This window comes from Anomaloglossus baeobatrachus, chromosome 1, assembly GCF_048569485.1.
Source record: "Anomaloglossus baeobatrachus isolate aAnoBae1 chromosome 1, aAnoBae1.hap1, whole genome shotgun sequence".
Classification (NCBI taxonomy): domain Eukaryota; kingdom Metazoa; phylum Chordata; class Amphibia; order Anura; family Aromobatidae; genus Anomaloglossus; species Anomaloglossus baeobatrachus.
In genome coordinates, this window is record NC_134353.1 from 52,338,498 (window position 1) to 52,410,586 (window position 72,089).

At 49.2% G+C, this 72,089-nt stretch overlaps 2 pseudogenes; both read left to right on the forward strand.

The window, feature by feature from the left end:
- The first annotated feature begins 13,432 nt into the window (after positions 1-13,432).
- On the forward strand, positions 13,433-48,680 carry LOC142259133 (forkhead box protein I1c-like; annotated as a pseudogene).
- An 11,363-nt stretch (positions 48,681-60,043) lies between these two features.
- LOC142260530 (forkhead box protein I1c-like) lies at positions 60,044-63,259 on the forward strand (annotated as a pseudogene).
- The last annotated feature ends 8,830 nt before the right edge of the window (positions 63,260-72,089 follow it).

Genomic DNA, 72,089 nt, shown 5'->3' on the forward strand with positions numbered 1-72,089 from the left:
ATGGCGCCATCACCTCTATTGTCACCGGCGTCCTCCCTTTTACCAGACCTGTCCCCGGCCTTGCCTCTCCCTTTCTTAAAATCATTTGGACAAACTATATCCCCCCCCGCAGCCGGAGCACTCATGCTTGAACCTACATGCTGCACCAAATTTGCACTGGCCTTCGTTAAATTGCCAGCACAATCCCTTTTTCTGGATCCCCGAGGGCCCGGCTCCCGTGCCCCCGGCACCGCCACGAAAGGGCTGGCTCGGGGCCGCCATTAAGCGCATCCATAAGGAAATGTCCTTATGATCCCACCGCATGCCGGGCCGCAACGCCTTCCGCTGCCTAAACTGCTCATCATACCGCAGCCATGCCAAGCCCCCGTACGTGCGATACGCCTCCCCGATTGCATCCATATAGCCGAATAGAGCCGAGCAGTGCTCCGGCTCCTTTTCCCCTACCACGCTAGCCAAAATGGCGAACGTCTGCAACCAATTGGAAAAGGAACGAGGAATGAGCCTACAACAGCGTTTTTCTTCCTCCTCTTTTTCCTTCTTGGAATCGCTCGGCTTCACCTTGTCTAGGTTAAATTTTTCCAGGGGTAGCAGGGAAAATATCTCCACATACTCCCCTTTCCAAATTTTTTCCCTCACCTCTTTTTTGAGGTGCGCCCCTAGCGGTCCCTCAAAGCACACATACACCTCGCTCTTAGCCCTATCATCCAGCCGCACCACCTCATCCTCCTTTTCCTTCTCCTTGTCTCCCGCCTTATCGCCTGCAGGCTCCACTACTCCGCTACCTACACCCGCCACCTCACCGGCGCCTTCTCGCCGCTAGCCGCCGCTGCGCCATCCACCGCCGACCTCGTCCAGGCCGCCGCCCGCGCTCGCGCTAAACCCTGCAAAAGCCCCAGGAACTGGCTAAGCAAAGCTGACCCCTCTGGCGCTGCTGTGCCCGCAGCCACCTCCCCAGCACCAGCACCCCGCGCCGCAAGCAATGCCAAATCCACGGCTAGCTCACCCGACCGTGACGCGGAGATTGAATTCGATACCGCGATGTCGTCCGCCATCGGCTCTTCTAATTCATCCCCCGACCTGAGGGATCCTTCTTCCTCCTCACTGTAGCCGTCCTCCACCGTCCCAGCTCCAGAGGACGCAGTCGATGCGTCCCCTCCACCACAGCCACCCTCCTGGGCAGCCGCGTGGGCACTGGCGGTGGGCGTCCTCTGCTTTCTGTGCGGCGACAGCCCACAAGACCGTCCTGTCCCCTGGGCTGCCGCCGACCGAGTCCTCTTCCTGGAGGAGCCTCTCCCCGAGCTCAGGGGGCTCCCCACCGCCGGTTCCTGCCTTCCAGGGCCTCCGACCGAGACCTCCCGCTGGGTCCTCCCCCTCCCGAGAGAGACCGTGGCCGCCAGGCGCAGTGCAGATGACCTGAGGGACCTGGCGGTCCCTGCGGGGCTCCCGCCGTCCCTCCTGCCCTCCGCATCCGTACAGGTATCCGGGTGACGCCTGCCCACACCGGCCCCCCTGCTGGCTGCCTGCGACCGGCCCCCCCATTGTCCTCAGGGGGTACTGCTGGCCTCACTCGCAAGCCGGGCATGCTCCTGTCCAGAAGCAGCCGCCGGGACGTGCCCCACCGCCGGGGGCCCGGCGTCCAGAGCAGGCCCCAGGCTGGACACGCCCCCTCTCCGTGCCTCCGGTCCTCGCTGGGCACGGCCCGGTTCCCGGGCTGCCGCCGGTCTGTCAAATCTAGCCTGAGGCCTGGGACCGGAAGTAGGCCCCAGGCCGGGCCCGCCTCCTTCCAGGCCACCGCTGGCCTCATTCCATCGCCGGGCTCGCTCCCGGCCGGGAGACGCCGCTGGGCTCTGCACTCCAGCCCGAGGCCTGACATCGGAAGAAGGCCCCGGGCTGGCTATGCCCCTTTCTCGGCCGCCGCGGCCTCGCCGGAGATTCCTCCCAGCGGCCGGGGCAGACGCTGGGAGCTGCTGCCGCCCGCCCCGCCGCGGAGGGTCCCGAGGGGGGCTCTTGCTGGGCCTCCTCGCCCCCCCTGTGCCCGGAGAGTACCTGAGCGGGGGCCTGGAACGCCGCCCGCGGCTGGAGGGGGAGCGAGAGGCAGGTGCCGACGGGGAAACCCAGGCGTGGGACTGCACTGCCTGGGCCCCGTGCACCGCCATCGCCGCTCTGATCAGCCTGTTCAACTCCTGGAGGTCCGCCATGCTGGTTCCTAGGTCCTGGTCCTGGGTCTCCAATCTGTCGCCGTCCGGAATCCAAAAGGGGAGGTAAGACCCTCCTTCATCACTTTTATACTCCCCCCCCCCTCCCTACAGGGATCCTTTTCTCCACCAATCCCCTATATCTTCCCATAATGCCCCTCATTATAACTTTATTAACCCCTCACTCCCTCCCTTCCCTCTGGTCATGTCGCCCCTCCCCCCTATGGGGTCCATGGCTTTCTTAGGAATGCTTCAGTACTGCGCTGATTAGGAGAAATGCTTTGTTAGGCCCGTTTCACATGTCCGTGAAAAACACAGACGTTCTTCACTGACGTTTAAAACACGCACATGTCCCTCCGTGTACCGTGATTCACGGCACACACAGGTTGTCCATGTGCAATACGTGATCCGTGATCCGTTATCCGTGATTGCACATGGACGTATGCTCACCTGTCACGTTCCTGCTGTCCATGGTGCTGAACTCCTCGGCTCTGCAGCATCCGCCCACCGCTCTCTGCAGCTACTTCCGGGTCAGCTCTGGCTGCATTCATGAATATGCATGAGCCGGCCAGGAAGCTGCAGAGAGCGGGGGCTGCAGGGAGCGTCACTGGAGAGGGGAGTTGAAAGTGTTTATTAATTTAAATGTCCGTGTTTTTCTGGTACGTGTTTCACGGATCACACCACTGCGTGGTCCGTGGGACATCAGTGATGCCAGAAAAAAAACGGACATGTCTCCATGCAGCAATCATGGACACGCGTGTACGCCGCACAGAGACACGGTCAGTGAAAAAACACTGATATGTGCGCAGATCCATTGATTATAATGGGTCTGCATATGTCAGTGATTCTGGTACGTATAAAAAAAAAGCACAAACGTACCAGAATCACTGACTTCTGAAACAGGCCTTACTGTTTTCATATATTTTTATTAAGATAAGGTTAACAGAATAACATATTAAATACACACAATCAAGATATTATTATGCGTAGCATATCATTATTTGATTACATGTGGGGATCTATTGTATGATTAAAACTTTTTTTAACAGGCCTTACTGTGAATGCCGGCTCTCTGGCGGCATTCAAAGGATACCCGTTATGGCAGTTACAGGGGTCATCATCTGACCCAACACTGCCATGCCAATCCATAGGCGTCAGGGGCTGCAAATTGTGGTAGGGAATGGCGCAATTCCCACCAGAGCAATTTAGATCGTGGTGTCAGAGTTTGAAAAGGTGATCTAAGGGGTTAACAAGCGCAGGTGGATCCTGGTTCACTTGTGTCTTTTAGCTGCACATGTGGCGCCCTGGACTAGCCAGGTCGTCACAGATAACACTCAAACACCCCCACCCCCATTAGACAGGGACACCAGCCAAAACTCAAAACCCTTGTTGCCTCCCTCCAGGGTCTGATGTCCACACCAGGTGGGGCGGAGCCAAGCGGTTGGCCCCACCCACCAAGGAGTTCACAGGCCTGGAGGCGGGAAAAGTGACAGTTTAGTCCAGGAGATGGAAGTGAGAGGAGTAAGCACTTGGGTGTCTGGGTTTGTGGCCCAGGCACTGACAGCAAGGTTGGCAGACGGTGGTGGCTGTCTGCAGGAGTGGTGGAGCAACGCGGAACCGTAGGACCGGGGTCGGGCGTTGGCCTGCCGGTATCGACCGGGGAGCGAAGTGAAGCCAGCACACACAGGCAGGGCCATCGGACCCCGACCAGGCTTGGAGCCGCCGACAATAGTCAAATCCGAATGTGACTGGAACCCCAGGGGTTTCCTAACAGCAAAAGTCCCGATTGAAGGCAACCGCCCACACCGTGAGGGTATACAGCTACCGCCTATGGCTAGAGACCCAAGGGCCAGCGCCTGCGGGCAAACGGGCTCCTCCGGTACCCATACACCGAGGAGTGGACTACCGTTGGGTATCCATAGTAGTCAACTGAGAACATCAAGGTGCAAGGAAAGACAGCCGCCATCACCTGTCCGGGGAGGGACACAGCAGCTGGCTGTGGGACCTGTCCATCCAGCCATTTGGTTTACTAAGGACTTTGTACATTTCTTACTGAGTGAGTACACCCGTGCCATCCGGCACCGCGCCGCGCTGTCCCTGCAACCCTGCACCTCACCAACCCTGCCTCCCCGTCACATCATCGGGCCCCGGGACCACCGACCCCTACCCACGGAGGGGGAAAACAACATCCCAGCTGCTCCCTACCATCGCTCCCGGGATCCCCGTCACCAGCAGCGGTGGTGCCCATCTTCACCACGACCCGTGGGTGGCGTCACGGACTAAATCCCCCAAACTAACCACCCCTTTCACTCATGGGCGAGGAGCGCCGCTCGAGTCCCCGGATCCGGCCCACCGCTCGAGCCACTGAGCAGCAGCAGCCGCAGCAGCGCCGGACCCGAGCGTTAGCGAGAGCGCAGCAGCGGCGGCGTCCTCCCCGCCCGCGACAACTTGGCGTCATGAACAGGATTTAACCCATCTACTTACCAGTAGAAGTGCGCCTTGTGATCTCCGCCGGCGATGTCCGGCCGAAAATTTTGAAGCGCCGCCATCTTCGCGCGAAAATCTCCCGCTCGAGCGTCTTCTCCGAGCAGGGAAGGCGCAAAAGCGAAGCCCCACCCCCAACAAACGGAAGTGCTGAAGAGAACCAAGGGGGGACGGGAAAAAGATGTCTGCGCCCGACGGAGCCGTTGGAGGAGTTGCGGTCGCAGCCGCGGCGGCATGTAACTAGCGCTGCAGCATGCAGGGACGCCAGGACTCTGCTGAAACATGTTCCTGGATCCAGTCGCAAGATGTGCCAGGAGCTCCAGGCCCAAGTTTACTTCATGCTGGCGAAGTGGACGTCGGAGATGAAGGGCCTGGCCGCAACCGTTTAGGCATCCGAAGTGGAGGTGGTCTCAGAGGAGCGGGTAAGCGACCCACGTCCCTACGTCCCTGGGGCATCAGTCGATACGGCTGAGGGGCCCGGCCTGCTGCCGTCCACCACGCTACCTCCCTCACTGCCCATGCCCGCAGCCAACGCCCCGACCGACCCGTTATTCCTGTCACCGGTAGCGGAGCCCGCAGCGTCTGAGGGAGAGGGCCCGGACCTGCAACTCCTGGGCCTTACCTTTGTCACCGCCCTGGCACCCGTCCCGGCTTCCATCCCGACTGCGACGGAGATGACGACTGCCCCGGCAGTCCGCCCGGCCGCAGCAGAGGCGATCCTCGACCAGAGGCCAGCACCGCAAGTCCCGTCAACCGCTCCCAGACCCCGGGCCTCGGCCGATGCACGGCGGGGATGCAGCTGCCAGGAGGCAGAGCAGGCCACGTCACAGCGGGGTCCCTCATTATCGAAGGTACTGGTCGTAGCCAGCACAGAGGGACTCTTTCTGGGCCCATCCCCCACACCGCCTGAACCGGAGCAAGCAGAAGGTGCTCCACACCGGGAGCGGCAGCAACGGCAGCTGTGCCGCGGGATTGCTGTTTAAAGATGAGGAAAAGAGAAGTTGTTGTCCCCGTTGGGACCCTCAGCACTTTGAATGAACACTAAATCAAACCGAGTTTTTCACCTGATTATTCCGGCCGTTGCTGGCAAGTTGTCCCCGGAGGGACTCCCTGTGTCTACACCTGCATGAGAGACTACTCATGGACATGGCCGAGAACTGGCAGGCCACCCACGAACTGGTGGGCATGTAAATAGTTTTATGGGATGGAAACCATTGCTGCCTCCGGAGAGGCGGATTGGAGGAAGGACTCGCAGCAGAGCAGGCTGGGGCCCGGCCACCACCAGGACCGGTGGCCATCCTCCGGGGGTCAGGGGTCCCCCAAGGACGTGGGGTCCACTGAAGTGACAGCCGGGTGCGAGTAACCGTACCCGTTCCCGCTCGGGCAGCCTGAACCTGGACTGGGGTCAAGGGGTGCTGCCCACTTCTTAGGGGCAGCATCAGGGCTAGGTTGCTTGGGTGGGAGAGCGGAAGACATCCGTCCGTCCGTTATTATTAAAAATGTTTTTGTTTTATATGTGCAACGTTCAAGTGTCCTCACAAAAATGCTTATGTGTTTAAAATGTTTTATATGTTAATTAGTGATGAGCGAGTACCAAAAAGCTCGGGTGCTCGAGGCTCGGGCCGAGCATCCCAAGATACTCATGTACTCGGCCCGAGCACCGAGCCCAATGTTATCCTATGGGAGACCCAAGTATTTTTATGAAATGACCCCCCGGCAGCATGTAGAAACCCTAAAAATGTCACAAAAGTCTCAGAAGAGTGCTCAAATGACAAGGCAAAAGCATGGGGAAGACCCCTTGAAGCATTTATCACTCAAAAGTCACAGCTGTGAACAATTTTGTCCGAGTTTTACGCCATTTTTACGGACTCACCAGAAAACCTTCCAAAATGACACCAAAATGAATTTTCATGGCGGAAATGTTAAGGGCACATACCCAATAGTGAGATAGAGCTGGTGTATGTTACTTTTTGAGATTACATGAAAGATTTTACGTGAAAACATTGTGTGGCACTCCGATGTCCCTGAGAAGAGATGACCATGAAGGCCTCTTGAGTCTAATGTGCCCATTTTGAGGAAGTGAGTCCTTGTAGTATTTTCCTTTGCCAGGGCAGTCCAAAATTGTGAGGTTCACCAATGCCCCTGCATACAGACGTGCATGATGGCCTGTAAACCTGAAGTGCCCATTGTAAAGAAGTGGGTCTATTGTAGTATAGCCCTTTGGCAGAGCAGCCAAAAATTGGGAGGCTCCACATTGTCCCTGGATAGAGACGTGCATGATGGCCTGTAAACCTGAAGTGCCCATTGTAAGGAAGTGGATCTATTGTAGTATAGCCCTTTGGCAGGGCAACCAAAAATTGGGAGGCTCCACATTGTCCCTGGATAGAGACGTGCATGATGGCCTGTAAACCTGAAGTGCCCATGTGACGCCCTGGGCAAGCCAGGGGTCACAGGTCATAACACCACCACACCCTACACCCCAGTTAGGAACACCAAGGCTACCAAAATCCTTGTTGCCTTCCTCCAGGGGCTGATGTTCACACCAGGGAGTGGGCCAGGCGGTTGGCTCCGCCCACCAAGGAGTTCACAGCCCTGGAGGCGAGAAGAACCAGGCAGTTTAGCTCAGGCAGAGCTTGAGTGAGGAACAGAGTTGAGTTTAGGGAAGTGAAGCAGAAGGAATTAGTAGTGGAGCTAAAGAGGAAAGCTGAAGTAACAGAAAAAGAGTAAAAGTGAGAGTAGTAAAGCCTGAAGTTGGTCCGGCTGTGTGCCCCGGACAGGGACAGCAAGGTCATCAGACGGCGGTGACAGTCTGCAGGGGGACTACTCGGAGGTTGCTGGAAGGACCGCGGACGGGTAGTGACCCGGCGGTCTGGAGCAGTATACGAAGAACAGTCAGCACCAGGGCAGGGGCCTTTCGGATCCCGGCAAGGCTAGGAGTCGCCGTGAATTTGCCAAATCCGTCAGTGAAGGGGACGTCTGTCTCCAAACAACCAAGTCCCGATTGAAGGCAACAGTCCAACCGTTACAGAGAGACACCGCCACCGCCAGGGCACCAGTTTCTCAGGGCCAGCGTCTGCGGGCAAAGTAGGGCTCCTCCGGCCCATATCCAAGCCGGGGAGCGGGTTAATGGTGGGAACCCATCGCAACCATTATCAACTTAGGTGCAGGACAGAGGGACCGTCACCTACTGGGGAAAGCAAGTGCAGCCGTCCGTGGGAACCGTCTTTCCAGCCGTGTGTTTTACCGAGAACTGTGTCATCGTCTCAGGCTGAGTGAGTACCACAGTGCCGCAAGGCACAGCGCTGCCCCCGCGTCCCTGCGCCCACCAAGCCTTGCATCTCCCACCTCATCAATGGGCCCCGGGATCACCAACCCCTACCCACGGAGGGGCAACACAACAACTGGCTGCTCCATACCATCCCTCCCGGGATCCCCATACAGAGCAGCGGTGGTGTCAACAAATCACCCCAACCGTGGGTGGCGTCACAGACAATAAACAATCCCCACACCCAAAAACCCCCTTTCACTCACAGGCGAGGAGCGCCGCTCGAGTCCCCGGGATCCGGCCCATCGCTCGAGCCACCGAGCAGCAGCAGCAGGCCGCAGCAGCCGCAGCGGCAGCCGGACCAGAGCAGTGGGAGAGCGTGGCGTCCCCTCCTCCGCCCGCGACAACTTGGCGTCACGAACAGGATCTTACCGCTCTGCCGTTGGGTAGAGGTGCGCCTTGTGACCGCCGGAGGTATCCGGCTGAAAAATTTCGGAAGTCGCCATCTTTGGCGCGAAAAGTTCCCGCTCAAGCGTCTTCTCGAGTAGCAGAGGCGCGAAGGCCAAAACCCCGCCCCAATAGAGGAGGGGCCGGAAAGAAGCTAGGGGAACGCGATGGCGGCTGGCTGCATGTGAGAGCAGCTATAAAAGCAGGGACGCCAGGAATCTGCGGACATCTTGTTCCTGGGAGAAGCCGCCAGCTGCATGTGGATGCCATCCCGCAACACCGTAGCCCCCGCGCCTGGAACCGTGGCGTGGGTGGAGATCCGGACCGCGCAGCTCTACCAACGGCTGCAGGTTAAGATGCAGCTCCTCATGGAGGAGTGGGAGACCGACATGGCGGACGTTATAGCAGCCGTACGGAGACGCGAGGAGGAAGCGGAGGAAGGGAGGGTGAGTGACCCACGCCCCGATGCCCTGGAAGGGCCGGTCATCGCGGCTGCGGACCCGGTCCGAGCCCTCTCCCCCCGCTGCCTCCCTCGCCACCCGTCTCGGAGGCCGTGACCCCGCCACTAGGCCTGCTACCACCGCAACCAGTAGCACTACCCAGCATGCCCGCCCAGGCGGGCCGACCTGCAGCCGGAACCCGTAGTCGACCGGAGATGCTGCCTTGGAAGGCTCCGAAAACCGCACCGGAGGCGTCTCCAGAGAAAGTTCCCGAGCCGGAGCTGATGAACCGTTCCGAGCCGGAGGCCCAGCTGCGGAAAGCCCCTGTGCCCATCCCCCACACCTCGGCTGAGGTAGCGCCGGGTTGTCGCTGCAAGGCGGCGCCTAAGGCCAAAACGCCGCGGGACTTGCCGCCCAGATCTCTGACAGTGGGCAACGTCCAGAATGTCCCGCGGGGCCCGACCCGTGCGCCGGAGCTCGCAGCAGCGCCGTATTGGGACAGGGAGCCGGTACCGCTGAGCCTGGAGATCGGTGAAAGAGAAAAGAAGAAAGCGGAATTGGTGGCCCGTGCAATCCGGGAGAAGGAGAACCTCCGCCAGGCGACATTCCGTGTCCGGGGACCGCTGTATGAAGGGCAGGTGAGGCGGTTTGATGTCCGCCGGGGCTATGGGTTTATATATGAACGGGCCTGGAGGCCGAAGTGTTTGTAGCCCGGCGGGATGTGAATACCCACCTGCCCGAGGAGCACCCCGGCCGTAATCTGATGCCGGGTGACATTGTACAGTATACCCGGCACTGTGGAGAGAGGGGGTGGTTCGCCCTAGATGCCAAACTGAGGGGCAGCCAAGAGAGCCGAGTGAGTTCTGCACCCCCTCCCTCAGATGAAGCCGACAGCTTGGAGTAAGGGCAGCGGATGCCCGCTGCAGCAGTCCCCGTTGGGACCACCAGTCAGCATGTTTACAAGTTTGTTTGAAAGTTTAAAAATGAAAATGATAAGCAAAAATGATTACCGAAGCTTTACCTGATTAACCGTGATTGAGAAAACCGGCCGTTGCCGACACCGTTGTCCCCGTGGGGACCGTTTAAAAAGTTTGCATGGAGAACTTTCCATGGACAAGCCCGTGAACTTGCAGGGCAACCACAAACGTTAGTGGCATGTAAATAAGTTGTTTTACCGTTACCGTTTCCGCGGTTGCTGCCTCTGGAGAGGCAGGTTGGAGGGAGGGCCCTCAGCAGAGCAGGCTGGGGCCCAGCCACCACAGGAACCGGTGGCTACCCTCTGGAGGGGAAGGACAGATCCCGCTCGGGTAACTTGTGCTGGACTTGGGTCAAGGGGTGCTGCCTGGGCTTTAGGGGCAGCATCAGGGCCAGGTTACTTGGGTGGGAGAGAGCGGAGACCGTAACCGTAAACCGTTAGCAACGTTTAAGAAATGTGCCTCCCGTTGTGGGATGATGTCATAAGTTGTTTGTGTGTTATTCTCTTTTACATATTTTTCAGAAAATGAAACCGGTGTTGGACGGGCAGCCCGCGGACGGTCTGCATTTTGCTAAGGGGGAATGTGACGCCCTGGGCAAGCCAGGGGTCACAGGTCATAACACCACCACACCCTACACCCCAGTTAGGAACACCAAGGCTACGAAAATCCTTGTTGCTTTCCTCCAGGGGCTGATGTTCACACCAGGGGGTGGGCCAGGCGGTTGGCTCCGCCCACCGAGGAGTTCACAGCCCTGGAGGCGGGAAGAACCAGGCAGTTTAGCTCAGGCAGAGCTTGAGTGAGGAACAGAGTTGAGTTTAGGGAAGTGAAGCAGAAGGAAGTAGTAGTGGAGCTAAAGAGGAAAGCTGAAGTAACAGAAAAGGAGTAAAAGTGAGAGTAGTAAACCCTGAAGTTGGTCCCGCTGTGTGCCCCGGACAGTGACAGCAAGGTCAGCAGACGGCAGTGACAGTCTGCAGGGGGACTGCTCGGAGGTTGCTGCAAGGACCGCGGACGGGTAGTGACCCGACGGTCTGGAGCAGTATACGAAGAACAGTCAGCACCAGGGCAGGGGCCTTTCGGATCCCGGCAAGGCTAGGAGTCGCCGTGAATTTGCCAAATCCGTCAGTGAAGGGGACGTCTGTCTACAAACAACCAAGTCCCGATTGAAGGCAACAGTCCGACCGTTACAGAGAGACACCGCCACCGCACCAGTTTCTCAGGGCCAGCGTCTGCGGGCAAAGTAGGGCTCCTCTGGCCCATATCCAAGCCGGGGAGCGGGTTACCGGTGGGAACCCATCGCAACCATTATCAACTTAGGTGCAGGACAGAGGGACCGTCACCTACTGGGGAAAGCAAGTGCAGCCGTCCGTGGGAACCGTCTTTCCAGCCGTGTGTTTTACCGAGAACTGTGTCATCGTCTCAGGCTGAGTGAGTACCACAGTGCCGCAAGGCACAGCGCTGCCCCCATGTCCCTGCGCCCACCAAGCCCTGCATCTCCCACCTCATCAATGGGCCCCGGGATCACCAACCCCTACCCACGGAGGGGCAACACAACAACTGGCTGCTTCATACCATCCCTCCCGGGATCCCCATACAGAGCAGCGGTGGTGTCAACAAATCACCACAACCGTGGGTGGCGCCACGGACAATAAACAATCCCCACACCCAAAAACCCCCTTTCACTCACGGGCGAGGAGCGCCGCTCGAGTCCCCGGGATCCGGCCCATCACTCGAGCCACCGAGCAGCAGCAGCAGGCCGCAGCAGCCGCAGCGGCAGCCGGACCCGAGCAGTGGGAGAGCGTGGCGTCCCCTCCTCCGCCCGCGACACCCATTGTAAGGAAGTGGGTCTATTGTAGTATAGCCCTTTGGCAGGGCAGCCAAAAATTGTGAAGCTCCACATTCTCCCTGGATAGAGACGTGCATGAGGGCCTGTAAACCTGAAGTGCCCATTGTAAGGAAGGGGGTCTATTGTAGTATAGCCCTTTGGCAGGGCAGCCAAAAATTGGGAAGCTCCACATTGTCCCTGGATAGAGACGTGCATGTGTGGCGCCCTGGACTAGCCAGGTCGTCATAGGTACTACAGCACGCACCCCCACCCCGAGGCAGACACATCAGAGCCAGACACAAAACCCTTGTTGCCTCCCTTGCACTGACAGAATGGTTGGCAGACGGTGGTGGCCGTCTGCAGGAGAGGCAGATCAACGCGGAACCGTAGGACCGGGAACGGGCGGTGGCCCGCCGGTACCGAACCAGGGAGCGAAGTGAAGCCAGCACACACCGGCAGGGCCTGCGGACCCTGACCAGGCTTGGAGTCGCCGTTAAATAGGTCAAATCCGTCAGTGACCGGAACCCTAGGGGTTTCCTAACAGCCAGGACCCAATAGAAGGCAACCGTCCGACCAGCAGAAGAAAATACAGCTACCGCCACAGCTAGAGTTCCAAGGGCCAGAGCCTGCGGGCAAAAGGGCTCCTCCAGCGTATATACACGTTGGGGAGCGGGTTACCGGTGGGAAGCCATCGGAACCGAACATACATCAAGGTGCAGGGAAAGGCAGCCACCACCAACTGTCCGGGAGAAGCCACAGCAGCTGGCTGCGGGACCCGTCCATCCAGCCGTTTGGTTTACCAGAGACTTTGAATGCATCTGTTGCTGAGTGAGTACACCAGTGCCATCCGGCACCGCGCTGCGCTGTCCCTGCGACCCTGCACCTCACTAACCCTGCCTCCCCGTCACCTCACCGGGCCCCGGGACCACCAACCCCTACCCACGGAGGGGGAAAACCACATCCCATCTGCTCCCTGCCATCGCTCCCGGGATCCCCGTCACCAGCAGCGGTGGTGCCCACCTTCACCACAACCCGTGGGTGGTGTCACGGACTCAATCCCCAAACCAAACCACCCCTTTCACTCACGGGTGAGGAGCGCCGCTCGAGTCCCCGGATCTGGCCCACCGCTTGAGCCACCGAGCAGCAGCAGCAGCAGCGCCGGACCCGAGCATTAGCGAGTGCAGCACCCCGCCGCCCGCGACAACTTGGCGTCACGAACAGGATCTTACCGTTCTACCGGCTGGTAGAAGTGCGCCTTGTGTCCCGCCAGCGGTGTCCGTCCAAAAAATTTCAGAATCCGTCATCTTGGGCGCGAAGATTTTCCCGCTCGAGCGTCTTCTCGAGCAGTGGAGGCGCAAAAGCCGAAGTCCCACCCCAGAAGAGGAGGTGCTGAGAAAAGACCAAGGGGGGACGTATGGCGTCCGGCCGCATGTGAACCGAGCTCATAAAGGCAGGGACGCCAGGATTCTGCCACCATTCGGTTCCTGGAACCCTGAAGCCGCGACACCATGTCAGCCCCGCCTGCACCGCCTGAGGCCCAGCAGCCCGCGCCCGGGACTGTGGTGTGGGTAAGGGCCCGAGTAACTGAATCTAACCAACATCATCGGAATCAGATACGTCTCCTGGCAGAGCAGTGGACCACCGAGGTGGAAGCGCTGGTTGTGATTGCCCAGATGCATGAGATGGGAGCCAACGTGACGGAGCTGGTGAGTGACCCATGCCTCCATGTCCCACAGGGACCGGCCGCTGCGGCTGGGAGACCCGGTCCGATCCTGGCCCTTGTACCGTCCCTGCCACTACCCATGGGGCTCCCCAGCGCTAACCTACCTGACCTGCTGCCTCGTGTGACGGCGGATGGAGAGCTGGAGGAGGCTTCAGGCCCGGATGCTGCTGCGAATGATAACGACCCACCTGGCACAGAGGGGAAGAAAGCCCCGGCAGTTTGCCCGTCCCAAGAGGAGATGTCTGAACGGGAGGAGACCGGTAGTGATAGTTCCGGCCCCGATACAGAACCGGTCTCAGAGGAGGAGGGAATCCTCGGCTTAAATGACATGGAGGCCACTTACATCCCTCGGAGCGGAAATAATGGATACCGGGTAGCCCTCCCTCGTCGCGCCTGCCGTGTACTGGAGGGGCTGGATCCCGTGTTTCTTCACCTGGAGCCGGGTGAGGAGTACGGAAGTGAGCAATGAAGGCAGTGGTCCTCCGTTGCACCGTTGTCCCCATTGGGACCATCAGTACCGTTACCCTGTTTAAATGAGTCAATGAAGAGATCAACCGAAGTTTTACCTGATTGACACCGTGATTGATCCGGCCGCTGCCGGCAAGTAGTCCCCGTTGGGACTGGAGTTGTTGCCCCCTGATTAACCGTTGATTACCCCCACCGTGCATAAGAAACTGCTTATGGACATGCCTGAGAACTTGCAGGGCACCCACGAACTGGTGGGATTGTAAATAGGTTGGGGTATGTTTCTGTTGCCGCCTCCGGAAAGGCAGATTGGAGGAAGGGCCCGCAGCAGAGCGGGCTGGGGCCCGGCCACCACCAGGACAAGTGGCCATCCTCTGGGGGTCAGGGGTCCCCCATGGACGTGGGGTCCCCTGAGATGACAGTTGGGTGCGAGTTACCGTACCCGTTCCCGCTTGGGCAACCTGGATCTGGACTGGGGGCAAGGGGTGCTGCCCATTTTCTTAGGGGCAGCATCAGGGCCAGGTTGCTTGGGTGGGAGAGCGGAAGCCGACTGTTTAATGTTAATAAAAATGTAAATATAATTGTTTTTCAACGTTCAAGTGTCCTTACAAGTATACCTATGTTTAAATTTATCTTTTTCAGTTGAAAAATAAAACCGGTGATGGACGGGCAGCCCGCGGATGGTCTGCATTTAACCAAGGGGGAATGTGGCGCCCTGGACTAGCCAGGTCGTCATAGGTACTACAACATGCACCCCCACCCCGATACAGAAACATCAGAGCCAGACACAAAACCCTTGTTGCCTCCCTCCAGGGGCTGATGTCCACACCAGGTGGGGTGGAGCCAGGCGGTTGGCCTCACCCACTGAGGAGTTCACAGTCCAGGAGGCAGGAAACCGTAGTCAGTTAAGCTTGGGCAGAGCTCGAGTGCAGCACAAAGTTAGTGTTGAGCAGTGAAAGAGAGAGGAGCTACTGCTGGTGTCTGGGTTGGAGCCCAGGCACTGACAGCAAGGTTGGCAGACGGTGGTGGCCGTCTGCAGGAGAGGCAGATCAACGCGGAACCGTAGGACCGGGGACGGGCGGTGGCCCGCCGGTACCGAACCGGGGAGCGAAGTGAAGCCAGCACACACCGGCAGGGCATGCGGACCCCGACCAGGCTTAGAGTCTCCGTTAAATGGGTCAAATCCGTCAGTGACCGGAACCCTAGGGGTTTCCTAACAGCCAAGACCCGATAGAAGGCAACCGTCCGACCAGCAGAAGGAAATACAGCTAGCCCCACAGCTAAAGTTCCAAGGGCCAGAGCCTGCGGGCAAAAGGGCTCCTCCGGCATATATACACGTTGGGGAGTGGGTTACCGGTGGGAAGCCATCGGAACCGAACATACATCAAGGTGCAGGGAAAGGCAGCCACCGCCAACTGTCCGGGAGAAGCCACAGCAGCCGGCTGCGGGACCCATCCATCCAGCCGTTTGGTTTACCAGAGACTTTGCGTGCATCTGTTGCTGACTGAGTACACCAGTGCCATCCGGCACCGCGCTGTCCCCGCAACCCTGCACCTCACCAACCGTGCCTCCCCGTCACCTCACCGGGCCCCGGGACCACCAACCCCTACCCACGGAGGGGGAAAACAACATCCCAGCTGCTCCCTGCCATCGCTCCCGGGATCCCCGTCACCAGCAGCGGTAGTGCCCACCTTCACCACAACCCATGGGTGGCGTCATGGACTTAATCCCCAAACCAAACCACCCCTTTCACTCACGAGCGAGGAGCGCCGCTCGAGTCCCCGGATCCGGCCCACTGCTCGAGCCACCGAGCAGCAGCAGCAGCGCCGGACACATGAGGGCCTGTAAACCTGAAGTGCCCATTGTAAGGAAGTGGGTCTATTGTAGTATAGCCCTTTGGCAGGGCAGCCAAAAAATGGGAAGCTCCACATTGTCCCTGGATAGAGACATGCATGAGGGCCTGTAAACCTGAAGTGCCCATTGTAAGGAAGTGGGTCTATTGTAGTATAGCCCTTTGGCAGGGCAGCCAAAAATTGGGAAGCTCCACATTGTCCCTGGATAGAGACGTGCATGATGGCCTGTAAACCTGAAGTGCCCATTGTAAGGAAGTGGGTCTATTGTAGTATAGCCCTTTAGCAGGGCAGCCAAAAATTGTTAAGCTCCACATTGTCCCTGGATAGAGACGTGCATGAGGGCCTGTAAACCTGAAGTGCCCATTGTAAGGAAGTGGGTCTATTGTAGTATAGCCCTTTAGCAGGGCAGCCAAAAATTGGGAGGCTCCACATTGTCCCTGGATAGAGGCGTGCATGAGGGCCTCAAAACATTGTTCCCATTGCAAAGGAGCGGGTCTCCTGTCGTTGAAATGCCCATTCTAAAAGAATGGGCGAAAAAATTTACCAATGGGGGTATACCTGAAACAACGGCCTAACTGTTGTAACGGTCATCATGGTGGCGCATGAGGAGAAGGAGGAGCAGTCCAGCGATTATCCAAAGTCCAGAAGTGTGTACCCATGGGTGAGTGGAGGTACATGGCAAATTCCCATTACAAAATTTAAATTCCGCTCTCATTTGCTGGTGGTGTGGTGAAGTCTGGCCCAATCCAACCCTTGTTCATCTTGATCAGAGTCAGCCTGTCAGCATTTTCAGTTGACAGGCGGGTGCGTTTATCTGTAATGATTCCACCTGCGGCACTAAAAACACGCTCTGACAAAACGCTAGCGGCAGGGCAGGCCAGGACTTCCAAGGCGTAGAGAGCCAATTCATGCCACGTGTCCAGCTTGGATACCCAATAATTGTAAGGCACAGAGGAATGTCGGAGTACAGTTGTTCGATCTGCAAGGTACTCCTTGAGCATCTGGGCAAGCTTAGGATTTCTTGTGGCACTACCCCGCACATCAGGGGCTGTGGTACGTGAGGGGCTGAGAAAACTGTCCCACATCTTAAAGACTGTTCCCCTACCTCTGGCGGATTGGACTTGTGCCCCTCTCGGCTGTACGCCTTGATTGTCCACTGATTCCTGACCTATGCCGCTAGCGTTTTGTGAGGGGAATGCTTTGCCTACTTCCGTGACTATGGCCTTCCGGAACTGCTGCATTTTGGCTGACCTCTCCGCCTCGGGAATAAGAGACATAAAGTTCTCCTTGTAGCGTGGGTCTAACAGTGTTACCAACCAGTAATGATTGTCGGCCAAGATGTTCTTAATGCGCGAGGGTCACAAGACAGGCAGCTTACCTTAAAGTCAGCCATGTGCGCCAGACTCTTAACAGCCATCACTTCAGTATCCTGACCAACACGATGACTGAACATGCTGTCCTCCTCCTTCTCCTCATCTACCCTGTCCTCTGGCCAACCACGCTGAACCGAGGATATGACTGGTGTGCATGTCATATCCTCAATTTGGCCGGAGAGTTGCTCCATGTCTTCATCGTCCTCCTCGTCATAGTCCTCCACTGCACGTTGTGATGAGATGAGGCTGGACTGTGTGTTATCACCCACACCCACTACTGTTTCTTGCTCCAACTCATCGCGCTCCGCCTGCAATGCATCATGTTTGTTTTTGAGCAGAGACCGTTTTAGAAGGCAGAGAAGCAGTATGGTGACACTATTAATGGCGTCATCGCCGCTCACAATTTTGGTGGAGTCCTCAAAGTTTTGGAGGATGGTACATAGGTCGGACATCCATCTCCACTCCTCAGGTGTTATGTGTGGAGTTTGACCCATTTCCCGACGGCTTAGGTGATGCAGGTACTTAACAACTGCCCTCTTCTGCTCACATATCCTGACCAACATGTGCAGAGTTAAATTCCAACGCGTGGGGACATCACACACCAGTCTGTGAGCCAGAAGATGCAAACGGCGCTGAAAGCCGGCAAGGCCGGCTGAAGCAGTAGGTGACTTTCGAAAATGTGCAGACAGGCGGCAAACTTTTACCAGCAGATCAGACAGCTCTGGGTATGACTTTAGAAACCGCTGAACCACGAGGTTGAGCACATGGGCCACGCATGGAACATGTGTCAGCTGGCCTCGCCTCAAAGCCGCCACCAGGTTCCGGCCATTGTCACACACGACCTTTCCTGGCTTTAGGTTCAGAGGTGTGAGCCAGTGATCTGCCTGCTGTTTCAGAGCTGTCCACACCTCTTGTGCATTGTGGGGTTTGTCACCTATGCAGATTAGCTTCAGCACCGCCTGTTGCCGCTTCACCGAGGCAGTGCTGCAGTGCTTCCAGCTTGGGACTGGTGTGGAGGGTAAAGTGGATGAGAATGCGCAGGAGGAGGAGGAGGCTGAGGAGCATGACATTCCGGAGCTGTAGAGTGTGGGTGAAATCCTGACTGAGGTAGGGCCTGCAAACCTTGGTGTTGGAAGGACGTGTTCCGTCCCTCGCTCAGACTGGGTCCCAGCTTCCACAATATTAACCCAGTGTGCCGTCAAAGAGATGTAGTGGCCTTGCCCACAAGCACTTGTCCACGTGTCTGTGGTTAGGTGGACTTTGGCTGAAACAGCGTTGTTCAGGGCACGTGTGATGTTTTGTGACACGTGGTTATGCAATGCGGGGACGGCACACCGGGAGAAATAGTGGCGGCTGGGGACCGAGTAACGTGGGACAGCTGCCGCCATCAGGTCGCGGAATGCTTCTGTCTCCACCAGCCTAAAAGGCAACATTTCCAGCGCAAGCAGTCGCGAAATGTTAGCATTTTGAACTGGGGCATGTGGGGCGTTGGCAGTGTATTTGCGCCTGCGTTCAAAGGTTTGCTGAATGGACAACTGAACGCTGCGCTGAGACAAGGACGTGCTTGATGATGGTGTTATTTCTGCGTGGGCAACTGCAGGTGCAGGGCCGGAGGAGGCTTGTTCGTGGGCAGCATGGACAGGGGATTGGCTCGCATGCACAACAAGCGAAGACGTAGCAGTGACATCAGCAAGCATAACTCCTCGACTCTGTTGTACATCCCACAAAGTCGGGTGCTTGGCTGACATGTGCCTGATCATGCTCGTGGTGGTCAGGCTGCTAGTTTTGGTACCCCTGCTGATGCTGGCATGGCAGGTGTTGCAAATGGCCTTTTTAGAATCATCTGGAGCCAACTTAAAAAACTGCCAGACTCGGGAAGACCTAGCATTTGTACAGGCACCTTGTGTCGTGTTGTTGTTCCAGGGAACGGTTGCCTGACTTCTGCCTGGGGCCACCACCCTACTTCTTACTGCCTGTTGGGATGCTACGCCTCCCTCCCCCTGTGCACTGCTGTCCTCGCTCTGCATATCCTCCTGCCAGGTTGGGTCAGTTACTGGATCATCCACCACATCGTCTTCCTCTTCCGCACCCTGCTCCTCCTCCTGACTTCCTGACAATTGTGTCTCATCATCGTCCACCCCTTGTTGAGACACGTTGCCAACTTCGTGAGAACGTGGCTGCTCAAATATTTGGGCATCTGTACATACGATCTCATCATGACCCACTTCAACAGGAGCTGGCGAGAGGCCAGAATGTGCGAATGGAAACGTGAACAGCTCTTCCGAGTGTCCAAGTGTGGGAGCAGTAATGTCCGTGGACGTGTACTCAGCCTTGTGGTAGGAAGGAGGATCAGGTTCTGAAATGTGCGGTGCAGTATCACGGCTACTGACACTTGACCGTGTGGAAGACAGAGTGTTTGTGGTGGTGCCAATCTGACTGGAAGCATTATCCGCTATCCAACTAACAACCTGTTGACACTGGTCTTGGTTCAAGAGTGGTGTACTGCTACGGTCCCCAAGAATTTGGGACAGGACGTGCGAGCGAGTAGATGTGGCCCTTTGTTGTGGCGAAATTAGAGCTTGCCCACGACCTCGGCCTCTGCCTGCACCACCATCACGTCCACTTCCTTGTTCGTTGCCAACGCCTTTGCGCATTTTGCAATGCTGTGCTGACGTGTATTCACTAGACTTGTGCGTTATATCCAAGTTAGTGCAAAATGCACACAAGTGCACCTGTACGCTGCCACCGACAGGCACACACGTGCGGTTTTTAAATGCAAGCACGGACGCACTAAGAACCTAACAGGTTTTTAGGAGCGACAATTACTGAGAGGTTTGACACTATCAGACACTGCTGACGAGTATTATTCACTAGACTTGTGCGTTATATCCAAGTTTGTGCAAAACGCACACAAGTGCACCTGTACGGTGCCACCGACAGGCACACACGTGCGGTTTTTAAATGTAAGCACGGACGCACTAAGAACCTAACAGGTTTTTAGGAGCGACAATTACTGAGAAGTTTGACACTATCAGAACTGTTTTAGACTGTGTACACCAGCCCCAGATATGATGAAGGCTGGTATACGGTCACCACTAGGAATGGCTATATACCCTGCCTGCCTGCCTGTATACAGCTACAATAGTCCTGAGAAGGACTCTTCTGGTCACCAGCCTTTATTCCGACCTGGCTATACCCTGCCTGCTCTGCCTGTATACAGCAACAATAGTCCTGAGAAGGACTCTTCTCCTGTACTCCGACCTGGCTATACCCTGCCTGCCTGTATACAACTACAATAGTCCTGAGAAGGACTTCTGGTCACACTGTTTGCAGCCCTGCTACGGAAATAGCTATAAAGGGCCGCAAACCTTTCCTTGAAGCAGCAACACTCTCCCTGCACTGACTGTCTGGATGGCTGTGTGCAGAGCACAGCGCGCCCGCCGGTATAAAGGCTCGGTCACGCTGTGCGGGCTGGCCAATCACTGCAATTCTACAACTAACAGGGCTGTGGCATTGCAGTGGTCTGCCAGCCAATCCCTGCATGAGGGCTGGCTCTCAAAATAGCGCCAACATGCAGGGATGAAGACCATGAGTACAGCACGAGTATCGTGAGATTACTCGGTACCCGCCGAGTAGCCCGAGTACAGTGATACTCGTGCGAGTACCGAGTAGTGACAAGCGCTAATGTTAATTTATATTTTACAGCTTTTGAAAAAAAAAAATAAAACCGGTGATGGATGGGCAGCCCGCGGACGGTCTGCATTTCACCAAGGGGGAATGTGGCGCCCTGGACTAGCCAGGTCGTCACAGATAACACTCAAACACCCCCAACCCCATTAGACAGGGACACCAGCCAAACACAAAACCCTTGTTGCCTCCCTCCAGGGTCTGATGTCCACACCAGGTGGGGCGGAGCCAAGCGGTTGCCCCACCCACCGAGGAGTTCACAGGCCTGGAGGTGGGAAAAGTGACAGTTTAGTCCAGGAGGTGGAAGTGAGAGGAGTAAGCACTTGGGTGTCTGGGTTTGTGGCCCAGGCACTGACAGCAAGGTTGGCAGACGGTGGTGGCCGTCTGCAGGAGTGGTGGAGCAACGCGGAACCGTAGGACCGGGGTCGGGCGTTGGCCCTCCGGTACCGAGCGGGGAGCGAAGTGAAGCCAGCACACACAGGCAGGGCCATAGGACCCCGACCAGGCTTGGAGCCGCCGACAATAGTCAAATCCGAATGTGACCGGAACCCCAGGGGTTTCCTAACTGCAAAAGTCCCGATTGAAGGCAACCGCCCACACCGTGAGGGTATACAGCTACTGCCTACGGCTAGAGACCCAAGGGCCAGCGCCTGCGGGCAAACGGGCTTCTCCGGTACCCATACACCGGGGAGCAGACTACCGTTGGGGATCCATAGTAGTCAACTGAGAACATCAAGGTGCAGGGAAAGACAGCCGCCATCACCTGTCCGGGGAGAGACACAGCAGCCGGCTGCGGGACCTGTCCATTCAGCCGTTTGGTTTACCGAGGACTTTGTACATTTCTTACTGAGTGGGTACACCAGTGCCATCCGGCACCGCGTCGTGCTGTCCCTGCAACCCTGCACCTCACCAACCCTGCCTCCCCGTCACTTCATCGGGCCCCGGCACCACCGACCCCTACCCATGGAGGGGGAAAACAACATCCCAGCTGCTCCCTACCATCGCTCCCGGGATCCCCGTCACCAGCAGCGGTGGTGCCCATCTTCACCACTACCCGTGGGTGGCGTCACGGACTAAATCCCCCAAACGAACCACCCCTTTCACTCACGGGGAGGAGCGCTGCTCGAGTCCCCGGATCTGGCCCACCGCTCGAGCCACCGAGCAGCAGCAGCCGCAGCAGCGCCGGTCCTGAGCGTTAGCAAGAGCGCAGCAGCAGCGGCGTCCTCCCCGCCCGCGACACACATGTCTGTTGATCGGATCAAGATGTGGATGTATACCGCCCAGCGCTCGGCTGCAGCTGAGCCGCTCAGATCCGGGACTCATTGGTGGGTGGCTCAAGCGCCTCCGGACCCGGGGTCACTTTGCTCTGAAAGGATGCTGGTGCTACGTAGGGGTTAGGTTTATGGCCAGGGCCGTGGTTTTTAGTTAAGTTCGTTATGCCACCCACGTGTTGTGGTGAATGTAGACACCACCGCTGCTGTTTACTAGGCCCCTGGGGACGGTGTTGCGCAGCCAGGTGTTGACCCCTCCGTGGGTAGGGGGATGATTTTCCCGGGGCCCGGTTGTGAGGGTGCGGATGGATTGGTGTGGTCTTTGTACCCCCTTCTGTGCTCCGGTTTCCAGTCGGTGCCCCGGTTCGGTACCGGCGGGCCACTACCCTGTCCCGGTCCCTTACGGTTCCACCGGGCCATCTTCCCGGCTCCTGCAGGCGGTGACTACCGTCTGCCTCCTGGCCAAAGGGTGTCCAGGCTACGACCCAGACCTCTGTCAGACGTCTACTCCTCTCTCTTTCACCTCTAGAACTCCACTCCTCCTGTCTTTCCCGCCTCAGGCTATCCAAACTCCTCGGTGGGCATGGCCAACCACCTGGCTCCGCCCTCAGGTGTGAACGTCAAGACCCGAGAGGGGTGACCAAGGTTTTTAGGTTGGCTACTGTTACCTTTTTAGGGGGACGGGTGTTTGTGCAAGGGCCTGTCTGTGACTACCTGGCTAGTCCAGGGCGTCACAAAGGGAATAAAGTAGGTTTGACACGTGAGCCCGCATTTAAGGGACAGACACGGCAAAGGACATACCAGTACGTACTTAGTCATGAAGAGGTTAAAGGAAACCTACCATTAATCCCCATTTCACCTCTTTAATAATGCTTTATGAGGAAAGTAGAATAATCCACAGTGAGGGAAGAAAAGTATCAGTGAATTTAATAGTTTACTTTTTAAGTCAATTTGCAAACTGGTGCCCAACCTGTGGAGATATTTTCTTCATCTGACAACCATATCAATGTTTAGGTCACTGTGAATACTGGTAGCCATCTAAATTGTTGAACATTGCTCAAAAAGATTTAAGTGGTTATTCCCTAACAAGAAATCTTGGTCACCAGATGCAGTTTGGTTTTAAAAATCAATCCGCACTCTGCTCTGATCTCAGGTCCACTGGTGAATCATCTCCGATGCTTGCGGTGTGATATTGTCCAAGCCAAGTACTGATGTCAATGGCTCTGCTAATGTAGATCACACTGGTCAGAGGCAGAGCCCCTGAACTAAATAATGGACTTCGGCATTGTCGATGTGATGTCAGCACCACTGCCAATGCCAGATGCTGGAAGCAACAAGTGAAGACTCTTTGGTAGAGTAAAGAATGGTTTTGTGATGTTAGCCACTACTTACAGGAAGTATGGACGGAAGACTAATCAGGAAAGTCGGGTCAACATCTGAGGGTCAGAAATTCAGGAGAGCGCGTAATAAGTTCAGGGAGAAAGCAGAGACGTGGTCAAGTAACGGTCCAAAGTCAAAAGGCAGCAGGTCACGACAGGAACAGGGAGTGGGTAGAGAGGAGTCAAATAACAATCCGGGGTCAGAACACAAAGATCAGAACACTAGCAGAGACCCAAGTGTGACACCCTGGCAAAACAGGGTAGTCACAAACAGTTCACATCCTCCTTGTTACCATCACAACCCACACTTAGGAATAACACACAGCCATAAAACCGTAGTCACCCCCTCATGATAACTGGGACACACCAGTGGGCGGGATCAGATGGATGACAACGCCCACCTAGGGGTCCTGAGGTGTCAGGGGCGGGAACCAGACAGTTCAAGTTAGAGTTCAAGATAAACTTTGACAGTTAAAGTGTGGAGAGCTGACAGCAGTGTAGTCAGGGGTCGTAGCCCTTGGACTACCGGGCTAGGTGGAAGATGGTGAGCAGAGCCACAGGCAACGAAGATCCGGTCGCGGGAGACCTAAAGTGTACTGGGGCAGGGTTGTAGCCCGCCGGTACCGACAGCGGGAATCCAGTCCGAAGGCCGTGCACAGTCGGGGTGCCTGGACCCTAGGGCGAGGAAGGTTGTAAGCCCCTCTACAATTAACCCGTTGGGGACAAGGTTCCAGACATTGTCCCAATTTACTGCACAGATAGAGCGAAACGGAAGCCCAAAACAGGGGATAGGGTGTCCGCCAAAAACCCACTGAAATCCCAATGGTCAGCTTTCACAGGCCACAGCTCCCAAAACAAACAGAAACGGGAGTGGACTTCTCCGTTCCATGCAAAGTTGTCCAAAAGAGAAGGAAACACAAAGTGCAGGAGGAAGGGTTATCTGCTCATCAACCTGGGTGCGGGACCCAAATGCACCCTCCAAAGGCAACCAGCCACTGGCAACTTGGTTTACTACTGGACTTGTGTGAAATTCTTGAACTGTGAGTACACCACTGTCCCCTGGTCCGGTCCGGCGCGCCACCTCCAGCAGCCATCACTCCTGTGTTCAACCCCCGGGCCCCGGGACTGCACCTCCCCTACCCATGGAGCGGATCCCACCTTGCTGCCCCGATCGATCAGCCCTGGGCGCCCACTTACAAGGCAGTGGCGGTGCCAACATCCTTCACCACAACCCACGGGTGGCGTAACAGACAACCTCCCTTGTAAATATCCCCTTTCCGACGGTTGTGAGTTCGGGCGGCCGTGCGAGCCCAGGTCCGGTCACCATTTGAGCCGCAGCAGCGAACCCGGATCCAAACAGGCCCCCCGAGAGAGAAGCAACAGCGGCCGCCGCCCGCAACACAAGCCAACAGCACAACTGCAGAACCGGAAAATAGAACTGCCAAGGTTCAGGGTGAGTATGCTCAATAAAGAAGCCTCAGCAATTACCAGGAAGGCGGAACCAACATGGAATCCTAAGTTGTCGATCAAGCTGCTAGCTCAGCAACTCAGGAAAGCACAACAGAGCATCTCCAGAGGCAAGATGCTCTGCACAGAGGAATCGTGAAAGGTTTGTTTTTTTTATGCCAAACTACACCTATGGACCATTTTACTCATCAAAGGTGGTGTACTCATTTACGCTGAGCGTTATATGTACGGTAAATATAGTTATTACACACAGACCCCTTATTGTTGCGATGTAAGTTTAAGTAGAACCATGGATGTTTTTCATGTGCAAACCCTAAAATGAAGCATTACTATGGAAGTCTGAGAACTGGAGGAAAACAGATTAACAGAGTTTCCTATTATGAGGAAGAAGCTGGTTAAGTTTTGTTAAAAAAAAAAAAAAAGTAATAAACAGATGTAAGACTCAGAATGATAATACAATCTGATTTATATTTCTTGGTTGACTTTATTTTCTTTGTAAGTTTCCTCTTTTGTCTTCTTAGTGGCTTACATTTCATTATCAGGAATTAACAAAGGAGAAAACTAAAGAGATTGAATATCCAGAAGAGATGCACATTTTAAATTGAGCTTCGCGACCTTGGTTGATATTGAGCAGCCAAAAAGTAACTATCTGGTGGGCACCAAACTTTCCGAATAATGGGATCACGTTTATGATGAGACCTTTATTCAGCATAATTACATGCAGTAAAGGCATCTAAATGCTAAATGTAAATCCTTGGCCTGTGCCCGATGCCATAGACGTCTAGGGATAATTCTAAATATAGAACCTAAATTATTGGTTTACCGATAACCACTGGGAAAGCCATAATCATCTGCCATGTGGTCTCCTACTCAATACAACCAATGGTGGCCCCATAGAGGGCGCAGTAAATAACTAGTTAGTGAGGTCATCCAGAGGAAAAATTCTGAGAGTATCTCAGGATTTCTGAAATTGGAATTCCACTTCCTCTAAATATCCAACAACAATGCACATTTGGTCACATAGGAGGCGCAATCTTTGCTCCATTTGTAGTCTATAAAAATAGAATAAAAACACCCTTAAAAAAAACTGTTAAAAGAAAGTCTTTTTTAAGTTACCATTTATTATTATTCATTATTATTTGTATTACTTGACCTCTTTGTCTCACTGTCAAGTATTGAATTAATATTTTTTAAATGTTTTAAAAATTTCCAAAAATTGACATCCAAAGTGCTCCCATGTATGGATAAAATAGAAGAGTGCACCACCTTATAATGTTACAATAACTATACAAAAAAAAATATATACCGTAAATGGCAGGTTACTTTGATGATATAATCATCATCATCTGCTAACTGAGCATAGCACTGGGTTTTATTGGGATAAAAGAGAAATGTTATTTTTATGTTCACTACTACCATCCATGGTAAAAAACAGCAATTTGAGAAAATAGGATTGGAATTTTTAACCCCCCGAACAGCGCCACCTTTGTCTAGAGGCTGTGTTGGGTATTGCAGCTATACTTTTTGCTGGCACTGACATAATAGATGTAGTTGTGAACAAGAGACGGTTTCTTGAAAAATAAGTTTCTAATCTGTGTTTATTTTAAAATAGGGACCACGGGGGAACACTATTCTCCTTAAGGAGACTTTGCAAGCCAGTCTGGCTGCCAGGTAAGGGGACTTATAGCTGCCACGCCCCTCTAGGAAATATTCTCTAGGAAATAATTTACTGGAGAGACAATTTGAATATTTTAAAATATTAATGTAACAATAAAGGTTTGCATTTAGTTATCTATATTCATGAGCTCTGTAATAACCCCACCCCCACCATAGCCACTGGTTGGCCACTTTCTGCCTATGTACAATACAATACTATTGAGCTACAAATTTTTAGACTTTGTTATTTTTAAATAATTTCTAGAAGTCCAGCTTCTTAATTGAATGCTATATTATGGGAAAAAAAAGTATTTGAAGAAGGCAAGCTCTTCACATAAAGTTTGAGAATCTCAAATGTGAAGTTTTTTTTTACATTTCACAATTTTAACTGCTACATGACCGAGGACGTAACATTACACACTAAATCATGGAGGCGTGATCACCACCGGCTGCTGATCTGGCAGTGATTCCTGCACATGTCTGCTGATTTGTACAGTAGAAATGTGTGCCTCACAGGCATAGGTGGATCTATGATCCACCTGCGCCTGTTAATCCCTTAGTGCTGTCAAAATGTGACAACGAGATTTAAATGGCTGCAGCGGGTAACGCGCACTTACTCGCCGCCATCGGAGGCCCTGTGACGTGATCACGGGAAGCCAATAGTTGCCATGGTAGCACAGGGTCATGACTCACTTCCAGTTATAGCCAGCAGAGCTCTGGCTGTAACAGAAGACTAGTATTTCTGCTGATCAGAGCTGTGCAGCTCTGATTTACAGAAATGAATCAGTGATCAGACTGCCGATCCTTACAGTGCCTTGTGAAAGTATTCAGCCCCTGTTTATTGTGCTTTTTTTTGCAGACAGGTCCCTGCATTTTTTAATGCTTTAACAGCAATAAATATAGATAATAGATAATCAATAGATACAGTGCCTTGCAAAAGTATTCGGCCCCCTTGAATTTTTCAACCTTTCCCCACATTTCAGGCTTCAAACAAAGATAAACATTTTAATGTTCTGGTGAAGAATCAACTATAAGTGGGACACAATTGTGAAGTTGAACGAAATTTATTGCTTATTTTAAACTTATGTAAAAAAGAATAAACTGAAAAGTGGGGCGTGCAATATTATTCATCCCCTTTACTTTCAGTCCAGCAAACTCACTCCAGAAGTTCATTGAGGATCTCTGAATGATCCAATGTTGTCCTAAATGACTGATGATGATAACTATAATCCCCTGTGTGTAATCAAGTCTCCGTATAAATGCCCCTGCTCTGTGATAGTCTCAGTGTTCTGTTTAAAGCACAGATAGCATCATGAAGACCAAGGAACACAACAGGCAGGTCCGTGATACTGTTGTGGAGAAGTTTAAAGATGGAATTGGTTACAAAAAGATTTCAAAAACTTTAAGCATCCCAAGGAGCATTGTGAAAGGGATCATATTGAAATGGAAGGAGTATCATACCACTGCAAATCTACCAAGACCCGGCCGTCCATCCAAACTTTCATGTCAAACAAGGAGAAGACTGATCAGAGTTGCAGCCAAGAGGCCCATGATCACTCCCGATGAACTGCAGAGGTCTACAGCTGAGGTGGGAGAATAGGACAACAATCAGTCATACACTGCACAAATCTCGCCTTTATGGAAGAGTGGCAAGAAGAAAGCCATTTCTCAAAGATATCCATAAAAAGTGTTGTTTAAAGTTTTCCACAAGCCACCTGGGATACACCAAACATGTGGAAGAAGGTGCTCTGCTCAGATGAAACCAAAATCGAACTATTTGGGCACAATGACAAACGATATGTTTGGCGTAAAAAGCAACACAGCTCATCATACTGAAAACACCATCCCTACAGTCAAACATGGTGATGAATCGTATAGACCTGGCTCACTATATATATTCGGGTGCTCTGGGGAAACAGTCAACTGATCCAAATTCAAAATAATCCCCGGCACTCCAAGAGAAAGAAAAAACAATGTCTGGGTATCTTTGATGTTTTTTATTGTGTAATAGTCTTATCTCAACGTTTCGGTCACACCTTGACCTTTATCAAGAGAGTATATCAGACTACGAGGCAGAGGAATCAATATATGAACAGTACTTGAAAGGGAGCACTACGAGTCACCACTCAAATGAAGAGAAAATGATTGGTGCGTGTGCGCACTGTGACTAGATAATTGAAAGTCGGGGTCAGCCAGTCAGAGTTTAAAGGAAATCATGTAATGGTATATCACCAAGGTAGGAGGTCACATGTCATAGCTGTACAATAGAGATAAAGAATTTCAGTGGCCACTGTATAGGTACAGTGTCAGCCTCATCCGGGAGGAAATAGCCTGTCAAACGGCGTAGAAAGGTGTACAAGATGTAATATGTATCCGGAAAACGGTGAAACCAATCTGGAATTGGCACAAATGATCCAGTGCGTAGTGCAAGTCTCCTATATTTGCTTTAAGACATATAGCCCATAATGGCACGGGTTAATATTAATCTATAAACAGCCGTGAGGAAGAATCATATAGAAGTCCTTGTTAAAGGTGGTAGTGGGATAGCAGGAATTATCCTGATTGCCAGTACCAGTGTCCTATATTTGTTGCGGACTCTGAAATGAAACTGCTTGTATGAAGACAATGCCCTGTGCAGTAGGTTATTCCCAAAGGGGTTGCTTGGAAATGGAACGGTCAAAAAGACCCATGAGGAACAAGGGGAACCTATAGTTATGTGAATAAATTATCCCAAAAACATTCATGCAACCACACTATTTTTGCAATTTTTTCACATTTGGAATTTTTATTGCTGTTTTCTAGTACACTATATGGTAAAAATCTGATGGTTTCATTTAAAATTATGACTCATCTCGCAAAATATAAAAAAAAAAAAAAAATTTGACAGAATAATTGATTGACGGAATAACAAAGTTACGGCTCTCGGAAGAAGTCAAGCAAAAAACAAAAAGAAGTAAATAAATAAATAGCCTGGGGGTTAAGGGATTCAACTGAAGCCTGGCATTCAATCTATTCCAGACAATTTTACACTCCAAAAATTAAATACTGCTCTTTCCTTTCCAAGTCCTGCGATTTGGCCAAACAGCATTTTTGAGCTTTCAGGAAAAATTGCATAACATCTATTGTTGAAGTTATAAATTTGTGGCTCAAACAACATTTTAGCATGAAAAACGTGATTTTCATTTTAACGTCCATATTTTAAAAGGTTCTGTGAAGCATCTCTAGGTTTAACATGCTCAAATCCCTAGGAGAATTCCTTGATGGATCGAGCTTCCAAAATGGGGTTTCTTCTGTTTTGGCACCTCAGGGGCTCGGCAAATTAGACATGGCGTCTGCGGTCTAATCCAGCCAAATACCAAGTGTCACTCCCAAGCTATGCTGCTTTTCCAAAACAGAATTATTTGACTATATGTGGCTAAGAAGAAACTGGGTAACAAAATTTGGGGTTCGCTTTTACTTGTTACCTCTTGCAAAAGTTGGGGGTAAAGCAACATTATCATGAAAAATGAAAAAAATTAACATTTCAATTTGACGCCCCTAATGTTATAAAATTCTGTGTAATATCTGTAAGTTCAAATTTCTATCTATACCCCTGGATAAAATCCTTGAAGGGTGCAGTTTCCAAAATGCAATCATAGGCGTGACCCCCATACCCCTGATGACGCCAGTGTGGTGAAACAAATTGGGGAGGCTAATGAGCTATTTTCAATGGCTAGAGCAGTAATAAGGTTCTATACTAATTGACCAAATAGGACATCTTGTATACTGGGCTGGTCCACGACCGCACAACCTGCATGTATTATCAACTAATATTCCTGCTTTTGATACAATATTACAATGGTATTTTGGGGATCTCAAATCACTGCATTATAGGTTTTTAACATTAGTGCAATTCCATGGTTTTTAATTATATTAATAAAAGTTACATTTTAATTTGGTCTTTACTTTAAAGGTTTAGTTGCCTTTGGTAATGTGGTGATATAGTTTACAAAATAGAGTCACTTGTGGGGGTTTCTGCTGTGTATTCACCAAAGGGGCCCTGCAAATACGATATGGCATCGGCAATCTATTTCAGACAAATTTGTGTTCCAAAATTCAAAAGATGCTCCTTCCCTTCCAAGCCCCACCGTTTCAACGACATGTGGGCTATCAATGTGCTCAAAATTAACTGGGTAACAAATTATGGTGTCCACTTTCTTGGACTATCCCTTGTAAAAGTGAAAAAACATTAGAGCTCAAACATTTTAGAAGAAAAATTATTTTTTTTTCCATTGCACTTAGCAGTAATTCCGTTGTAGTACCTGAAGGTTTAAAACAATTTCTGACATCAGTTACGTTTTTGAGGGGTACAGTTTTTAAAGAATCGTATCATTTCTGGTGTTTCCAATGTAAAAGTCCTTCAAAGTCCATTTTAATCTGCATAGGCCCCTAACGAAACAGGTTTGTAAATTTATTTAAAAAATTAGAAATTGCTGCTAAACTTTGAACCCTTCTAACTTCATAACAAAATAAAATCACATTTAAAAATGATGTAAAAGTAGACATATGGAAAATTTTGTACAATTTTGTACAGCATGACTGTTTTAAAGCAATAAAAATTGAAAGTTTGAAAATTGCTAATTTTTCAAAATGTTCACCAAAAGTCTGATGTTTTTACAAATAAACACAAAACATATAGACCTAAGTTAACCATTAATAAAGTTCAAGGTGTCACAAAAATATTCTCAAAATCACTGGAATATGTTGAGGCATTCCAGAGTTATTACCAAAAAAGAAACTGGTCAGATTTAAAAAAAATTGGGCTTGGTCTTTAATGTCAAAATTGCCTCCATCACTAAAGGGTTAAAGTATGTACATCCAGTATCTGATGTTTTTTTTGTAATTACATATATAAAAAGGGGAACATAATAAAAGGGAGCAATTCCAGAAAACATTTCTTTGTTCATCTTGATTTAGTTTTTTTGTTTTTTGGGGTTTTTTTTTTACTTTTTTCCAGAGAAATGTTGTTTTTTTGTTATCTTGATGACGGCATACTCCGGTAAATGGATGTCAATATTGTGTATAAACACAGAAGGCCGGCCGCTGGAGACCATATTTTCCATATGTAATGAGACTCTATCTACAATGGCAACTACTAAGAAAATCCAAACCTCTTATGAGCAGGAAGTCTGTGCAAAAAATATCAGAAAACATTGAGAAAAGTAACCACAAGGCAATGTATTTGCACAGTGAATACACTTACCTACATACAAAAAGTGCATGTGAACACTGCCCGAAAAATAATGTAGTTGGCAGATTTATTGCATTTGCAAGGGTTAATTAATAGGTTTGTTTTTTGGGTTTTTTTTAACCTCTTTCTAGAAAGCCTTCAAGAAAACTTTGTTATAAATGAATTCGGTGTCTTGTTACTAGAGTGTCCATTCATCAACATCAACAAGCCTACAACCTACAATAGCCCTCAGCCCAGTAGACCACTGCGCAACCAGCTCTGTCCTCACCTATTGTACCATCACCCATTCCCTGTAGACTGTGAGCCCTCGCGGGCAGGGTCCTCTCTCCTCCTATACCAGTCTGTCTTGTACTGTTAATGATTGTTGTACGTATACCCTCTTTCACTTGTAAAGCGCCATGGAATAAATGGCGCTATAATAATAAATAATAATAATAATAATAATTCATCGCCTGTAATTTATGAGCAAACTTTGTCTATAACTTTACAGTTTGTTGACAGCGCCACCACAGGGGAAATTAAGTATTGCATGGTGCTCATTACAATCGCTGCTCCACTATTTGGCTAGGATCAGTGGTATCAGTGGGTGACAAACTATTAGGCCGGAGTCAAACTTGTGAGTGCCTCGCATGTAACTCGCGCGAGTCTCTCATTGCATCACCCGGCACGGACTCACACTCTCCTGATAGGAGCAGGTTGGTTGCATATATCTCTATGCAGCTGACACGCTCCTGTCCGGAGAGTGTGCGGCCGTGACGGGTGATGCAATGAGAGATTCGCGCGAGTAACACGCAAGGCACTCGCAAGTGTGACTCCTTCCTTACTTGAAGTGAAGTGCAGGATTAAATATTTCCTGTATAGCGGACCACGGAGCAGCAGTCATGGAATTAAGGCCAGAAGCTCGTTAGTTTCAAAATTTGTCTTTCAAAAGTGGATCTCACGGATTGATGACACATTTGCAGATTCAGCACTGTTACTTTTTTTGGGCACACACTTCCATGTTACTTGCACCTTCTCGCAAATCTTATATGGGTAATCCGAAATCAAAGTTGAATTTCATCCTAAATGTCTGTCTTATTTAACAATCTCTACTCACTTTTCCAATAAATTTCAATTAAAAATTCTTATCGTTCCTTCTCTACTTTAGCTTTGTGCTTTATTTCTTTAATTCCGTTTCAAGGATCTTCATTTGAGAATCCGCAGTGCATGTGTGGTGCCCCTGAGGCCTCAGTCGCCACACATGCATTCTAGGTAAGGAGAAGGTCACAACCGGTTCATGCAAAGCAAAACGCCCTCACTCAGCAATACCTCATCAGACATGGCAAGGGCATGATTATACCCAAAGCCAGACTGGGGGGATTGTTTTTGAATGGAAACATACAGACAGTGTGGATGAAGAAGGAAAGGAGTGGAGCAGTAAAGGAGGAAAGACCCTAGGCCTGGAGCTGGTACCGCTCGGCCCGGGAATAAACAGAAGGGGTCCTAGAGACCACGAGAGTAAACCTTCCGTGGTCTTGTTCCACATACAGTCTACAAGTGGAAGGACTTGGCCGCAACATGGGGACTGGTCCCTAGGCTTAAGGAGATGAACCTACGTACTCCACTATCAAAACCAGCAGCTGAGGTGACTTCAAGCACCAAAGCCACATCCGCACATGAATTTGCTGGAAGGTGACCCAAAAGGACCAAGGGATAGAGCTTCACACCACCCAACAGGGTCCACGGGCACTGGCACAGGGTTCAGTGAGTGAAGGCGCAAGGCAGGAGGGCAAAGCAAGCGCAGTAAGACAACGAGGGAAGGTACACTTAAGAAGGGTGCACCAGATTCGACCTCCGAACTACCCAGGATCGGCTGGAGCCCATAAAAGTAAAACTCCAGCACTCTAAAGGCGGTCACTGGCATGTCGTGTTACCTTGGAACCTGCTACAGTGAGTAAAAACCTTGAGACTGCATCCCTTTGTCGCTCCGTAATTTGCCTGCGCCTCCCACCCGGCAGCCCACGCCATCATAGACATCTACTACCCCCATCTGCCCTGGGGCCCAGCTCTACCTGTGGAGAGCTGCACCATCTAAGCTGCATCACGATCTGCCCCAAAGGTCCCCATCCCGCAGCGGTGGCACCTAACTTTCCGTATACCACAGGTGACGTCACAAATAAATGGTCATTATCCCCTTTATATTTTAAACGACACCGCTGGGGTCACGAAACCGAGCCATACCACCGTGGAGTCCCAGGAGCAGAACCGCTGCCCGGAAACGAGTCACCCCAGGCCCGGTGCAGGCATGTCACATGCTGGTATGCTCAAACGCGACATCAAAGGTTTCTTAATCGACCCTGAAATGCAATGATATTGTGGCGCCCCTGACCTGGTCAGGCACCACTGAGTACTGCACCCATGCTGGGTCAGTGCTTTCAGGTAATCCTAAAGGCTGGAATAGGGTGTGTACGCACAGACACTTAGTGAGCAGGTCTCACACATACCATTGAGGGGACCCCTGGGCAGACCCAGGAGGGGGCGTGCCTCCACATCCAATCATGGGGTGTGGTAGAGAAGCTGGTTGCTAGGTTTCAGAGGCAGGCACAGAGGGGAGGGAGTAGTGAGCCAGTCTGAAGTGAGGAAGCGCAGTGTGTGGTCGCAAGAAGGAACACAGTCATGTGGAGTCACTAGTCAGACCCTGCACTAGTGGCTGTCGGCGGGGGAGAACGGTTACCCAGTAGTCAGTCTGAAAGATGCCTAGAGAAGAGGTGGTCGAGTACGGGGGCTGCCGGTGACCAGGCCCGCACGGGGAAACAGGTCCCTAGAGCAGAAATCCATTTATTTGAGTTGCTAAACCTGCCAGTGAGGGTACTGAATGTGCTTCACCAACCAGAGTCCGAGCCTCTGCAGCAACGAAGGGGGCCCATAAGGGGGATCGAGCCTGGAGCCATCTTACCTTGGTCCACGCTGCCGGCAAACGGGCCAGAAAGGGGAGAAAAGGCAGTTGCGACTTCCCTGGATGAATCCTGCAGTACTTCAAGTCAGGGGTTATCCCAAACAAGAAGGGCTAGGAAGGCGAGTTAACAGTTACCCCTAGACTGGCCTGAAAGGATACCTGGTTCTCTCTGGTCTATTTCAGCATCGCCCGGGTTCCACACAGAACACCAAAAAGTGAGTAAACAAGTTAAGACTCTCCGGACTGAGACTGAGTTATTCTGCGACCTGTTGTTCCCCACACACACACCCGAGCACCTGGTGTCAGCCTCACTCTCGGGAAGCCATACCACCTGACTGCAGATACCATCAGCCCCAGAAGCTCGTTAAATTGCAGTGGCGGTCACCCATCCTCCTGAACGCAAATACCGAGAGTGGCGTCATAACTAAGAAGTAAACAACCCGCTTACCTGTTGCCAGAGGGGACGCTAAGGAGAAGTCCCCACAGTGTCCCGGAGGCGACCGCCGCAGCACTGTGGAGGGCAACTCATCCCCAGAGACCTCCATTTCAGGGGCTGGTCTGATCCTTGCTCTACTGAACATGAGCAGATTTTCAATTTTCATGCATGCTCAGTATGCACTTCCCGCTCACAGTGTTAAATTCCTTTGAATGCATAGTGACAGTGCACTCCCTCATCTGATCTAATGAGAATTGAGGAGCCACAAGGAGAATACACCATTACTTAGCATTTGAAAGGAGAGAATGCAGCAAACAGGTAGATCAGAGATCAGGCACTCCATACAAGTCTATTTGTGTGCAATTTTAACACTAAGCAATCACCCCCTCCATGGAGTGGTAGTGTATGAGTGGTTGCTTCATCTGTGTTTTGCACCTGCTGCCTCCATCTTTATTGAGATGTTCTGCTGCATCCTGGGAATGTATTTGATTTTGTGGCAGGGGCAGGTAAACACTGTTGTCTTTTTTTTATGTAAATTAGTCTTGAATTTTTTGGGGAAAGTAAATTTGTTTTTTTGTGGTTTAGCTATTATATCAGTATAAAGACTTACAAGCCATGAGGACCCTTGACGTTTGGATTGCGAGCCTGTGTATTTTGGCCAAAAAATCAACTAATACCTCATATATATTTTTTTGCACATTTTTTTTACAGGATGCATCCAGGCCCATTAATGTAGGCCTTGTAAACTAGGGTCTCTGTTTCTGGATAGTGCACATATACAGTGCTGCGCAGTCCACCTAATCGAATACTATGGGCATCATCAATAGGCTGTAAACCAGACACTGTGCACCTACATGTGTGAATGGCACCCTGTACAAGTCTATTTGTGTGCAATTTAAATACTAAGCAATCACCCCCTCCATGGATTGGCAGTGGGTGAGTGGTTGTTCCACCAGTGTTTTGCACCTGTTGCCTCCTTCTTTATTGTGGGGCATATCAGTAGGATTGAGCTGGATGCACCCTGACTGTGGAGCCCGGTCTGAAGGGGTTAATTCCTCCTTCCCATGCCCGAACCGTCCGCCCCCTTGTTCATGTCCAATCCCGTTGTTTTCCCCTCCTCCTGGTTTCCATATAAAATCCCCCCTATTTCCTGGTTTGGTCTCTCCTCATCCGTGAGACCTGGAAACTGCTGTGCTGCTGGTTACCCAGACACAGCAGTAATTGGTGAGAGATGGCCGACGTGCTTGCGGAAGCGATTAGGGACAGGATCGGGAGGGAAGGGGACGCATGGCTTAGCTACATCCTGGCTGAGATGCATCCTCTCCCTCCTGAGGCTCGGGCGTTTATCTCCGGTGGCAGGCGGTCCGCTCGGTGTACCCGTCCGCCGGAGCACCTGAGCCCTTCAGCGCTGACGTCACGGGGCATGCGCACTCGTGCGCGCGCCTCGCGACAAGCTCTGCCCACTTCCTCTCAGCTCCCGACCGCGGCTGCTGCACTCCGAACCTGTCCCACCGGTAACGCGGACCCGCGGTCGGCAGCAGCAGTTAACCCCTGCCCCCCTGAACCAGCATTATACCACTTACCACCAATCATGGGAGGACATCATAGCTGCTGCTCCTCATCTATAGAGGAGGCTGCAGACGCTGTGCTCCCACTGCCCCCTCCCCCTCCCACCCAGCCTCCACCACTGCTCCAAACAGCCCACATTGTAAATAGCCAACCTGCTTTAGGTGCTGGGGCAGTAATAAGCCCTTCAGCATATATTAACCCCCAGATGCTGGTTTTGCCACCCATGATGCATGGATCTGCAGGTGTGCAGCCAGCTGCGTCTGCCCATCCCCCATCTGATCTGTTCCCACTAGTTCACACTTCACAAGCCCCCGTGATTGCTCCGGAACAGATGAATGCTGAAGCTCTGGCCCGCGGCCGCCGTGACCGCTCAGCAACACATTCATCTGATCGATACGAGCGCCCTGCTAGATCGCATGGAACACATAGCCATTCCCATGGCAGTCAGTTTTGAACTTTTGGTGTTCAAGCGAAGGCTGATTGCGCCGGGAGTCCGGCCTGGCATTACGCCTCGTCTTGACAGCAGTATAGATTGGTTAGATATTTGCACAAATTAATGTTAAAGCTGTGGCCGACCTCAACCCAGCAAAAGATGAGAGTTTTATATGTTTGCACTTGATTAGCTCTCCAATAAAGTTTACTTGTTTTATTACAAATGTGTGTTTTGTTCGGGCATGGGGGGCTGGTTTGGTGGTGGGGTCTCAGCAGTCTGAGGGGTTTTGCTGCATCCTGTGAGTGCATTTGATTCTGTGGCCTGGGCAGGTTAACATTGTTGCCCTCTTTTGCTGTGAATTAGATCAGAGACCAGCCACTGTACCAGACGCCACAGAAAATATCTTGTTTCAAGGCAATGATAGTTTAGTTTCAGGTGGTTTTAACTCACTTTTACTGGATCCTCCTACATTCAGAGCTTGATTATTTGCTTGTCTGGCAGTATAGGCAAATAAGCAGTTCAGTTTCCAAAATTTGTGGCGAGGGTTAGTCAGATATATACCACAATTTTAATCTCAATATTTGCCACGGAAAGAGATGCAATTACACTGCACAATGATTGTGAACGAGCTTACCTAACAATGCTCGATTAATGATAATCTCATGTAAGTAGACTGTCCATCACCCAACAAACAAGCAAATTGTTCAACCGTCAGATAAAATGATCTTTTGGTGACAGTGGCAGTGTATGGTCACAGAATAATCTATTATGATTCATTCAGGGCACATTTAAAGACACGGAATGACCAAATGGCTTCCCCCTAATAACTTGGGATTTTTAAATTAGGATATTTGACAAGGAGTTTTCCAGATACCATACACAACACCGTAGAGAAAATCCTCAAAGACAATTAAGAAATGGCAAAATCTGATCTTCCACCCAAAAATGTTTGATATTTTGGAGGACCCAATTTTCTTTTTCTACTCGATTCATTTAAATTAAGTAAAATGGCAGCTCACCTTTAACAGCTGGCAAAGTTTATTTTTATTCCTATTATACTCAACTTACCACTCACCTGTAGATGTGCCACAACACTCTGCCCTGTGCTCCGCTGGCTCGCTTCTTCCTTAATGTGGGCATCACACGAGACGATAAATCGTGCGATTGCATAAGCGATCATACCTGCCCCCGTTGTTTGTGCGTCACGGGCAATTAGTTGCCCGTGGCGCACAAAGTCGTTAACCCCCGTCACACGCACTTACCTCCCAGGCGACGTCGCTGTGGGCGGAGAACATCCTCTTCCTGAAGGGGGAGGGACGTTCAGTGTCAGAGCGACGTAACTTAACTTAGCCAAAAAAATTTAACTTTCCAAAAAAAAAAAGTAAATAAAAATAATTTTTCAAGAAAAGTAAAGCAAACATGTGGAAAATTATATTTTTTTTTACGATTATGTGAGATAACTCTGGTTTAAAAGACATAAAAATTCAAGTTTTGAAAATTGTGGAATTTTCAAAGTTCTTGCCAAATTTTTGATATTTCATAAATAAAACGCAATTATTAATCAACCAAAGCTTACCATTAACATGAAGTACAGCTTGTCACAAAAAAACCACCAAAAAAAGTATATAGTATATAATTGTTTATTAGGGTCATTCTTTATTTCTGCAGGATCAGGGGCTTTCAAAACTTTACTCGTACCTGCTGATGTAGTAGACGTAGACTTGCATGACTATAGCAGATCTGTGCAGAAATTTGTCATAATTTAGAGCGCTCTGGATTTATTCACTTTTATGATATAAATTAGAATCCATTTGCAAATGTGCTCTTGGCAAAGATTTGTCCACTTTTTTAAAAAAAAATTGGTAGAGATCAACAATAACAATAAAAAACAAAAAAAAACCAAAAAACACAATCTTTTCAATAGTGAGTCTGGTGTTTTTGCAGAAAAAAAATAATGCTGCTAACATTGCTATTATGGCTGAAAAAAATAAAAAAATAAGTGTGTACAACACCTAATTTACAAGTTATAACTTTATAAAAAAAAATCCAAATAAATGTTTTGGGTTTCTCTATTAATTATTTTTAAATCTTTGACTTAAAAAAAATGGAAATAAATCAGAATAGAAGCTAATCGATTTATATTGTACAAGGTAAGGAATAGAGTTGAGCGATATTCGAGTCAAATGGTTCGCCAATTTCAAGTTCGAGTGATTTTGGGCGGTGTTCGAGTCATTCAACGAACTCGAAAGATTTGCTTAAAGCTCGGCAGTTCGAGTTACCGTTCGAGAATGGTTCGATCACCAAAAGCGTGGCTTTTCACAGCTACGTGTGCAGGGAGCCATCGCTGGCAGCCTGCGGTAAGCTGGTTACCAGGGTAAATATCGGGTATCCAAGCAAAGCGCTTTGCTTAGTAACCCGATGTGTACCCTGGCTACGTGTGCAAAAATCCCCGAAAGCCACACAGAAGCACTTCCGTGTGACTTCCATCGGATGCCGCTGCAGTCTGTGTCTTGCTCCAGCCCCAGCCCCGCGGCTCCCCGCTCAGCAGTGTCCGCAGCTGCCCGCACTGTAATGTGTCCGCAGCTGTGCACACTGCGGTGTCAGCAGCCGCAGGGATGACAAGCGCTGCCGTCAGGAGATTAGTAAAGTTTCTTACATGCGGTGATGAAGTCCTGCCCTCCTGACATCAGCGCTGTCACTGTCTTCCATGGCCGCCACTTATCACATCTCCTCTCGCTGCCAACCCGAGACTGTGACTAGCGGTGACATCATGGGCCGCTCGCGATACTTGGTTTGTGAAGGCTGCGGTCATTGAACTCAGTGACAGCGCTGCTGTCAGGAGTGCAGCGATCACCGCAGGTAATGTACCTCGATAACCTCCTGACAGCAGCACTCGTCATGCCCTGCAGTGACCTGGGCTGACCTACTGATGTTAGCTCAGGTCACTGCACGGCTCTACGAGGCCAATATGGAACATTCTGTTCTTCATTGACTGGGACATTGACTATGGTATAGATCGTCGTGGGACCCCCTTGGATTACACCAGACCTGGATTTGTTTTTTTTCTAATAAATTGGTAAAAGAGGGAATGTTTTGGGGAGTGTTTTTTCAAATAAAAATGTTTGTCGTCTATTTTTTTTTTTTATTACTGACTGGGTTGGTAATGTTGTGTATCTGATAGATGCCTGATATCGCGAACCCCAGGGCTTGATGCCAGGTGACATTACACATCTGATATTAACCCCATATATTACCACGTTTGCCACCGCACCAGGGCAAGGGGATGAGCTGAAGCGAAGCACCAGGATTGGCGCATTTAATGGATGCGCCACTTCTGGGGCGGCTGCGGCCTGCTATTTTTAGACTGGGGAGAGTCCAATAACCATGGACCTCACTAGTCTGAGAATATCAGACCCCAGCTGTCTGCTTTACCTTGGCTGGTGATCCAATTTTGGGGGGACCCCACGTTTTTTTTTTTTAATTATTTATTTAATTTAAAATAACAGCGTAGGGTGCCCTCAGTTTTGGATTACCAGCCAAGGTGAAGCTGCCAGCTGTGGTCTGCAGGCTGCAGCCGTCTGCTTTACCCTAGCTGGCTATCAAAAATAGGGGGAACCCCACGTCATTTTTTTTTTATTTTTTTTTTTTTTGGCTAAATACAAGGCTAAGCAGTGCACCCCTTAGTGCCACATGAAAGGCACCAAAGGGTGCAAAATTACAAAATGCAGGAGAGTGGGGCATTATGTGTCTTTCTGCCATTATAATGACAGAAAATACTGATATGAAGTGTACAAGCACAAGAAAATCACCAGAGCGCTCTACGCTGTGAAAAGCAGTAGACAATGGCACTGGAGTGAACATGTGACTGCCTCATGTAGGCTGAAGCTATGGATCCTGGGTAAATGTATGTATTTTCCCTCCTTCAGTTTTTTTGCGGTACGCAAGAAAAATGGAAGGCACACGGAAGACAAACGGATGACATACGGACCATGAACGGAATGGAAATTGATGCCACACGGATGTATCCATGAAAAAAACGGATCTTTTTTGCGAACCGCAAAAACGGATCGGTTGTATGAATGTAGCCTTATTCTGATCTGCCGTTAATAAACAGAAGGCGGAAATAAGTGCCCCCCAGCGTCAGAAAATCACCAGGGTTTCAGGGGGTAGCTGAGACCCTGGAGATCATGATTCAGGACGGTTTCTCCGGTCCCCGCTCACGTGATCACCGGTATACACCACACTGTACCAGCACACAGTGAGAGGAGCTATGCACTCCCCTCCAACTGGCTCCCATATGTGAACTGGTAGCAAAACAAGCCTGACCCCTCTTGCAGTCTCCTTTAAAATCACCTGTGCCAAATTGGCAGATCCAAGCAAAAAGCAGAGGGGGATAGAATGTTGTATAACACCCTATGGAGAAAAAGACATGGATCGCACATCCCAAAAAATACAATGATCTAAAGCCGCTAGGCAAAAAATTAAATATTGTATCAGATTGTATTAAGCCCACTGCCACGTCATGGCGAACCTCTGTCGTGGTGTCGTGTCAGTGGGGCGGGGCGGCTTGGAACCTTGGGGGTTTTCCCTTGCAGCATGGGCGCTGTGAGGCACCAGGTCGCCTGCCCTGCTGGCGCTTTGTCGCTGCAGCGGTGGTTAGTGCACAGTGCCGCACTAAAAGGTTTAGGATAGGGACCCACTCAAGAGGTTTGCCGTGACATGGCAGTGGGCTTAATACAATCTGATCAGAATGGTAACAAAGAACCTCATGTTCTATTTAATTTTTTGCCTAGCGGCTTTAGATCATTGTATTTTTTTGGGATGTGCGATCCATGTCTTTTGCTTCATAGTGTGTTATATGTATAATGTGTTTGCCTGAAATTGTTTTCAATAGGGTTCGAAGGAGTTCGTCGAACAGAGTTCACATATGGGAGCCAGTGGGAGGGGAGTGCACAGCTCCTCTCACTGTGTGCTGGTACAGTGTGGTGTATACCGGTGATCACGTGAGCGGGGACCGGAGAAACCGGCCTGAATCATGATCTCCAGGGTCTCAGCTACCCCCTGAAACCCTGGAGATTTTCTGACGCTGGGGGGCGCTATTCACTTATTTCCGCCTTCTGTTTATTAACGGCAGATCAGAATAAGGCTACATTCATACAACCGATCCGTTTTTGCGGTTTGCAAAAAAGGTCCGTTTTTTTCATGGATGCATCCGTGTGGCATCAGTTTCCGTTCCGTTCACGGTCCGTATGTCATCCGTTTGTCTTCCGTGTGCCTTCCATTTTTCTTGCGTACCGCAAAAAAACTGAAGGAGGGAAAATACATACATTTACCCAGGATCCTTAGCTTCAGCCTACATGAGGCAGTCACATGTTCACTCCAGTGCCATTTTCTACTGCTTTTCACAGCGTAGAGCGCTCTGGTGATTTTCCTGTGCTTGTGCACTTCATATCAGTATTTTCTGTCATTATAATGGCAGAAAGACACATAATGTCCCACTCTCCTGCATTTTGTAATTTTGCACCCATTGGTGCCTTTCATGTGGCACTAAGGGGTGCACTGCTTAGCCTCGTATTTAGCCAAAAAAAAAAAAAATTAAAAAAAAATGACGTGGGGTTCCCCCTATTTTGGATAGCCAGCTAGGGTAAAGCAGACGGCTGCAGCCTGCAGACCACATCTGGCAGCTTCACCTTGGCTGGTAATCCAAAACTGAGGGCACCCCACGCATCGAACCTCCGTTTGATGAACCGAACTGACCTCGAACGGTAGGGGGGTGGCTCATCTCTAGTAAGGAATTAAAATAAATTCAATATTGAATTATTCTGACGAGGTTCTCATAGTATAGTGCAGATTAATGACTATTTCTTATACTAAATTATTAATCCATATTATATGAAGAAAAAAAAAATTAACTGCCTGTACATACTGTATACAGTATAATGCCGCTTTTATTGGATCAAAGCAGCAGTGTGAATTTTATAGTATAGATATTTGCTAATCACATCACACGAGATTCAAAATTAACAAAAACATGTTTTGCTTTTTAAGAAATGTATTTTTATTTCAAGTCTTAAAATTATTGCATTATAGATTCAATTGTGAAAAAAAAGCAAATTACACTTAAACGTGGTCAGATAAAAAACAGTATTGATGCAATTTATGTTATGCTACATTATAGTAATTTCATAAAATAAATTTTATCCTTAAAAGAAAAATAAATCCATATTTTAGAGACAAATTGTTAAGGGATGTGTTATCAATATTTTAAATTTAAACATTGCTTAATATTCTATTAACATGATGTTAATCATTAAATAATAGTTTTTAAAGAATGTCTAGAAGTTTAGCTGTTTAACTGAACGTCACATTATTCGGTCATTTTTGTTTTTTTAACATGTTTAAATCAATGTAAAAAAGGTAGTAAAAATATTGATTCTCATCGGTAATGTGAAAAACTTGCCTTTTTCATTGTGAATTCTTTTTACTTTTATTTCACAGCATTAATCCAAGTTAGGAAAAAAAATCTCAAGTGCAGTTGCAGATAGATCAGAAGAACATTGAATAGAAACAAAAAAAAACAACAAAAAACCTTCTCTCTGGTGCCTCTTTGGTGATTGGCCCTTCACTTTGCATTCTCACGCTTATCTTTCAAATGAAGCATACAGTTGGTTGTTGAGGAAAGAAAAAAAAACCCCACACAAATCACTGGATTCTGGCTGCGAGGATCTATGCTCTGGAGAAGTATAAAGCCAGAAATCCAAATCCATAAGGCACCTGTTCCCAGCAGAACCTTCATGTGTGAAGAGCATTAGCTAAATTCATCTTCCAGCTCAGAGATCTTCAAGTCTTCATCAGACTCCTCCAAAAAGTACCCAGGAGACCACAGAGATGGCAGCCAATTATGAGAACTTCAGTATGTTCAACCAGCAGAACTTAAGCCTGCTTTACACCTTACAATTAGGTGTGCGATCTCGTATGCGATGTGACACGCCCAGGTCGCATACGGGATCTTATGAGATCGCACGTAGGTTGTTCATTTGCTGTCACACGAGCGTTAGTAGTCTATGTTAAATTGATCAATTTTGTGTGCGATCCTTTGGATCATGTGTTCTGTGACGTATGCATTGGGCACCTTTTTTTTTTTTTTATTTATTGACTTGCCAAGCGTGTGTAATGTGTAGGGATGCGTTTTTACTATGTCACCTGCCATTCAGCTCTGCTACATGGCCGCTGACAGCAGACACAGACAGCCATGTAGCAGCGGTGAATGGCCGCTGACAGCAGACACAGACAGAGCCGCACTGTCAGAATGAACTCGGGTGAACCTCACCCGACTTCATTGTCATGCTGCGGCTCTGTCTGTGTCGCGTCCTGATTAGCGGTCACCAGTGAAGGATTCACCGGTGACCGCTAATCTCCTGAGTAACTGAATTGAGCAGCCCTCTCTCATATACTCACCGATCCCCGGCGCTGCACGGCATTCACACTGCTCCGGCGGCTTTTACTGTTTTGAAAAAGCCGGCCGCCCATTAAACAATCTCGTATTCCCTGCTTACCCCGCCCACCGGCGCCTATGATTGGTTACAGTGAGACACGCCCCCCACGCTGAGTGACAGGTGTCACACTGCACCCAATCACAGCAGCCGGTGGGCGTGTCTATACTGTGTATTGAAATAAATAATTAAATAATTAAAAAAAATGGCGTGCGGTCCCCCCCAATTTTAATACCAGCCAGATAAAGCCATACGGCTGAAGGCTGGTATTCTCAGGATGGGGAGCTCCACGTTATGGGGAGCCCCCCAGCCTAACAATATCAGCCTGCAGCCGCCCAGAATTGCCGCATACATTATATGCGACAGATCTGGGACTGTACCCGGCTCTTCCCGATTTGCCCTGGTGCGTTGGCAAATCGAGGTAATAAGGAGTTATTGGCAGCCCATAGCTGCCAATAAGTCCTAGATTAATCATGTCAGGCGTCTATGAGACACCTTCCATGATTAATCTGTAAGTTACAGTAAATAAACACACACGCCCGAAAAATCCTTTATTAGAAATGAAAACACAAACATATACCCTGGTTATCCACTTTAATCAGCCCCAAAAAGCCCTCCTTGTCCGGCGTAATCCAGGATGATCCAGCGTCGCTTCCACCGCAGCTGCATGGAGGTGACCGGAGCTGCAGCAGACACAGCCGCTCCGGTCACCTCCACACAGCAAATGAACACAGCCGCGCGATCAGCTGACCTGTCACTGAGGTTACCCGCTGTCACCGCTGGATCCAGTGACAGCGGGTAACCTCAGTGACAGGTCAGCTGATCGCGCGGCTGTGTTCATTTGCTGTGTGGAGGTGACCGGAGCGGCTGTGTCTGCTGCGGCTCCGGTCACCTCCATGCAGCTGCGGTGGAAGCGACGCTGGATCATCCTGGATTACGCCGGACAAGGAGGGCTTTTTGGGGCTGATTAAAGTGGATAACCAGGGTATATGTTTGTGTTTTCATTTCTAATAAAGGATTTTTCGGGCGTGTGTGTTTATTTACTGTAACTTACAGATTAATCATGGAAGGTGTCTCATAGACGCCTGACATGATTAATCTAGGACTTATTGGCAGCTATGGGCTGCCAATAACTCCTTATTACCTCGATTTGCCAACGCACCAGGGCAAATCGGGAAGAGCCGGGTACAGTCCCAGAACTGTCGCATATAATGTATGCGGCAATTCTGGGCGGCTGCAGGCTGATATTGTTAGGCTGGGGGGCTCCCCATAACGTGGAGCTCCCCATCCTGAGAATACCAGCCTTCAGCCGTATGGCTTTATCTGGCTGGTATTAAAATTGGGGGGGACCGCACGCCATTTTTTTTAATTATTTAATTATTTATTTCAATACACAGTATAGACACGCCCACCGGCTGCTGTGATTGGGTGCAGTGTGACACCTGTCACTCAGCGTGGGGGGCGTGTCTCACTGTAACCAATCATAGGCGCCGGTGGGCGGGGTAAGCAGGGAATACGAGATTGTTTAATGGGCGGCCGGCTTTTTCAAAACAGTAAAAGCCGCCAGAGCAGTGTGAATGCCGTGCAGCATCGGGGATCGGTGAGTATATGAGAGAGGGGGATAGACTGACATGGACAGAGAGTGAGGGACAGAGATAGTGACGGACTGACAGAGATTAGTTAATGACAGACATTGTGAGGCGCTTCAGAACGCAGCTTTTCAGCTGCGCTCTGAAGCAGACCTTTTAGCTGCGGTGCAGAGCGCACACCTGCGCACATAGCATCAGACACCAAAATCGTATGAGGGATGTCACACGTTACAATTCACTAGTTTCGTACAACAAAACGTCCAATGTATGAGGAATAAACGACGTGTATGTGATCACCGTATTTTCGTTCAATCTTGATCGCATGTAGGTTTCACACGCAAATACGTCACCAACGATGCAGGATGTGCGTCACTTACAACTTGACCCCGACGACGGATTGAAAGATCTATTGAAGTGTGTAAAGCAGGCTTTAGATTCAACGCCAAGGCCAGCCAACTATGAAATTGAGGACTATCAACCTTCAACCAACCCTCACGTTTGGCTTAATGGGCCACGAGTCAGTAATACTCCTAGTTATCTTCATGGAGGTAACCCAAACTCCTATATGCCACCTTCATATGGATCTCAGAGACTATATCTGCCAAATTCCTCTGGATTCCTTGGGATGGATCTGGGCTGGTTTTCCATGGCTTCTCAGGAGGAACTTGTGAATATAGTAAGGCCTCCATTTTCATACTCCGCTCTAATTGCTATGGCCATACAAAATGCTCCTGAGAAGAGACTTAGGGGCACTTTGCACACTGCGACATCGCAGGTGCGATGTCGGTGGGGTCAAATTGAAAATGACGCACTTCCGGCATCGCATGCGACATCGCAGTGTGTAAAGGCTGGATGATACGATTAACGAGCGCAAAAGCGTCGTAATCGTATCATCGGTGCAGTAATCCATGATTACGCTGACGCGACGGTCCGATGTTGTTCCTCGCTCCTGCGGCAGCACACATCGCTGTGTGTGAAGTCGCAGGAGCGAGGAACGTCTCCTACCGGCCTCACTGCGGCTTCCGTAGGATATGCGGAAGGAAGGAGGTGGGCGGGATGTTTACATCCTGCTCATCTCCGCCCCTCCGCTCTGATTGGCCGCCTGCCGTGTGACGTCGCAGTGACGCCGCACGACCCGCCCCCTTAACAAGAAGGCGGGTCGCCGGCCACAGGGACGTCGCACGGCAGGTGAGTGTGTGTGTGAAGCTGGCGTAGCGATAACTTTCGCTACGCCAGCTATCACCACATATCGCTGCTGCGACGGGGGCGGGCACTATCGCACTCGGCATCGCAGCATCGGGCTGCGATGTCGTAGTGTGCAAAGCCCGCCTAACTCTGAACCAGATATACGAGTACGTGGAGGACAATTTTCCTTTTTATAAAAGAAATAAAGCAGGATGGCAAAATTCTATTCGGCACAACTTGTCTCTGAATGACAGCTTTAAGAAAATGCCAAGAGATGAGGATGACCCAGGTAAGAATATGACTGCTATTATTCTAATTATATATTTTATTGTTGCAATAGTATAAAGTCGCCCTTAATTTTGTATTTTAATTTCTTTTATTTTTAATTAAAAATGTTATATATATATATATATATATATATATATATAATACCTGTTAATTCTTTGCACTTATATTCTACAACTAAAAATATAAAAGTTTAGCATAAAATAATATTTATAATAGAATTTGTATAATTATATACATTTTGTTTTTACATAAGTGAGTTGACTTAGATTCAAGAGAAATTCAATTAATGTAAAAAAAAAATTTTTTTAGAAGCTTTTGAACTTAGTGTATCTGTAAAAAAAAAAACAAAAAAACATTTCTCCTGTTTTTTGTTGTTTTTTTTTTCTAATATCTTATACAATGTTCAGAATATTAGGTATCTTAGCACTGCTATGTTTGTATTTCTTTGTTTTATATTTCATTAAATTATTATCTTTCACAATGTTTAGGCAAAGGCAATTACTGGATCCTGGATCCTAACTGCGAGAAGATAATGGACAATGGGAACTTCCGCAGGAGAAGAAAGCGCAGAGCTAAATCCAACAAGACTGACGCAAAGGAAGAAGAAGGTCCCTCAGCTCTAGGGAGGGAAGGTGGGGATAGCCCATCTATGGTCACCCCATCAACCCCAGTGGTGGAAGCCTCCTTAGAAAACCAGAAGAGCACATCTGTCCCTGGAATCAGCTCTACCCCTTGTTTTAATAACTTTAGTGGTCTGACCTCCTACTTGGACTTCAGCTCCGTGAACAGGCCGGTGTCTCTGGGGCTGGTCAATGATATCTCCCAGCAAAACTTTCCTACGTTAAGCAGTTTTACCCAGAGCTCTGTGGTGGAACCAGCTGCAGATTTGCAGGACATGTTACAGCTCAACAGAGGTCCTTTCACAGACTCGAATCAAAGCAGCCAATTCCACAGCCATCTCTACAATGATTTCAGTATAGACAGCCTTAGTTACTCCAGTGACGGCAGAAAAGCGTAACCTCAAGAGCTAGGTCGTGCCGGCTGCTGTTGAGTAATTTTTTTGGGGCTGCTGCTGTTTAAAAAAAAATTCTATGGACTTATTTATGATAAAGCGTTAACCGTAAATTACGCCACACAATTATCTGCCCTGTACATAGTTGTTTTATGCATTACACAATATATAAGTGAGTGGGGGTGGATTGGAATTTTATATTGCTGTATTTATTTATAATTTATTTTTATATCTATTATCAAAGAGCATTTGAAATAAATCTTTTAACAAAAAAATAGTTTTTGAATTAAGCTTTCCTATTGACTGGGAACCTAAAGGGTGGGGGGGGGGTTGTGAAAAGGAAAAAGTGCTTCTGTTAACCTAATAATTGCCAATATGCCTTTTCATGGAGGCTGTTAGGGCCCCTTCTTATTAGCACCATGGAATAAGTGTGTAGCGCCACCTCCTTCTCAGTGAGTGATTTTCATGCTGCTGTCAGCAGTACATGGCCTGTTAGACACTGCTATAGGCCTCCTTCACACGTCCGTGCCTCCGGTACGTGCTAGGTCCGTTTCCGCATGTATCGGAGACACCGGCACACGTATAGCAATTAAAATCAATGGGTATATGTGCACGCACGTGTTCAGGCATTGGCTCGTGCCTCCGTGTGGAGCAGACGTGTGCCCGTGTGCTCCATATGGAGGCATGTCCGTTTTTCTCCGGCAGCACGGGTGTCACACGGCCCGCACCCGTACCACATGGAAGTGGTGTGGATGTGGTCCCACGTGACACGCGCCGGAGAAACCCACGTGTACTTATGAAAAAAAAAAAACCACAAACTCACCTCCACCATCCCTGCAGTCTCTGCCGCAGCTGTCACCTGCATCTGACACCAAGTGAATTTTAACAAAGCATCTTCTTCACTGGGGGCCGGAAGCAGTGTCAGCGATGCGTAGCCTGTGCCGGGTAGGAACAGACGCCGAATTGAGTCCAACGTGACTCCATCTGCCTCAGTGAGTGGTTCCATCAAGGTTTTGTCTCATTTACACGGGAACGCCGACATTAGTGCTCATCAAAGAACACAAAAACTTGCTCCTCATAGGTATATAGCAAATAAATATTCTGTGCCCCAAAATGTTACCAATAAAAACCCCAACTTATCCCATCCAAAACAAGTCCCTATTGAGATGTCATCACTGATTGCAAATATAGGGGATTCCACGTTACAGGTAGAACAAAGGCTCTGATAAAGTGACAGCTCCCACCCTTCAATAAGATTCAGTGAATTCTTTGCTCCCAAACCCAAATGTCCCCTTCTTCTGAGCCTCATAGGATGCCTAAACCACAGTCAGCCACCACATTTGGCATTACTGTAGTGAGGAGAACCCAATTAACAGTTTACCGGCTGCATGTCAACAGAAGCTGGGCACAATATATGGGCACGTAAAATGGCATATTTTCAATTCAACAGAAAAAATGTATGGTGTGAATGTCAAAGTAAAATCACCTGTGGGACCAAAATAGTCACTGCAACACTAGATGAATTCATTGAGATGAGCAATTTCTAAAATTTAGATAGATCGTCTCGTGTAAAGCACCCTTAAAGTACTGTACTGCCCATGTGCCGGATCTGGGAGTGCGGCAGGAAAATGCTGATGTGTGGGTACCCTTACTCTTCTGTTTTGCCTTTAATCAGGTGTTTTCAATTCTTCATTTTATTTGCCCTATCCCATTTGGGAGGAGCTATTTGTACTCCCCATCACACACCTTTATTGCTGGCTATATTACTGGATGGATGTTTGGAGTCCCAGCTCTTTAGTTAAGGATTTGTCGCGCCCATGGATATGGGGTACTTGGTCCTGGGCAGTGTCTCTCTTGGGAATGTCACTGTAGTGGCCGTTGCCCGGTTCCGTGACATGGGCCCTTTTTGTAATGGGATGTATTTACAGGGGATTTAGGTTAATGTTCATACGGGATGCCACTTGCGGTGTTGCAGCTAAATATATGTGGAGCCGCCGCTGCAGAATGTCACTACTAGGGCTGGTGGTAATTGCAGCCTGGATGGTAGGCCCTCCGCAAGCAGGGCCAGGCCCCAGAGGATGGGTGCTGTGATGGGCGTCGGAAGAAGGTAGTCCACAGACAGGTATAGTGCTACTGGTTTTTACTCACTGCTGGTAGGTGGTAACAGGTTACCCAAGGCCGGCTGTTTTCACCTTTAGGTCCCCTTCGTCCCAGTGCCAGTGTAGTAATCTGGTACCTTCTTCCCCTGCACCTGTTTCTGATAAATGGGTGCCCGTGGCATAGAGAAGCTGGGGGTCCCGGTCCGGTGGTTTGTCCACTTCTGTCCGCCTGACGGTAGCATGAACCCTGTGGTGTTGGAGTCTCTGGTACTGTCTCCGGTTCTCCCTTTGCTACTGAGTCTTTGGATTCTAAGGGACAGCGAGGTCCTTGATGGTCCCCTTGCTGTTCAGGTGTTAACAGGTCGGCTTGAAGCTCTTTCCTGTCCTAGGGTCCTGTACCCCGTCGGTGCATAGTTCCGTGAGTACTCCACCGGCAACTACTCCCCTGGGTACCAAGTCACTGTCAACCCGAGTCAAGACGTCCCTTTGCTTCCACCTCCACTCCTCGCCTGTCTGACACTTGGCACACTGACTACACTCCACAGTCTGCCCCTCCCACCTTGTCAACTAGTGGACTGGACTGGCTCCACCGCTAGGCAGCCATCCATTGGTCCGAACCTAGCTAAGTATCATTGTATAGGGGGATGTTGGGGAAAACTGGGATAACCTGGGTTTTTGGTGTTACCGGCACTGGTCTCCTGGGGCCCTAGGCGGTAGGCCCTGCATCCTTGTTGGGATGCAGAACCTTGTAGCACCCTGATGGCTTCAGAGGCTCTACAAATTAATTTGCTGATTAGACTCCTTTGATTTTCCAGGTGGTTGGTTTGTTAGTTTCCCTTGTCAGTATCCTTCCCTTTGTTATGTTTGGGATTTGGGGGGTTTGCAAGTATTCCAAGAATGTTTTGAGTTTTTTGTTTTCATACATCTTCCCTGCACGACTGTTTACACGCCCTTAGCATTATGTTCCACCTTTTGCCTGTGTGCACTTGTACCGCCCCGCGCTCGGCGGCAACCGAGCCGCTTGGATCCAGATTTGCCGGGTGGTGGCTCGAGCGTATCCGGAGCCGGGGGCCCCGTGGTCCACATTGATCTGAAAGGGGACTGAGACTTTAAGGGGATGTAGGTGTACGGCCAGAGCCATGTTTGAGTTCGTGACGCCAGGGAGGTGCGCGGCCGGAGGGCACTGTTTGTACTCACGATTAGTAACACACACAAGTCTCTGGTAAACCAAGATGATGGTGGTCGGTGCTAGCAGCCGGCTGCATCTGGTCCCCCACCCAGTTGGTGGTATCTGCCTTTCCCCTGCACCGTGTTGTGTATCGGTGGGCTGCCTGCACTTCAGCATCAGAAGTCCGCTCCCCGGCCTTGTTGATGTCGGGAGAGTCCTTTGCCCGAAGACGCTGGCCCGTGGGATCTCTGCCTGTGTGGTGGCTTTCTATTCCCCTCATTGGGCTGTTGTCTTCTTTCGGGACTTTGGGTGGGAAAGGACCTAAAGTCCTAGCCTTAATCAGTTAATTAGCTAGTCCCCAGTGGTTTCTGGACCTCATTTCAGGGTCTGAGAACCCCCCTTTGTGCTCCAGTTTCTGGGTCGGTTCCCCGGGTCGGTACCGGCGGGCCACTACCTTGTCCCAGTCCACCACGGTTCCACCTAGCCATCTTCCTGGCTCCTGCTGGCTGAGGCCATCGTATGCCTCCTGGCCAAAGATACCAGGGCTCCTACCCCGGCACCAGTGAGTGGCTTGCAGACCTGACACATAGGTCTGCTCTAGACTTGAACTTCAGACTACCCTCCACACTAAACTAAACTGTGTTTCCTGCCTCAGGACATGTGAACTCCTTGGTGGGCGTGTCCAACCGCCTGCACACACACCCTGGTGTGCCCATCAAGCCCTGAGGGAGGTGACCAGGTTTAAATGGTTGGCTGCTGACACCTTGTTAGGGGACAGGTGTTATGCGGGGGTCTATCTGTGACTCACACTCCCCCTTGGTTAACTACAGACCATACGCGGGCTGTACGACCACCACCGTTTATTTTTGTTGTAACTGAAAAGATAAAATGGGAAAACACATCACAAATATAATAATATCTACATCAAGGAAAGCTTGGTATTCATCCCTTGCGTTTCTTAAACGTTTCAAACATTTTTATTATTAACCGGGAACAGGATGGGACCGGGTCCTTTTCATTTTTCCCACCCAAGCAAACCTAGCCTTGATGCTGCCTCTAAGAAAACCAGGTCAGCACCCCTTTTCCCCAGTCCAGAAAACGGGTTCTGGTCCGGGTGTTGCCCACACGGGCCGGGTAATAAATTCCTTACCCGGCAGTCTCTCAGAGGCCCCACGTCCAGGTGAACCCTGACCCGGAGGGTAGTCACTGGTTTCCATAGTGATGGGACCCCGGCCTACTCTGCCGCAGGCCCTTCCTCCAACCAGCCTCTCCGGAGACTGTAGGTATGAAAAGGTGGTCCAAGGGGCTATTTACAAGGCCTAAAAGTTTTTGGGTGGCCTGCAAGTTCTCGACCTTGTCTCTTTATGTAAATATCAATAAACCGGGAACATTAACATAGTCCCACTGGGGACTTGTAGTATGGTAGCCGGGAACTGCTACCTATTCAACTTTCTTCAAATAAATTCGGGCATGCACATCCGCAACTGCTGATCAGGAGCCAGGTCCACTTGGGTGCCCTCGGCGCCGGCTACAACCGGCCTCTCATAGCCGTGGGCCCCACCGACCGGTGTCCTGCTCCACCTCTCTGCAGGTGTACCCCAGCTGCTCCACAGCCGGGATGGGGTGCTTGGAAGCGTCCGGCACCGTGGCCGGGGTAGACTTCCGGTCGGGTGTTGCCTCCATTGCGGCCGGGCGGACTGCCGGGGCTAACGTCATCACCGTTGCGGCCGGGCGGACTGCCAGGGCCGACGTCATCACTGGTGCGGCCAGACTCTGGGCCGGATGGGATGTCGTCAGTGGTACTGGAGCCATGGTGACGGTAAGGCCTGAGGGCCCAGTAGCTGGGTCCTCCCCGGTAGATGGTACGGGCTCCGCTACCACGGACTGAGGCAGCGGGTCGGTCGGGGCAGGGACTGCGGACACAGGCGACGAGTGAAATGGTATGGTGGATGGAAGCAGGCCGGGTCCCTCAGCCGAGACGGCCGTTTCCTGGGGAACATAGGGGCGTGGGTCACTGCTTACTTGCTCCTCCGAGATCATCTCCACTTCACGTGCCTGGACAGCCGCAGCCAGGCCCTTCATCCCCGATGCCCACTTCGCCAGCATGAAGTGGGCTTGGGCCTGGGTACTCCGACACATCCTGCCGCGTTGGTATCCAGGAACAGGTTGCCGCAGAATCCTGGTGTCCCTGCACTTCACAGCGTGAGTTACATGCCGCCGATCTTCACCCGCTCCCCCTTGGTCTTTTCGTAGCACTCTCTTCATGGCCGGTAAGTTTCGTTTTTCGACTTCCCGCTTTTCGGCACAGCCGTGTTCCCAGGGGGCGGGGCTTCAACTCTCGCACTCTTTTCGCGGGTAAGAAAGCTTTTGTGGGAATCTTCGCGCCAAAAGATGGTGGCAAGATGGCGGATTCTGAAAATTTTACAACGGGTTACCGCTGACTTCAACTTCAAGGCGCACTACATTAGGTAAGTGAATGGGTAAGTATCCTGTTCGTGACTCCAGAATAGTTGATGTGCACCACCCCGCGCTCGGCGGCAACTGAGCCGCTCGGATCCGGACTCACGCGGTGGTGGCTCGAGCGTCTCCGGACCCGGGGGCCCCATGGTCCACTTCGATCTGAAAGGGGACTGGCACTTTAAGGGGACATAGGTGTATGGCCGGAGCCGTGCCTGAGTTCGTGATGCCACCCATGGGTTGTGGTGAAGGTGGACACCACCGCTGCGGTTACTGGGGGAGATGTTGCGCAGCAAGATGTTAATCCCTCTGTGGGTAGGGATGGTGGCCCCAGGACCCATTTGGTTCTGTGTGATGGGCGGTGCAGGGAGGTGCATGGCTGGAGGGCACTGTTGTACTCACGATTATTAACACACATAAGTCTCTGGTAAACCAAGATGATGGTGGTCGGTGTCTGCGTCTGGTCCCCCACCCGGTTGGTGGTCTCTGCCTTTCTCCTGCACCATGTTGTGTATCGGTGGGCTGCCTGCGCTTCAGCGTCAGGAGTCCGCTCCCCGGCCTTGTGGATGTTGGGAGAGCCCTTTTCCCGCAGACGCTGGCCCGTGGGATCTCTCTGCCTGTGCGGTGGCTTTCTATCCCCCTCGTTGGGCTGTTGTCTAGGCCACCTAGTTGCTTCCAAGGAGCCCAGCTCCTGACCTCCTCTCTCCTTCACTCTCCAACTCCCACTGCCACTCCAACCTCAACTTCAACTGACTGACACTCCTGACCTTCCATACCAACCTGTTACGAGGGGGACCCGTGGAAGCGTGCCAAGATGGGAAATGGACAGCTTCCGCCGGTCAAGGTCCACTGTGCGGTGTAAGGGACCGCTGCTATGGTCAGGAAAGAGTGAGCGGGTTGCTACTAGTGATCGTCTGGAACGTCACAGACGATCTATGTACACCGGTCCGCCCTAACCCGTGAGGGTTGTATGGCTCGGGGCTTCTCGTACGGTGTACCTGTTGCACGGGGACGCACAGAGGTGCGTCTAGGGCCCCCCCCTCGCCTGCGCCTGAAGGCCGCCACCAAACCTGGGGCGCGGACATGCTCCTCCAATTCCCAGGACCTATGCTCTGGGCCACGATCGACCCACTCCACGAGGAAGTACCTCTTGCCCTGTACAATTTTTGTTCTTACTAGCTTCGCTACTTCAGGGTCGTCGGATGAGAAGCCAACCTGGGACAGCAGAGACCCCGAGGTTTTAGGTCGTACGGGTTTCAGGAGAGATACATGAAAAGTATTAGAAATAGCCCAGCGCGGAGGGAGCTGGAGTCGATATGTTACCGGGGTTACCTGCTCTATTACTGTAAACGGGCCAAGGTACCTAGGAGCAAACTCGGCTGTCTGTACCGGAAGGTTAATATGTTTAGAAGACAGCCACACTAGGTCACCAGGTGCGAAAGATGGCACAGGATATGGAAGACCCGCAGGCCTCCGCCTGAACGGTATATTATACGCACACGACGTACGGACTCCCATATTCTTCTGTACATCCTGAGCTACCGCCGGCCCCCAATAATGCCTGACGGCAGGGTCTCTGGTCCTGTCGAGCCTGAAGTGACCCCTGCTTTTGGAAGCACGATCCCATGACAGCACATCATTCCGTGGGTCAGGGGGAATGAGGGTCTTACCAGGTGGCACCTGGTCTAGGGAAACGGAAGTGACCCTCCTCACGCTGACCGGAGGTGGAACAAGACACTGCGTTTCTTCCGATGGTTTCGAACATCGGGTGTCTACATGTCCCCTCTGCCCACAGGTAAAGCAATCGACCGACGGCCGAGAACCTGTGGTAGAGGAGACCACTGTGGAGATTTCCATGGGCTCCACAGAATCGTCAATAGAGCTGGCTGGGAGACCGGTCTGGTGGGGAAGGGAAGTCAGAGGCTCTGTAGACCAGGAAGACGTGGGTGCCGAAGAGACCTCGAGCCTCCGCTCCGCGTGGCGGATGTCTATGCGAGAGGCAAGCCGAATCAAGGCCTCTAAGGTGGTCGGCACGTCACGCGTGGCCAGCGCGTCTTTGACGAACCCTGCCAGACCCTCCCAGAACACAGGGACCAGGACTTTATCTGGCCAGTCCAGCTCTGCGGCGAGTGTCCTGAATTGTACTGCAAAGTCCCCGACTGAAGTGGACCTTTGCCGAAGGCGTAGGAGCCGCAGCGCGGAGTCGTGGGTGACTTGAGGCCCGAGGAACACCTTTCTCATGGCCTCAAGATAAACTGGAAGGTGATTCACCACCCGATCTCCGCGCTCCCACAACGGCGTGGACCACTTTAGCGCTTTCCCTGTGAGCAGGGACTGGACGAAGGCTACCTTCGCCTTCTCAGTAGCGTAATCAGTCGCGGACAACTCCAAGTAGGTGGTAACCTGGTTTATGAAACCACGGCACTCAGAGCTGTCCCCGCTGAAGCGCTCTGGGAGCGCAAGGCGAGGCGACCTTCCGCACAATTCCACCGCCTGAGTAGCCGCCTGGGTGGCGACTGTTGCTAGAGCAGCCTTATTGGGGGAAGACCGCTCCACTGCTGCCAATCGTGACTCCAACTGCTGCACATAACGCAGCAACTGCTGCTACTCTTCCGCCATAGCCAGACCTTTGGCGCGACCGTAATGTTACGAGGGGGACCCGGGGAAGCGTGCCAAGATGGGAAATGGACAGCTTCCGCCGGTCAAGGTCCACTGTGCAGTGTAAGGGACCGCTGCTATGGTCAGGAAAGAGTGAGCGGGTTGCTACTAGTGATCGCCTGGAACGTCACAGACGATCTATGTACACCGGTCCGCCCTAACCCGTGAGGGTTGTATGGCTCGGGGCTTCTCGTACGGTGTACCTGTTGCACGGGGACGCACAGAGGTGCCTACGCACGTGTGCCAGCGGGAGTCACAGGATATGGCACGAGGGTAGCACAGAGGTGCCCACGCACGTGTGCTTTCAATAACCAGGTGAGTCCGGTGGAGACTCGAGGAGCTCACCTGGGACAGGAACACGGCCTGTTGAAGGAGATACTGCCGGAGCAGCAAGGCAGGAACACGGCCTGCAAACCAGGTGCTGCCTGAGCAGCAAGGGCAAAGCCCACGAAAGACAATGACGTCTGTACAGTGGCATGGCAGCACGCTGCCAGACATCCAAACATAGAAGGACGGTCGCACACCGCCATGATGGCAGGGGGAGCTTTTAAGGAGGTGTAGCTCCACCCAAGGGCGGGCGCGAGACGGGCGTGACTCAATCAGGGTTCGTGACATCCTGGCCCAGCCAGTCAGGATTCAGCACATCACCAGCCTCGTCATGGGGCCGTGTGATATCAGTGAGCGAATCAGAAGACGTCACGTGGAGCACATGCTCATCCTCCTGCCTCTGGGTCATAAAGGCGGGATCCCCGGTTTCACAATGTGCAGAGACATGGGAAGTCTTGCTGCTTCCCTGAGCATCTATTCTTTGCACACTGCGAAACTTCCCAGAGCCTCCATGATGCTGAGCAGGAGAGCTCGTGGCAGGCAAGGGATGGGAGACTGCTCCATTCCCTGCAAGGGGAGAACCACTAGGTGTCACCCTTCTGCTGTGTCTCTGAGAAGGCAACTCCTGCAGACTGCACAGTCTCCCAGACCTTTGGTGCTGCTGAGCAGTAGGGCTCGTGGCCGACAAGGAATGGGGGACCACCTCATTCCTTGCAACAAGAGAGCCATGACGTGTAACACCAACCCCCCAAGTGGGCGACCCTATTCCACTCAGGCCGTCCACTGGTGGGTGTGGTGCAGAGTGTACCTAGGATTTTATTTGGCTGATGTAGGCAACACCACGTAGTTGGGGACCCATAACCAAGGAGGAGGTGGATATTGCACAGAAGGGCAGATTGCACAATACCCTGTGACGACCTGATAGTCCAGGGGGTCACATCACCCTTGTGAAATTGCTAAATTTGGAGCCAAAACAATACTTGGAAAAGAGTGTTTTGGTTTTTTTTGTTTTTTTTTTTTCAACTCAACCTTCCAAAAGTCTGTGAAGCATCTTGGGGATCAAGGCGTTCATCAGACATCTAGTTAAATTACTTGAGGGGTTTAGTTTCCAAAATCTGGTCATTTGTGTGGGGTTTCCACTGTTTAGGGACATCGAGGGCTCTCAAAACACGACATGGTGTCCCCTAACGATTCCAGTCAATTTTGCATTTCAAAAGTCGAATGGTGCTCCTTCCTTTCCTAGTCCTGCCGTGAGCACAAAGTATAGTTTTTCACTACATGTGGGGTATTGGCGCACTCAGGAGAAATTGCACAGCAAATTGCATGGGGAATTTTTTTTTCTGGTTATCCTATAAAGTATGCTACATTTGTGGCTAAAATAACATTTTGTGGTAAAAAGTAAAATTTTCATTTTTTTCCTTCCACATTGCTTTAGTTCCTGTGAAGTACCCAAAGGGTTAATAAACTTATTTGATGGGATTTTAAGAAGACTGAGTGGTGCAGTTTTTAGAATGGTGTCACTTTTGGGTAAAGGCCCCTCAAAGTCATTTGAAATATGATACGGGCCATAAAAAAAAAAAAAATTCAAAATATTGAAGGGAAAATTAGAAATTGCTCAGACTTTGAACCCTTTTAACTTCTCAAAAAATAAAGTAAATAAAAATATTTTTTAAAGAAATGTAAAGCAAATACATGATATTTTTTGGGGGTTTTTTTTACGATTATGTGAGATAACTCTGGTTTAAGGCCCTCTTCACACGTCAGTGATTCTGGTACGTATGTGCTTTTTTTGTACGTACCAGAATCAGACATATGCAGACACATTATAATCAATGGGTCTGCTCACACATCAGTGATTTTTCACTGAACCGTGTCCGTGATTCTGCACGGAGACAAGTCAGTTTTTTTCTGGCATCACTGATGACCCACAGACCACACTATGGTGTGATCCGTGTGTGATCCGTCAAACACGCACCAGAAAAACACTGACATATCAAATAATAAACATTTTGAACTCACCTTTCCAGCGATTCGCTGTGCAGCCTCCGCTCTCTGCAGCTCTTGCCCGGCTCATGAATATTCATGAAAGCAGGAACAGCCGACCCGGAAGTAGCTGCAGAGAGCGATGGGCGGACGCTGCAGAGCCGGGGAGTTCAGCACCATGGACAGCAGTAGTGAAGGCAGGTGAGTAATGTCCATTTGCAATCACGGATCCCGGATTGCACATGGACAACCTACATGTGCCATGAATCACGGAACATGGAGGGACATGTGCGTGTTTTACACGTCAGTGAAGAACGTCGGTGTTTTTCTCTGACGTGTGAAACGGGCCTAAAAGACATAAAAATTCAAGTTTTGCAAATTGTGGAATTTTCAAAGTTTTTGCCAAATTTTTGATATTTCATAAATAAAACGCAATTATTAATCAACCAAAGCTTACCATTAACATGAAGTACAGCATGTCACAAAAAAAAACCACAGTCTCAGAATCACAGGGATCTATTGAAGCAGTCCAGCATTATAAAAAAAAAAATAAATGAGTCTTGCTCATTACTGTACAAAATGACTTGATCCTTAAGGGGTTAAACACCATCTTCCCTGCACTAGACCCTGACCCCCTGGTAAGATTCTGGAGATCTCCTCCAGGTCATAGTTTACATATGAGTGAAGGTAAGAGTCACCCGTCTGGGGTATACAAGAGCCAGACACAACTGTAGTGAATACCTTTTGTGGTCAGTGAGCGCCTACAGTATAGAATGGTTGATTAGGGTCATTCTTTATTTCTGCAGGATCAGGGGCTTTCAAAACTTTACTCCTACCTGCTGATGTAGTAGACCTAGACTTCAATGACTATAGCAGATATGTGCTTAAATTCTGCATAATTAAGAGCGCTCTGCATTTATTCACTTTAATGATATAAATTAGAATCCATTTGCAAACGTGCTCTTGGCAAAGATTTGTCCACTTTTTTTAAAAAAAAGTAGTGGAGATAAACAACAATTAAAAAAAAAATAAAAAAAAAAATTGCAACCTTTTTAATAGTGAATCTGGTGTTTTTGCAATAAAAAAAAATTAATGCTGCTTCCATTGCTATTATGGCTGAAAAAAAAAAATAAGTGTGTACAACACCTAATTTACAAGTTATAACTTTATAAAAAAAAATTCCAAATAAAGGTTTTGGGTTTCTTTTCTTAAATATTTTTAAATCTTTGACTTAAAAAAATGGAAATAAATCAGAATAGAAGCTAATCCATTTATATTGTACAAGGTAAGGAATTAAAATAAATTCAAGATTGAATTATTCTGATGAGGTTCTCATAGTATAGTGCAGATTAATGACTTTTCCTTATTATTAATCCATATTATATGAAGAAAAAAAATAAATAACCGCCTGTATATACTGTATATAATGCTGCTTTTATTGGATCAAAGCAGCAGTGTGAATTTTATAGTATAGATATTTGCTAATCACATCACACGATATGCAAAATTAACAAAAACATGTTTTGCTTTTTAAGAAATGTATTTTTATTTCAAGTCTTAAAATTAATGTATGATAGATTAAATTGTGAAAAAAAAGCAAATTATACTTAAACATGGTCAGATAAAAAACAGTATTGATGCAATTTATGTTATCCTACATTATAGTAATTTCCTAAAATAAATTTTATTCTTAAAGGAAAAATAAATGCATATTTTAGAGACAAATTGTTAAGGGATGTGTTATCAATATTTTATATTTTAAACATTGCTTAATATTCTATTAACATGATGTTAATCATTAAATAAAGGTTTTTAAAGAATGTCTAGAAGTTTAGCTGTTTAACTGAACGTCGCATTATTCGGTCATTTTTCTTTTTTTAACATGTTTAAATCAATGTAAAAAAGGTAGTAAAAATATAGATTCTCATCGGTCATATGAAAAACTTGCCTTTTTCATTGTGAATTCTTTGCACTTTTATTTCACAGCATTAATCCAAGTTAGGAAAAAAAATCTCAAGTGCAGTTGCAGATAGATCAGAAGAACATTGAATAGAAACAAAAAAAAAAAAACCTTCTCTCTGGTGCCTCTTTGGTGATTGGCCCTTCACTTTGCATTCTCACGCTTATCTTTAAAATGAAGCATACAGTTGGTTGTTGAGGAAAGAAAAAAAAAACCCCCACCAATCACTGGCCTCTGGCTGTGAGGATCTTGCTCTGGAGAAGTATAAAGCCAGCACTCCAAATCCATAAGGCACCTGTTCCCAGCAGAACCTTCATGTGTGAAGAGCATTAGCTGAATTCATCTTCCAGCTCAGAGATCTTCAAGTCTTCATCAGACTCCTCCAAAACGTTCCCAGGAGACCACAGAGATGGCAGCCAATTATGAGAACTTCAGTATGTTCAACCAGCAGAACGTAGATTCAGCGCCAAGACCAGCCAACTATGGAATTGAAGACTATCAACCTTCAACCAACCCTCACGTTTGGCTTAATGGGCCAGGAGTCAACAATACTCCTGGTTATCTTCATGGAAATAACCCAAACTCCTATATGCTACCTTCTTATGGATCTCAGAGACAATTCCTTCCAAATTCATCTGGATTCATTGGGACAGATCTGGGTTGGTTTTCCATGGCTTCTCAGGAGGAACTTCTGAAGCTAGTAAGGCCTCCATTTTCTTACTCGGCTCTTATTGCTATGGCCATACAGAATAGTCCGGAAAAGAAACTAACCCTGAGCCAGATATATCAGTATGTGGAGGACAATTTTCCTTTTTATAAAAGCAATAAAGCAGGATGGCAAAATTCTATTCGGCACAACTTGTCTCTGAATGACAGCTTTAAGAAAATGCCAAGAGAGGAGGACGACCCAGGTAAGAATATGACTATTATCAATCTAAATTTAAATATTCAATTGTTGCAATAGTAATATTTACTGAGTCAAACTTAATTTTGTATTTTAATTTTGTAATTTTTTTATTGAAATATGAGTTGAATTATCTGTTAATTCTTTGCACTTCTATTCATTAAGTTCTTGCCCACCAACGGCCCAAGTGTAGCCAAGCATAAAACATTGTACCACCAAAAACACAAGTTTAGCAGAAAATATTACTAGTAGTATTTTTTTGTTACAAATTGTGTTTATATTTTTACATAAGTTAATTTTTAGATTTAAGAGGATGTAAGAAAAAAAAAAAAGCTTTAGAAGCTCTTGAACTTCGTGTATCAGTAAAAAATATTTTTTTCAGAGATTTTTCTAATATCTTATACATTTATCATAATCTTGGGTATTTTAGCACTGTAATATTTGTATTTCTTTGTTTATATTTCAATATATTATCTTTTACAATGTTTAGGCAAAGGCAATTACTGGACCCTGGATGCCAATTGCGAGAAGATAATGGATAATGGGAACTTCCGCAGGAGAAGAAAGCGCAGGTCAAAATCCAACATGACTGACGCTGTCACGGCTAAGGAAGAAGAAGGTCCCTCGGCTCTAGGGAGGGAAGGTGGGGATAGCTCATCTATTGTCACCCCATCATCCCCTGTCATGGAAGCCTCCTTAGAAAACCAGAAGAGCACATCTCTCTCTGGAATCAACTCGACCCCTTATTTTAATAACGTTTTTAGTGGTGTGACCTCCTCCTTGGACTTCAGCTCTGTGAACAGGCCGGTGTCTCTGGGGCTGGTCAATGATATATCCCAGCAGAACTTCCTGGCATTAAACAGTTTCCTCCCAAGCTGCGTGGAACCATCCCCAGATTTGCAGGACACATTACACCTCAACAGAGCTCCTTTCATAGACTCCAATCAAAGCAGCCAATTCCACAGCCATTTCTACAATGATTTCAGCATTGACAGCCTTATGTACTCCAGTGACGGCAGAAAAGCGTAACCTCAAGAGCTAGGTCATGCCGGCTGCTGTTGAGATTTTTTTTTTAAATCCTGCTGTTTATCATAAAAATTCTATGGAATCTTTATGATAATGCGTTAACCGTATATTACACCACACAATTATCTGTCCTGTACATAGTCGTTCTATGCATTATACTAAATATATATATATATATATATAAGTGGGGGTGGGGTGGAATTTTATTTTACTGTATTTATTTATAATTTATTTTTATATGTTATCAAAGCGATTGCAATAAATCCTTTAACAAATAAAAAAAAATAGTTTTTGAACTAAGCTTTCTTATTGATTGGGAATGAAGAACCTAAAGGGGAGGGAGGGTGTTTGTGAAGAAAATAAAATAGTGCTTCTGCTAACCCAATAACTGCCAATATGCCTTGTCATCCTTGTCATGGAGGTTGTTAAAGGGCCTAAAGGGGTCATGGAACTTGTGACGCACATCCTGCCGCTTTAGCGATGTCGTTGCATGTGACTCCTATGAGCGATTTTGAATTGTCGCAAAAACGTTCAAAATCGCTAATCGGTGACATGCCCCCCTATTCTCGAATATCGCTGCTGCTGCATGTATGATGTTGTTCGTCGTTCCTGCGGCAGCACACATTGCTATGTGTGACACCGCAGGAGTGACGAACATCTCCTTACCTGCGGCTGCCTGCAATGAGGAAGGAAGGAGGTGGGCGGGATGTTACGTCCCGCTCATCTCCGCTTCTATTGGGTGGCGGTTCAGTGACGCTGCTGTGACGCTGAACGAACCGTCCCCTTAGAAAGGAGGTGGTTCACCGGTCACAGCGACGTCGCAGAGCAGGTATGTGCGTGTGACGCTGCCGAAGCGATAATGTTCGCTACGGCAGCAATCACCATATATCGGCCGTACGATGGAGGCGGGTGCTATCGCGCATGACATCGCCAGCAAATGGTAGCAATGTCGCAGCATGTAAAGCGGACTTTACTCCTTAGCACCACGGAATAAGTGTGTAGCGCCACCTCCTCCTCAGTGAGTGAATTTCATGCTGGCTATTTTTTTTAGTGTCCAAGTGTGGATGACCAAATTTGTATGTATGCCTAAAAGTATGGATACTACCAGAACAGATGCCAAATTGAGTCCAACGTGACTCCATCTGCCTCATAGTGAGTGGTTCCGTGAAGGTTTTGTCTCATACATGAGAACACCGACATAAGTGCTCAATAAAGAACACAAAAACGTGCTCCTCAGGTACAGTGAGCAAATAAATGTTCTGTGTCCCAAAATGTTACCAATAAAAACCCTAACTTTATCCCGCACAAAACAAGTCCCTAGTCAGATGTCACTGATTACAAATATAGGGGTTTGCAAATTACCGGTAGAACAAAAGCTCTGAAAGAGCAACATAGCTCCCACCCTTCAAATAAAATTCAGTGAATTCTTTGCTCCCAAATCCAGATGTCCCCTCCTTCTGAGCGAGAGGAACAAAATTATAATCTTGTGATACTTTTTAATGGCTAGCTAAAAAAAAATAAAGTGATGTTACAAAGCAAACTTTCGAGACATCTCAGGTCCCTTCACCATGCCTGATGAAGGGACCTGAGATGTCTCGAAAGCTTGCTTTGTAACATCACTTTATTTTATTTTAGTTAGCCATTAAAAGGTATCACAAGATTATAATTTTGTTCTTCTCACTGAGAACATTCAATAATTTTTCAACTGGCTAACACTGTACCAAAACCTTTTCACTTCCTCCTTCTGAACCTCATAGGACGCCTAAACCGCAGTCAGCCACCACGTTTAATATTACTGTAGTGAGGAGAACCCAATTAACAATTTACAGGGTGCATGTCAACAGAAGCTGGGCACAATATATGGGCACGTAAAATGGCATTTTCAATTCAACAGAAAAAGCATGGTGTGAATGTCACAAAGTAAAAACACCTGTGGGACCAAAAATAGTCACTGTATCACTAGATAAATTCATTGAGATGAGATTTCTAAAATTGGGTAACTTCTGGGTTTTGTTTTTCTTGTTTACTGTCCTTCAGGCCTTTGCAAATGTTGCCCACAAAGTATTCCAGCAAAATCTGTGCTCCCAAAGCTAGATAGCACTCCTGTTATGACTCAACTCTGGGGCTCGAACAGGTGACCTCTGGGTGTGTGGTCAGTTTTCCTCTCTGTATGAGCAGAGTCTTTTTTTGTCTCTTTCCAAATGCTGATAGTTCTTTTCTTTCCTTTGCATTAAGGGTACTTTACACTTTTGATATCGCTAACACTATATCGTCGGGGTCACGTCGTTAGTGACGCACATCTGGCGCCGTTAGCGATATCGTTGTGTGTGACACCAAGGAGCGACGATCAACGATCACAAAAACGTCAAAAATCGTTGATCGTTGACACATCACTCCTTTGGTGGTGCATGCCGCTGGTTGTTCATTGTTCTTGCGGCGTCACACATCGCTATGTGTGACACCGCAGGAATGACTAACATCTCCTTTCCTGCGTCCACCGGCAATGCAGAAGGAAGGAGGTGGGCGGCATGTTCCGGCCGCTCATCTCCGCCCCTCCTCTGCTATTGGGCGACTGCTTAATGACGTCGCTATGACGCCAAACGCACCTCCCCCTTGAAGGAGGGATTGTTCGGCGGTCACAGCGACGTCGCTGGAAAGGTATGTGCCTGTGACACTGCCGTAGCGATAATGTTCGCTACGGCAGCGATCACCAAATGTCGCACAAACAACGGGGGCGGGTGCTATCCCGCACTACATTGGTAGCAATCGCTAGCGATGTCGCAGTGTGTAAAGCACCCTTTACTCTTCTGTTTAACCTTTCACCAGGTGTTTATAATTCCTCATTTTTATTTGCCCTATCACATTTGGGAGGAGCTATTTGTACTCCCCATCACACACCTTTATTGCTGGCTATAATACTGGATGGATGTCTGGAGTCCCAGCTCTTTAGTCAAGTATTACTTTGATGATTAATTTCCTTTGATTTTCCCTGTGATTGGTTTGTTAGTTTCCCTTCCCAGTATCCTTGCCTTTATGTTATGTTTGGGATTTGGGGGGTTTACAAGTATTCCATAAATCTTTTGAGTTTCTTTTGTTTTCCTCCATCTCCCTATATGTTAGGGTTTACACGTCCTTAGTTTTATGTTCCACCTTCTGCTTGTGTGCACTACATGTACGTTTATTGTTTAATGCTACACTTTAATAGTTGAGGGTACAGTTAAGGTCACTCAGTCAGCAGACATTGAACGGAGGCAAAATTGCCTTATCTTAGGGTGCTAAGCCCTGTGGTCAAGCAAGGAAAGCCAGTGTCAAATTTAGGGGCTCTTCTGGTGTGAATAGGGTCCTGTTGATTACAGGTATTACATTCCTCCTAGTTTGCTCATCCCCTTGTGAGTAGTAGGGCTCAGTTGTAAAAGAATGTTTATGCTGAGCCCTGCTGTGTGGTTTAACATTAGTACTTTGGGGAGAAATTGCTCAACAAATTGTGGGTTCTAGTTTCACCTATTAATTCTTGAAATACAAATTTTTCAGCTAAAAAAATAAATTGCATTTTCCCTCACTAAAATTTTATATTTACACGTCCCATTGTTATAAAATTCTGTGATGCACCGCTAGGTTCAAAATACTGACTATACCGCTAGATAAATTCCTTAAGAAGTGGGTTTCAAATATGGAGTCACTGGTTAGGGTTTCTGCTGTTTGACACCTCGACTCATAGGGCTCAAGCGCACGTTCCGTCCTTACCAGTGCAGAAATAAATACACCCTCTGGCAGACTTGACGCTGCGTGTTGACAAAAAGAATGCATCCAAAACGCTTGAATTTTGGAAGCATTTTACATGCGTTTTGGATGCATTTTTGTCAGTGCGGTCCCCCAGCAATTCAGCTCTGCTACATGCCCGCTGACAGCAGACACAGACAGAGCCGGGTGATGAGAATGAACTCAGATGAACTTCACCCAACTTCATTGTCATCCCGCGGCTCTGTCTCTGTGTGATGTCATGAACTCAGATAAACCTCCGAGGTCAGTGCCAGGACACAGGAGTCTGCAGCAGTGACGTCAGACCTTCACCCGAGTTCACTGACATTGGGCGTCTCTCTCTCTCTCTGTGTCGCAGCCTGATTTGCGGTCATGCGTGAAGGACTCACCTGTGACCGCAAATCCCTTGAGTGACTGAAGTGAGCAGAGCGATCAGCGGTGCTGTCACTCAGGAGACCCGCAGCCACAGCTGGAGTCCTCCACCTGAGAGCGGTGGCTGCGAGTAACCTGAGTGAAGTCATCGCTGATCGCGTGGCTCACTTCAGTTGCTGCGTGGAGCTGACAGAGAGCGGTCGTGGTCTGTGGCTGCTCGCTGTCAGCTTCATGTAGCAGAGCTGAAAGCGTTGTGGGATCTCATGTGGATTATGTCAGACCCTGAGGGGTATTAATAAAGTGGTGAAAGAGGGTGTTTATTTTCTTTAACTTACAGGTTAATCATGGAAGGTATCTCGGGGTGACGCCTGCCATGATTAATCTAGGACTGAGTGACAGCTATGGGCTGCTGCCATTAGCTCCTTATTACCTCGATTGCCACCGCACCAGGGCAATTCGGGATGAGCCGGGTAGAATCTCAGGACTGTTGCATCTAATCGATGCGGCAATTCCAGGCGGCTGCTGGCTGATATTGTTAGGCTGGGGCGCTCCCCAAAACGTGGAGCTCCCCATCCTGAGAATACCAGCCTTCAGCCGTATGGCTTTACCCTGGCTGGTATCCAAATTGGGGGGACCGCATGTTTTTGTTTTCTTTTTTAAATGATTTATTTATTTTTTTTACTGCACAATATAGACAGGCCCACCGGCGGCTGTAATTGGTTGCAGGGAGACAGCTGTCACTCATCGTGGGGGCGTGTCTGACTGAAACCAATCATAGGCGCAGGTGGGTGGGGGAAGCAGGGAATACGTGATGGAATAATGAGCGGCCGGCATTTTTAAAAGAAGAGACGCCGCCACAGTGTGAATGCCGTGCAGTGCCGCGCCGGTGATCGTGGATCGGTGAGCATGAGAGTGGGGGTGGGAGGGAGAGACCGACATCGACAGAGAGAGTGAGAGCGCGAGAGAGCGCGAGAGAGAGAGCGAGAGGAGAGAGAGAGATGTCAAAAAAACATGCGGATCGCAACAAAAATGCAGTGCAAATGCACTGCTTAGCATTTTGGTAGCGTTTTTATACAACTCATTGATTTCAATGGGTGCAGAACGCTGCAAAAACGGACAAAAGAATTGACATGCTGCTTTTCTAAACGCAGAGATTTTGTCAAATTTTTGACAATCAAAATGCTGCATTTAAAAAAGCAACGTACGCACGGATTTTGTATGATTCTCATAGAGTTTGCTGGGGAAGCACAACGCATGCATTTTGACAATGTGACGCTGCAGCTTAAAACGCTGCAGAAACACAAAAACGCAACGTGCGCACGAGCCCTTACACAGGTAGGACCAATAAGGAACAGAGAATAACTTAATATGCACCTTGTCTTTTGTGTCTGTAAGGTCGTGTTCATACGTTGCATAAATCCTGTGTTTTTTGTTTTCTTCTGGTGTCTGCACCAAACTACACAATAACAATCTTCTCTGGTAATTGCATTTTTGCTGCATTTTTTACGTCTTTTCTCCATATTTGATGCATTTTTGGTGCAGATGTGAAGCCCCATTTTTCATGTGTTTTTTACAGTACAGAAAAGCTTTGATTCTGCACTTTTAAAAGACTGCAGTCAATTTTTTTGTGGTTTTTATATAGGCTCCAAATAGAAGTCTTTAGAGAAAGAAAAGCAACAAAATGGCAGAGCAGAATTTCTGTGCAAAAAAAAAGCAGCGGAAAAGATGCAGCATTTACACTACATGTGAACACGGCCGAAAGGTCTAAGCAAAGTGGATGTGATGGCATGAAATCTGAATCTGATGTGCGTCTCGAGGCTTTAGTGGTGTGCAGTTTTGGGGCTTTTTTCTCAATAAACTTTTATAGGAAGCCTGACAAAGATGCAAGTAATAAAAAAACAAAACAACCTCTTCTGCATTTTTAAGCTCAGAATAATCAGTGAAGATTGGCATTGTGTTGTGTGGTGCAGATGTGACGCTCTGGACTGGCCAGGTAGTCACAGATAGCGCCTCGCATAACACCAGTCCCCTCACTAGGAAACACCAGCCAACCACATTAAAACCTAGTCACCTCCCTCAGGGCCTGATGTTCACACCAGGGGGCGGAGCCAGGTGTTTGGTCACGCCCACCGAGGAGTTCAGAGGGCCTGAGGCAGGAAACACAGTGCAGTCTGGTTTAGAGAGTGTTTGAGCGGAGTTGGAGGAAAGTGGAGGCAGGCCTGTGCCCAGGTCTGCAGCAATCTGACAGGTGTCTGGGTTGGAGCCCGGGCACCTTTGGCTAGGAGGCATACGGTGGCCTCAGCCTGCAGGAGCCAGGAAGATGGCTCGGTGGAACCGTGGTGGACTGGGACAGGATAGTGGCCCGCCGGTACCGACCCGGGGAACCGACCTGGAAACCGGAGCACAAAGGGGGGTACTCAGACCCTGAAGCTAGATCCAGAAGCTACTGGGGACTAGCTAATTAACTGATTGAGGCTAGGACTTTAGGCCCTTTCCCACCCAAAGTCCCGACTGAAGACAATAGCTCAACGAAGGGGATAGAAAGCCACCGCACAGGCAGAGAGATCCCAAGGCCCAGCGTCTGCGGTCAAAGGGCTCTCCCGACATCCACAAAGCCGGGGAGCGGACTCCTGGCACTGAAGCGCAGGCAGCCCAATGATACACAACACGGTGCAGGAGAAAGGCAGAGACCACCAACCGGGTGGGGGACCAGACGCAGCCGGCTGCGGGCACCGACCACCATCTTCTTGGTTTACCAGAGACTTGTGTTTGTTACTAATCGTGAGTATAACAGTGCCCTCCAGCAGCGCACCTCCCTGCACCGCCCATCACACAAAATCCCAACGGGTCCCGGGACCACCATCCCTACCCACGGAGGGGTTAACATCTTCCTGTGCAACATCTCCCCCGGGTGCCCAGTAACCGCAGCGGTGGTGTCCAATATCACCACAACCCGTGGGTGACTTCACAAACTTAAAACACGGCACTGACCGTACACCTACGTCCCCTTAAAGCGCCAGTCCAATTTCAGATCGAAGTGGACCACGGGGCACCCGGGTCCGGAGACGCTCAAGCCACAACCCGGCGAGTTCGGACCCGGACGGTTCGGTTGCCGCCGAGCGCGGGGCGGTACACAGACACCGCCAATTGTACAGAAAAAAAGCCGTAGAAAAAGCGCAGTATTTTGGCTACATGTGAACAGTCTTAGCATTACATTTTTATTACATTTTTTAATGTGTTTAATAGAGAAAAAAAATCAACCACACCATTTTTTTACGTCATTTACCGAATCCCATAAATATTCTAATTGCTGTTGCATCAGTTGTTATGATTGAAGAGAACAAATATGTCTGTTATTTGCTGGTTTGTGATGTTTATTATTAATTTTTATTTTATTTTTTTAAAAGTGAATAAAAAAAAACGCACATGACAACTCTTACGTGTAAGGGTCGCCATGTGAATTTTTTAATCATGTTCTAATAAATATTTCGATTTTTATACGAATGGCGCGATTGTGCCGAGATTTTTCCTTCTTTTATCAGCTGACATTCACTTTAAGTTCTGTTTTTTATTTCATAACTATTTAATTATTGCATTTATTTGTTTACACCTCTATTTCTTATTTATTACTTATTTATTTCTGGTTTGTTCAATCATATTATAAAAATTCTACAAATAGCCTTACTTTTTAACAATAAACTTAAATAAATTAAAAATTTTTTGCTTTTTTTTTTTTTTCTTTTGTTTTTTTTTCATTGAAATGGTTCGATACAAGATTTTTCACATTTTACAATTTAAGATTATATATAATTCATCATGTTTATTATACTTTTATATTGCTCTATTTTTAATCATTTTATTATTATTCTTTTTAACCTTTATTTATTTCTATTTTATCTCCACATACTATATCCACACTACATATTAGGCTACGTGCCCACGGGACCTTGTTCCTGCGGATTGTGCCGCGCAAAACCTGCAGATTTTTCTGGATTTTCCAGATAAATCCGCAGGTTTTAGCAAGTACAGACACTCCCCATGTTATCCTATGGGATAACTGTGCTGTGCTGTGTCCACGCTGCGGAAAGTGCAGCTGTCGACCATGCTGCGGATGTAGGCATCTGCATGTATAATAATTGCATGTCAATTATTCATGCGGAATTACCTGCGGATGTCCCGGCCCTCCGCTATGGAGATAAGAGGCCGGGACGTCCGCAGGTAAGCCGCATGAATCTCTGCATGTTTCTCGCAGCTATTCCGCTGTAATCTAGCAGCTAAAAATAGCTGCGGACGCCGGCGAGCAGCTGCGGGAAACATGCGCTCGTACCTGCGGATACATCCGCAGGTACGAGCGCCCGTGGGCACATAGCTTTATCCTTTTTCTTTCCAATCACTCAGTTAAATTCTCCATTATTTTATGTGAAATGTCTTCATTCTCTAAGGCCATGTGTCCACTGGAGAAACTAACTGCGAATATTGCCTCGGAAAACCCGCAGATTTTCTAGATTTTCCAGATAAATCTACGGGTTTACGCAAGTACAGACACTCCCCATTAGAGATGAGCGATTTTCGAGGTTCGAGGTTCGCCAATTTCATGTTCGAGTGATTTTGGGGGGTGCTCGAGATCGAACTGTCGAGCTTTTTGCTAAAAGCTCGACAGTTCGAGTTACGTTCGAGAATGGCTCGATCAACAAAAGCAGGG